Source organism: Ornithodoros turicata, chromosome 2 (assembly GCF_037126465.1).
Source record: "Ornithodoros turicata isolate Travis chromosome 2, ASM3712646v1, whole genome shotgun sequence".
Classification (NCBI taxonomy): Eukaryota; Metazoa; Arthropoda; class Arachnida; order Ixodida; family Argasidae; genus Ornithodoros; species Ornithodoros turicata.
The window spans coordinates 993,562-1,065,137 of NC_088202.1; the positions used below are offsets into that span (position 1 = coordinate 993,562).

Consider the following 71,576-nt stretch of genomic DNA (forward strand, 5'->3'; position numbering starts at 1 on the left):
AGTGCTGTGCACTTCCTGCCTAACTGTTATTAAAGTAGAAGAGCTACGAATGGAGGTAGACCCTGCTAGAGAAACCACTTTGGCTTCCCACCTCAATGGAGCATATACTGAAACACAAACTACTTGGGGTACTTTCATTAAGTGTAGAGGGGCATAAAACATTCTTAACGGTGACGATGATGAGTACTTGCAAAGAACCATTTGTCTATCGCGAGTCAAGTATGCCCAATAACGTGCCTGACATACGTTCCTGTTCAGTACTATGTTTTTAAGCCAGGGGTATGCTACATGGGATATTAACTGAGAGGAATGCACGACACGCACTAAAAAACCTCGACGCATTATGTCGCACATTGTGCTGGAGAAAGTGAGAGAAATGGCTGTAACACTGTCTCTACGTTTCAGAAACTTAATACATGTTGCTTCAATATAGCATTTGTGTTATAAAAAAATGGCTGTAACGCTGTCGCAATGTTGCAGCAGCGGAATGCAAATGTTGCCTCGATATATTATTTGCGTTGACTGAATATGACTGTGACGCTGTCTTAATATTGCTGGAGCATAACACAAATGTTCTCATGTTATGTTTTTACCTGGTTCGTCACTCTGCATGTAACAAGCTACTTAGTATTAAGATTCAATTCAATTCAATGCTTTTCTCTAATGCTTTTAGGGGCAGTGCTGTGGAAGATAGAGTTCGCAAACAGGCAAGGTCTCACTGGTCGGAGCTGTACAGACGTAAGTGCACAGTGGAATCAAGGAACAAAGAAGAATCTTGTTCCATCACAAATTAGTGGTATGGACTTCAAGATGTCAAAAGAAATGAGATGTGACGTGCCTGCAAAGAAAAGACTGTGTCTTCCACGTTACGAAGACCATGCGACATATGTGCAGCAAATAAGAGAGAGTGCAGTAGCACCACTACTTGAGATCAAAGGTAGCCTCTTGCATCAAACAGTTGTGGCCGTGCCACCACAAAATGTAAATGATACCAGCAGCCAACAAAAAGAAACACAGGCACTCACCCACGGTATGCACAATGACTCAGAACTGTTATCATGTGACCTTTGCTTTGATTTTTACAGTAAGTGGGTATGCATTAAGGAGCCTGCACGGTTGAAGCTCATGAAACTGACTTGTCAACAGAATAACAGCTTGTGGCAAGCAAGTCGTAAGTTGCGTCTCACAGCATCACATCTGTCAAAGGTTCCGCGTAAAAAGGATACAGCACCAGACAAGTATGTTAAATCTTGCCTCTTCACCACATTTCGTGGCAACAAGGCAACAAGTCATGGGCTTAGGTTTGAAGCAGTTGCCAGAAAGACGTTTGAAAAAAACTCTGGCATTTGTGTTGAACAATGTGGTACTGTGGTGAGTTCAACACACCCATTTTTGTCAGCGAGTCCTGACGGATTGGTTGGCCTAGACAGCATTTTAGAGATAAAATGTCCGTACACAGACAACTGCACTGAGCTAATTGACACCAACAAATATGATGTCAGGAAGAGAAGCGATGGCAGTTACTACTTTGCAAAAGGAGGAAAGAATGGGTATTACACCCAGGTGCAATATATAATGTTCTGCACAGAAAGGTCACTGTGTTACTTTCATGTCTGGTCAGCAATGAATTCGGTTTTGGTTGAAGTCCCCTATGATGCAGATTTCGTAGCCTTGCACATTACACGGTTTTCTGTATTTTACTTTACGCATTACTTGCCAAAGCTTGTTGATGCAGTGCATGCAGGAAATGTGGAACTTGGTGAAGAATATAAGTCCCTGTGCTTAGAGCATCTGTAGTGAGCAAATCCTCTTTCATGTCAGAAATGGTTGTATGCAGCAAATAAAGTGATATTTATTTACCAATACCAAGTTAGTTGATTCGATTTGTTTTGTTACAATTTTTTTGTTTGTTTTGTGTCAAAGTTAGACACCTACGAGGGCTCTGGTCAAGTTTGAAAAATCAAACATGCATCAATTCATCATTATACATTAAATTGGCAGAGAGAGGTAGATCAAACTAACATAGCGATGAGTGTCATTTCCACTTCGTTTCAGGAATTAATGTTGGAAAAGCCATGCCGCAGCATGCTCTTGTATGAAGCATGCTGTCTTCTTTTGTTGGTTCAATTAATGCACATTTAAGTTCAATTATACCAGACAGTGTGCAAAAGCATTCTAAAAGCCAGGAATTATAATGAAGAAATTAGAAAAAAAGTAACATGTCATTCTAAATGTCTACTAACATAGAACACTGAATATCAACAAAATGACGTGCAAATTATAGAACAAAATAACAAAAAGAAACAACTGATGTATGCAGGCAAACTCATGTTTCCAAAAATGAAATTTTATGTGCTAGAGTACAAGAAAGTTTAGAAACAGCGCAGTTTCGAGACATGTACTAACAACTCTCCTCATGCTGTGCACAAGCTTTGTTGTCACTGTTCTTTGGGGCAATGAGCTGTCCTTTCAAGTTGCACAATCCCGCGCACACCAGTATTATGCTGTCCATCAACTTCTTATGGTGGATGGGAAGGGAGCTTTTGAGGATTCTGTAGGTTTTGATCCTGTTGATAGCCCGCTCCACATGGATTCGCAGCTGTGATATCCTCCTTGACACAGTAGCTTCCATTTCAGGAAACTGGTGTCTACCTTTTGAAAAGGCTGGCATATTTAGTTTGACCCCCTTCTCTTTCATCGAGGCAGTAAGTGCGAAACCCCTGTCCGCCATAATCTCTTGGTTCTCATACAAGTAATCCGAAAATTGAGAATCATCGACAATAAATTTATCAGACGCCCGTCCGCCATAGGCATTCGAGACAAACATGATAAATCCACTTGGTGCTATTGCAACTAGGCACTTCACAGTGTTACAGCCCTTGTAGTGGCTGTAACTTTGTCCCCGTGCATAAATCTTCTTTGGTCGCTGCATCTGGACTTCAGTACAATCTATAATGCAGGTTGTGTTGGCATACCCACTAGCACTGAACTGAAATGGCGTGGTTGCGAAAATTGTCTCGAGTGGCAGCCACACCACAACGTTTCTCATGATGTTGTCCAGAATGAGAAGTATCTTACGAAAGACTCTTCCAGCTCTGGCGACAGATATGCCAAACCTTATAGCCAGATCATAGTACAGCAGCCCAAGCCGGAGCCTCATCAGGGTCAGTAACACTTGATCCCCAGTGGATAGGCTGCCACTAATGCATGCAGCTAAAGACACAGTCGTCACTAGCTTGGAAAATGCATCCAAAGAAAGGCCAGTGTAAAAGTGGCACACTGATTCTGAGAGGCCTTCAGTCAAGGATTTCTCTTGCATGCTTTGTGTCTCAGCACACACTGTCGTTACTTGTAGTGTGGCGTACGAATGTTCTTGTAACACACTCGCACAAGGGTCCTCCCACTGAACTCCAACAGAGCATACACTAGGCTCTGCCTGGGAAGCCTGATCACACTTTTCATTTGTCCTGCTGTTCGCTCGATCGTGGTGGTCACAGGTGCTGAGGTCAAGAGCAACAGCCTCAACATCAGTAGCCCAGCTGTCGTCTGCCCACATGCTCTGCTGCTCACCGGAAGCAGGAGCAGGAGATGTAGTGGTGTCAACCACTGTCGCGATGCTCTGTGACACCTGGGCAGAAGCAAACCATTGATGTGCATACAAATGTTCGTCGGCACAGCGTGAGAAATGCTGTGTTACTAACAGCTGTACTTAATATAGATTTGATGTAACAGACAATGAAAAACGAACCGGACACGTTTTCTCTGCATGTATAGTCATATCAATGGCATGGTGATGTGAACTCTTTGTAACGAATAACCTTGCTTCAAATGGTCTTACCTGAGGGTCCACATCCTTTGGAGTGGTGTCTGACGCAGCACAAGCAATTGGCAGGATGTGTCGAATTATTGGCCTCCTTCCAAGTGTCACCCACCTGCATGTGTTCAACGTGACCGTAGTTTAGTATCGACAAGACCACAGATAATCTCTGTTCGTTGCAGTGCACTTGCCTTCTTTGCGTAGCTGCCAAGCTGCAGCATGGGACACGGATTGCGCTCAGTAGGTTTGCCATCAACGAAGTGGATGGAGCAAACCTGTAAAATCAACAGACAGCCTTGCGACAAACGTGCATGGTACTGGTGTACATATAACTGGCATATATGTGGGGTGACTGGTGCACGAGCTCCAGAGTAAACAAGCCTGGCCGTGGGCTTCGTGTTTGCCCACTCTCAAGCTTGTTTCCTATAGTGGCACTGGTGCAGAGGAATGTGTAATAACCAACAGGTAGTTCACTTACCCGTGCGTATTTGCTAGCTTCGAAACCCTTCCTGTTGAGTGCAACTACCCATTCCCTGCGTCTTTCGGGCGCAGCCGGAAACCTGTGCAGCGAATACACGCCGCACATGCAACTGCTCCTTTTGACGTTATGCGCTTCGCACATTTGTTCCAAGAGGAGCTTGCGCTTTCGTTGATTATTCTTACAGCCAAAGACTGCACAATGCTGTCCAGAAGAATAGTGTTTATACATGGTAGCATACGTACTCAGGCGAAACGAACAGCTTGCGCAAAGGCACTTTGTATTCAACCCGCAGTTCACTCGCCGACAGATGGCGTCCGGTGTCGAGAGTACGGACTCCCACTCGCCCTGCGACCGAGGCTAAAAGATTCTGGTGTATACTCCTGTAAGAAAGAAAATGCAGGATATGTAGTACGAAGTTACTACCATTCGAATGCAGGTCCACATGCACACACTTCTTCACATTACACATTCAGTATGGTGGCACTAGTACAGACACCTTTATGGTGCTGGCTGAGTACTTTCCAATACAAGCGAAGAAATATCTTAAGGTCTTATACTGGTCATAAAGACCTTCACTCATACTGGGATACTACATATATCAATTTAAATATTGTTAGATATTGATGATTTCATGTGGAGTGACTGTGTGAAGACACAATGATCTTACAGTGTTTGTCATTATAGATGTGGCCTACAATTGTTGAAACGAAGAATATGTTTGGTTATGAAATAAGCACGCTTCACTCGTATAATCACAAATGTCACTGAGATTATTCCAGGAAATACATCCCAAGCAATTCAACAGGTAGTTCCAATCACAAAATAGGTTTTAAATGAAAGAATCAGCAATGCCATCAGTGAAGCAAGTACAAATTTTTACTTTTGATGACTAGTGACACGGGTGATGTATGCAGGAATGAGATGGTTAGTTCATGGAAAATCACTGCACTAATCTCACCATGCACCAGAGAATTGCGTGCTTGTGTTTTGTTATAAAATATGTGCCATATAAATTTGTTGCACCCTAATGTCCTTCATACTGTCACATGCACGTCCCTCACCTGTACTACTCATAACCGAAAAAAAAAAAGGGGGAGAGAAAGCACACAATTTCCATGTTGAATCTAACACTGATTTCTTTGTTCCGCACACATATCATGATTAGAGCTACCTCCCCGTTTGCTTCGCATCCATTTTACCCTCTGTATTCGTACAGCATACTGCAGTTATGTCGCACAAGTATAACATTTTGTGATCAAAATGGGCTTTCTGTACCACTCAGTTTTTAGATTATAGTCATAACAAAGAAAGAACTTTGTAATGCTTCTTGCATTCTGGATGAATAAATACTAATGGAGAGCAGAGCACAGCACCGCGGCGCACCAGCATACAGAGGGCACCACACTTTCTTACTGCTAGGGAGAAACAGAAGCTGGGTGATTTCACACAGGATCAGGCAGGGTGGTCTGGTCAACCTTCCCAATTTTTTCTTTCAAATATATATTAAAGCCTCGTCCCTAGGAAGCATACTGGCACTGAAAGTAGTTGAAAATAATTGGTGGTTATTTTTCAATGAATTATCATTCAGATGGGGGCATTTCGACCATTGCACTTCGTACACAGTTCAACGCCACATATCTATTTGATATATTCAGCTGAATTTGTTTTCAAGTGTTGTGTCAGGTGGGCAGCACTGCGTCCTATGCTCTGAGAATCCTAAGGTTTGCCTCTGAGGAGATAAAAAATCGCAAAGTTGCCTCATATGTAAAATATGATACGTTTTGAGAACCTCACAACTCGGCCCCCACTTGTGATGCTTGAAAATGATCTACATAATTTTGTTCGTTTCGAAATGACCTTTCTCCGCATAGCGACTACATTGTATCGCGAATTGCAGCCCAACGGTCTTTTTGTGAATGGTATCTACGAAAAATGCGTATACTCGACATCGCACATACCATATATTCCCACTCGTACACTCACAAACGTTCTTCATGACGACTCAAAACAGCACATATAAAACATTGCTTCAGACATGGTCGAAATTACTTTGCGAATGACATTGAGTTACGAACGTAACTTCGACCATCCCTGAAGCAAATTTTTGTGTGTGCTGTTTTGAGTCTTCTCGGAGAACGTTTGTGAGTAAAATGAACGATGTCACGAGTGGGAATATATGGGATACACGCTGTCGAATTTACACATTTCTCGTAGACATCCTTCATAAAAGGACTGTTGGGGCCGTTGCCGTAATTCACAATGCAATGTACTTGTTATGTGAGGAAAGGGCATTTTGAGACGAACACAATGATGTGGATTATTTTCTGGTATCACAAACGGGGGACGAGTTATGAGGTTCCCAAAACGTGCCATATTTTACAAATGAAGCAACTTTGCGATTTTTTGCTCATCAAAGATGCACCTTCTTACAATCTGCAGAACTTCGTATGCAGTGCTACCCATCCCAGACAATACGCGGATAACAAATTCAGCTAAATATGTCAAATAGTTATAAAGATACTTGGCGTCAAACTGCATAAAAAGCGCAATGGTCGAAATGCCCACATCTGAATGATAGTACATTAAAAATAACCACCGATTATTTTCAACTACTTTCAGCGCCAATATACCTCCTAGAGACAAGGCTTTAAAATATGTTTGAAAGAAAAAAATGAAGAGGTCGACTGGACCACCCTGTCTGATCCGGCGTGGTCACCCAGCTTTCAATATATTAAGATATGGAGCTACACGTACTAGCCACCTACCAGTAGCTTTACTCAACGACTTTATTTCCGACAAAAAATAAGGAGAGGGACATCGAACATTATCCGCCATGCTATGCACTTATTGCCGCAAATTCTAAGTGGGTAAGAAGGCGCAATTTCAATTGCAAAGGAATGCTAATGTTCAAGGGTGGACAAGCAGCCTGCCAACCCAACAAGATACCCTAATTCCATGTGAAGTTATAAGGGACACCAGCTCCTTATGTTCTACCTTTCGAGACATTGGTGTGACATTTAAGTTATGAACACAACAAGCATGCGTTACAGTCACTAAAGAACAGCAGTACAAACGGCTAAATGAAATAAGCCGGAATAATATCAGTTTCTAGTTGAAATGTGCTCCTGCAGAGTGCAGGATTGAAACGATAAAGTGATGCAATGCTGATTGATGATAAAAACTGAAATACTCATTCAGCGTCACGAGAAACCATGCAAAAGAGATGTCCCCTCCTCGATCTTCTTGCAGAAAGTGATCCAAGGCAAAGGGTGTCTTGGATGCCTTTCCACACGACTTGGCCAGGAAGGATGGTGTGCACAGAAGTGACCATCTCTGCTGGAACAGATTGGAACCAAACAAATTATGCAGGGTCAAGAACACGTTAAACATGTTCAACAATCACGACATCGTTCAAGTAACACCACATTGACAAGTCATACGCATATGAAGCACATGATATGTCATACACGCATGCTCTTAGATCTTTTCACCAAGAATACAAAATTTACAGCAGAGCAGTTTAGCATTCAGTATCTTGAAGCACTGAAATAGGACAAAGAAGTAAATCTAACACATCAGCAAGATAATTTACCTCCAGGTTACATCAGTGGGCATATGCGCACGGAGCTTGCTCAGCTTCTTTTAGCCGGCAGCAGCTTCAAGTAACGGTGACTGGAAATAGTACACAGGATCATTTCCTTTTTTGCGTGCAATAAGGCGAAAGAACGTGTCTTCTGGGAGTACCCCAGGCAAAAATTTTTTTAACTGGTACCAGTTGAACTGTGTTATCGAACAGGAACCAGTGCAACCGGTTCCAGCTCAACTGGTACCAGTTGGGACAACTGGTCCCTGTTCGATAACACAGTTCACCCAGTCCCAGTTGCAACTGGTCCCAGTCTCAGCTGGGACCAGTTTCACCAGAAATCAGTTGGGCCAACTGGTACCAGTTGTGACTAGGACCAGCCAGAAACCAGTTGGCCCAACTGGTTTCTGGCCAGTCCCAATCTGAACTGGTTCCTAACCAGTCGCAGTCTCGACTGGAGCTGGTTGCAAACCTAATTGTTGAACTGGGACCAGTTGAAGTGGCTTGACTTACAGTGGCCTGCTCGGACAGAGGCTAGCTGGTAGGCAACCAGTGCCACTTTGCAGGATCAGCAACGACAGATCCCAGCAACAACAGATCCAAAGAACTGCAATGCAAAATTACATTTTATTTGTAATCAAACATTGCACATATTCTAATGTACATGTAGCGTAACTATAATGTAATTAAACAAAAGCAGTAGAGGAACTACAGAGTTACATGGAATAGATAATATTTCATGGCTGATGGGTCCCTTGCTCGGCTACCTTGTGGACATCTTGAATCATTCAACAAAGTATGTGAGATGTTCTTAATAGCACACGATGGATCGACATTTTCCTTTGTGCCTCTCACAACCTGCATCTTTATGCAAAAATACTCCAAAAGCCGGGAGACGACAACTCGACAATGAAGTAGAGAACTCCAACTTAACATAACTAAATAACAAGGTTTACTCAGACGTTTCATCCGTCATGCGACGGACATCATCGTTCCAAACTGAATGAGCGACTGCACAACCGGTCACTATTTAAGGAGATAGGAGTATTGTTCGGGGAGGGGCCACCGTTTTTCTTAAAAACCGAGGGGTCACTGCGTATGTGCCGAGACTTATAGAAGCTTCCTGTGTCCCCATCTTTGTTCTCTCTTGTTATGTTAAGTTGGAGTTCTCTACTTTTTTGTCTGCATTTTTATGTCTGAGGGTGTTTTTGTGACAAGAGGGCAAGGGTGCCGGCAACATGGCACATGTTCACAAAAATGCAGAACCAGAGGGACACACACATACACACACAAAGTATAGCATAACACAGTCCCAATCATTTTGTCGTGTCCTTTTTGATGTGTAGTCTGTTCTACATTTTTTTTTCGTGTGTAGTTTCTGGATTTTAAGCCCAGGAGCAGTTGCTGTAGAGGATGCTGAGAACATGTGAAGCATACATTTTCTCATTCTCACATTATGCTGTAAGCAGTGTGAAATACAACCCAAAAGGAATTTAATGAGAAACATCTTGTCATCAAGATCAGTGTGGGAACATTGCAAAGGAAAAATAATTCTAAACCATAATGGATTCCTATCCTATTTAATGCTACAGTATCAGATGAAAGTAATCCAAATAATATTAAAGAAGTAACCGTGCAAATTATCAGTCAAGCAGTGAAGCTGGCTGCAGTACACTACAATGTGTCACATGTAATAATATCAGTGTTTCCAAAACTGACACATAAACCTTAGGGAGGTCGCAATAGTCAAAGCGGTGGTTACACCACTTGGCGAAAAGAAAAAGCTGATGGAGTGAACACAATATGCGACAAAACCAAGGAAACTATCATGCTACAACTGCTATATATTGAAGTTGTTTTTAAAAAATAGAAGTTAGTTCAGCGCACAAATATCAGCTGTCGAACACACAGCCATCCCCAAAAACTATGCCCATCTTCGTTGATGCACCCACGAATCCACAGGAAGACCGCCGAGGCTTTCCCACTCGGATAAAGTATCTGTACCTTGAACTGTGAACAGTTTGGTGTACACTCCAGAAAACGAGAACAGCTGATTGCCGATATCATGGGCGCGGCCATGCGAGCCGACAAGGACAGTTCAACAGAGGAGCAATTTGAACGCGGATGTGGCGCTAGTGGTAGGCGCAACAATTTGCACTTCAAACGACGTAAAGTGACCAAAAAGTGAGCAGCGAGGATGCGTGCTTGCTCATTTGTCATTATTTGGGCCTGTAATCCACATCGCGGTTCAGAAAAGCTGCTAAAAATGCCGATGACCGCCACAAGAAAAACGAGTTTGCAATGTTTTTTGACCCGTTGCGGTTCAAGCGAATGTACCTTTTTTGTGCTTCCTTCCTCTTTTTTTTCTTTCTTGTTTTTTCTTTTTTCTTTCTTGTTTTTTACTGTTGTCGGTTCGTTCCGGAGCCCTAGCTTGGAAAGCTACTCCTGTTTAGTTTCGGTATAAATCGGAATGTGGGGGCAGGGGGAACAGTCCACCGCTCCTCGAATTTTCACGGTGCTGACTCTGCCCCCCCCCCCCCCCCCGAATTTTCCCTCCGAGGGCCTCTTTCAAAATGCCGTACTTCTCAATCTCTAACTCCATGTCCAGCAGTGCTCTCCTTCAGGTTAGGTTAGGTTGGGTTAGGTTAGGTTAGGTTAGGTTAGGGCTCGCTCCCCCTTGCCGACTTCCGAGTTAGTGCGAGCGAGGTATCTCCATAATGGAAAATCTGAAACGGTACACTAAAAACAAATGTCACCTCTGTGGATAATAATTTGAAGCATATAGATGAATGATTCATCTCATATCTAAACCGATTGCCAGCAATTCTGCTCTTTCTGTTTCTCGAAAGAAAGAAAAACAGCTTCACAACAACAACAAAAAATACATCTTAGTGAATTATGCAAATTAGAATGCCAAAATACCTTGCAGATAAGGTTTTCCTCCACTCGCGTACGCGTAAGTGCGAAACTAATGTACACATAGTCCTAGTTGTTTTATTTTAAAAAATCTCTATTAAAAATGGCTACGACCACGAAGTATGCGTTTGTGGCACCCCGTTTATTTTGTGTGTGTGTGTGTTTCAGCTTGGACAAACTATTATAAAAAAATCACGAGAGCACGTCATTTTCACAGTTGAGTTCTACGGGCGCGTACCTTTTCCAAGAGAGACTATAATGACTAATAAGGATGACTAATCAATTAAATTCATTAATTAACTCTAATAAGGACGTCTTGAACAAAAGCCAGATACCGATATGAGAGACTGTCCTAGTTAAAATCCACGTTTAAAAATAGAGAGTTTTCGGGAACCGTGGTAGCGCACACGATCGGTCAATCGGTCGGTATACACGGCCTTACTTTATGGGACCGCTAACGCTCTCGCTACAAACGCGCTTTCGGTGATCGGAGGGACGTAACACGATACGATGCGCGCAGAGCCATCTGCTGTATAAAATTCAAATCTTTGGGTGCACACCGTGTTTGCAAATAGTGCTCGATTTGTTGCTATTGAGCACATCAAAAGCTAATTTCATTTAAAACATGTGTTGTACACACTTTTTAACGGGTGCTAATTCAGTCAGGCAGAAAATCAAGTGAAAAACCAGAATGACGAAATGTACTGCCCATCGCTATGACATCACGAAGGGCTACTATGGCGACTGAAATGAGCGCGCAGGATTATGACATCCTTGTTGAGAATTTAGATGACGACGAGTTGGAGGCGCTGTTATTTGACGAGATGCTCAATGAGCGAGGCCCTCCAGCAACTTTCCTGTCGAAGGTGCGGTTGAATCTGGCGGGTATGACGGCAGATGAAGCTCGCAAGCTGTTCAGGTTCGAGAAAAAGGACCTTCCTCGTCTGAGGTCTGCCCTCAGACTTCCTCCTCGGCTGTGCACAGCGAATGGCACTATCATCGACGGAGTAAACGCACTCGCCGTTGCTCTGAGGCGACTCGCCTACCGAAACCGCCTGTGTGATTTGGAAATGCTGTTTGGTCGCCACATGTCGACGCTTTCCTCCATCTCAAATCAGGTGAACGCGCATATCGCGACAACGTTTGGCCACCTGATAAGCGGCTTCAAGTGCCACGACTGGTTGAACCTCGAGCAGTTCGCGAAGGTAAGCTGTGGGCTACACGTTGTTTTTCTCAAGTACACTGTAGCGGCTAGTTACATGCACAGTGTGACCATTTGGATGGCAGTTGTGCGTACTGATGAGCAATGGGGACATAGACAATACTCACAAAGACTCATATTCCTAACAAGTGTCTCAATACAATAGCAAAGATAACAAAGAAGTTGAACTGGTTACAAATCACCTGGCTAAGAAACACTCCACGTTTCAGTAATGCCAATAAACGCTAACACCCCACAATTTTAATGTATAAGCTTTTGGCGTCAAAGGATAAATATCCAGGAGAAAATCAATAGCCTTGCATTTATTTTTCCATGAGCTGGACACCAGTGTTAACCATTGCCATCATTCCAGGCCGTGCATGACAAAGGGGCACCACTACCGAACTGCTGGGGATTCATCGATGGCACAGCAAGAGCAATTTGCCAACCGTCATCGGACCAGAAGGCATATTTTTCTGGCCACAAGCGGTTCCATTGCCTCAAGTACCAGGGCATAATGTGCCCAAATGGCATCATCGTAAGACTGGATGGTCCATACCAAGGGAACAGACATGATGTTGGTGAGAAATGTATATATATATATATATATATATATATATATATACGAGGCGCAGTCAAAAAGTAACCTTAATGTTTTTTTTTTATTTAGAGAAAACACAGAGAAAAAATAATTCGATCATTTTTCAATATAGTCCCCACTGCGTTCACTGCACGTTGGCCATCGTTTGACTAAGGCACAAATTTCGTGAGAAAAATATTATTGTGAATTTCAGTGCACACGAGAATGGTACGTTGCTCCTCTGAGGTGCAAACCTCCAAGGAGACGTACATCTTGGACCTGTCTTTGTGACTTCATACTTTGCGGCACGCAAACTAGCTTCGACATGCTCTTCCATCTAGGGTGAAATGTGAACATATCTAAACATCAACCGCGTACTAAGTGATCTCCTTTTTATGTCGCCATATTAAGGTTACGTTTTGACTGCCCCTCGTATATATATTTGCAAAGAGGTTGGTACAGACAAACACGAGAAAAATATGTCAGTTAGTGGAGGGGCTCCGTAACTGCATGGTATGTATTCACCTGTGTCATGTCGTGATGTCGCATGTGTGTAAGCTCCTCCCACTGGTGGACACTTTTTGTGGTGGCAGCATTGAAAAATGACAAACAGCGCGGCCATTCGAGGCTTCATTTTGGAGCAAACATTAGATCATCTTATTGGCTGTGCCGAAAAAGTTACCACCAGCATGGTGGCAAACATGTTCGTTTGGAGTTTTATTACATTTAATTAAGGTAAACTATTGGGGGAAAATACTAGAAATATTAAAACTTACATCATCACCAGTGTCGTTTTCTACAGGACTCAAGGAGTAAATTAGTAAAGGGTAAATCTGTGAAGACTCAGGAAGAAAAATTAAACCAGATGAAATACCTCTGCTTGCTAGCTCCTATCACTAGACCGTCGCAATGAAGCTCCAAAAGCAATCTATTTACTATCCATCTCGTTCCTTGTGGACAGCATTTATCAGATTGTGTCTTTGTACTGCTCAACGCACCTGATACGTCATAGCTCATGTTATAAATACAGTGCCGACGATGAAGATGGTACCCAGGGATGATGAGTCTGTTTGAAATTTCAGCGGCTCATGTACAACATGGTTGTCATGTAACAGAACTATTAAAACACTTTCAGCTCAATAGAGATTGCAGCCTCCAATTTTTCATTACTCATCACATATCTCACTCATGTCTTTGTTATACAGGCATCTTACGTGACAGTGGCCTCTACTGCGACCTGGAGGAATTCATGGGGGACAGATCCTATGTGCTGTATGGTGACCCAGCCTACCCGTTAAAACCGTTGCTACAGCGGCCATTTTCGACTACGCGAATAAGCCCTGAACAAGCCATGTTCAACAAGAGGATGAGTTCAGTGAGGCAGGCTGTGGAATGGGGTTTGGAAAGGTAATATCAGAATTTGCTTTCCTTGATTTCAAAAGGAACCAAAAGCTCCATTTGCAGCATTTGGAAACAATGTATAAAACAGCTGTAATTTTGACGAACTGCCACACTTGCCTGTACAGCAGTCAAACGTCTATGTACTTTAGCGTGACCCCACCAGCACTGGAAAGTTATTTGAAAGAAATGTAATTGTGTAAATATAGTGCTTTTGAATGACATGTAATTATGTAAATATAGTGTTCCTTTAAAGAAATGTAATTGTGTAAATAGTAGTGTTTCATGAAAGAAATGTACCTCTGTAAATAGTTGTCCTTTATGTGGTGTGTAATTGACTTATCTGTAACTGATGTATATGATGTGTAATTATGTAAATATAGTGTTACTTGAAAGAAATGTAATTGTGTAAATAGTAGTGTTTCATGAAAGAAATGTACCTCTGTAAATAGTTGTCCTTTATGTGGTGTTTAATTGACGTATCTGTAACGGATGTATATGATGTGTAATTATGTAAATATAGTGTTACTTGAAAGAAATGTACTTCTATAAACTGTGTCCATCTCTGCAACAAAAAGGACCATATTTGCTAGAGCACATTTGTGATACTGTAGTAATGTTTGACTCATGTAGCTTTTGACAGAAGTGGTACACATACCAAAGCAGAGCTTTTTCATCTACTGTGTCAATACACTGATTACAAAAATAACTGCAAAATGGCAAAGTTAACTGGACAAATGCAAATGAGGAACACATGCGGAGTTCCCTGTCTAACCGCATAAGAGGCCTCTGCTTGACTCCTTAGCTGCTGTTGACCAAACGCCTTTATTTGAAATGCCATGTGGTTTCCCTCGCCTCTTTACGTCTCTTGTGCGTCGTTTACGACTTAGCGTCGCATTCCCCCCTGCACTCCGGTATAGGCTGGGCCAGAGCAACACTGCGCTGTGTACAACTTGTGGTTTCCCGGCAACAATCCGACACATTCTCGAAGACTGCAGCCAGTACGTACACGAGCGACGGGCCTTTAAATCTCAACTTGAAATGCTGGATCAGAGGCCATTCAATATCTGCAAAGTTCTCGGCCCATGGAGTAACCCTGGACATCAGTGCCGTGCACTTGGCGCTTTCCTTTCCGAGGGCCACCGGCCTCCTTCACGAACTGTAGGGATTTCCTTCCCTCGTCGTCCTTTCATGTGAACCTTTTTGGAATGGGGTAGAGTCCTGCACTCAACGCAGGGAAACATCCCACATCATCATCATCATCCATTCATCTATGTTGTTGTTGTAGCAACGCGAGTATTGCGCTACATTTTCGTGGAGTATCGGTGTCGGGTCTGTTGTGGCAGTGGGTACAACACTAGTGTGTAGGTGTGTGAGGACAGCATGCATCTAACATATTCCAGGCCATAAAGTTGTAGTGAGCTGCATAACGTTCACTGATTTATTAGCCTCTCTGCAAGTAACATTACAAGTCGCATCTGTCCTCTTCTCTCCTCTCTCTCCATTTCAAGGCGTGCAGCAGCAACTGTTGAATTGTGCTCAAATTTGGCACGTTCCAGCTCCAGCTTTTCTTTGTCATGCTGAAGCTTGGCTTCTTCAAGACGGAGCTTGTGGCTTTCTATGTCGAGCTCCCGACTCCTTATTTCCAGCTCACTTCGTTTCTTTTCAGCCAGGTAATCAAAGCCTCGGCTGAGGTTTCTTTTTTTTCCTGCAAAGAGTACATGTTACCACGTTAGTTACATGAGTGCTAAGAAGTCTTTCATGTGGAATCGTGTCTCTGCTGAATTTGACTGTGTATCATGTGTGCACGCACATAAGAGGTTTTATACCTCAAGCAGTGTCGTTGGAATAGTGTGACAGTCAGAGAAGTACAAGCAGGTGTAGAGTCAAGGAAGATGCATGTGAATGGCACAGGCTGCCGGAGAATGAAGTGTGTGATGACTCCGAAGAGCTGAACTGCAAGAACACTCCAACAGCACTCAAATCTAAAATTAAACAGAAAAAACTTTGCCTCTGCGCCTTGGTTCATCATCTTCCACAGTGGTGGTAGCTGGGCACTGTGGGGGTGTCTGCTGCACAAGCTCCAGCTCTGGGGTAGTAACTTGCTCCAGCGTGGCTCTGGAGGAAAACTGTGGGTCGTCTTGGGGAGACATAGAGTCGTTGTACATCCCCAGAAGGATCTCCTCTGGTGTTCCACCTTCTGACAATTCTCCTGGTAAAGTAAACAATAGAGGTTCTGTATCAGTAATTGGTCACTGCATTGCACAAAACTGCTTTCTGTTGACCTCTGTTTCCTCCTTACAGTGGTATCAGTATTTCATGCAAAGTCTTTATTGTTAACAGCATTTCATATGCTTATTGCAGGCATTTCTGTCATGAATCGATTCACGATATGTTGCAATGCATATAGACCATGGAAAGCATACCTTCGCGCCTTTGCTGCAAGAGACATGACAACGCTTCATTTCGCGCCTGTGTGGCTTGTGCAGTAGCTGCAGCCTTGGTGTGCTTTACTGCTGTAAAAACGTGGTAGTACGAGAGCAGTTGCAGGAAATGATATAATACACAACAATGCAGTTACAGTTGCACTCATGTAAAAAAATGCAAAACTTGTTTACTTTGCCGCTCGCCGAATTCTTTCTGTAGGTCGACGACCTCCTGCAGCAGTCTCTCCTTTTCCTCAAATTGCTCCTCAGTGCCCGACCTAGAGGCGTACAAGTACAGCTGGGAAATTGTGTAACTACTTGGTAAGGTTAAAACACTTCCGAAACAAGCGTTGCGTTCGAGAAATGCAGGTATATCTCAGCACCTAAGCAAGTGCTTGAGCATCGAAATCAAGTTGTCATTTAGGCGGAGAGAGGGCTTGTCGCGTTGCAGGAAGTGCCATAACGCCACGTGTTTCATTATTACACGATCTGCACACAACTGACGATTGAATATCATATGGAAGTACTTACTTTCTCAGGTTTATTCTGTCTTGTTTTTTGAAGAGCGACATAAGCAGTGCCGTCCTTTCACGGGCCCCTCTTACGGTGAATGTTTTCCCCGTCACCAAGTTCAGAGCTCTCACGACGTCCGTCCATGATGCTCCATTCTCAAACGGATTTAGGGAAACTACCTCACGCAATAGGTACAGATCGTCCGCCGTTGTAAAACGTTTCCGTGGCACAGGCGTCGGGGATCCAGATTGCGAGGTGGCGGCCATTGCGGGCGAACGGGATGGATATCGGAAAGGAAAAAAGGCGTACGGTCGGAACTCCACCGATGGTATGGCGCGGCCGGCAGGATAAGACCAGCAAGAACCGGTCCCGCTGCACAGGATCTGCTCATGCGCAGTTGCGCCGGCTCGACCGACCGACCGTACGGGGCGCGCGAACGCGGTTCCCGAAAACTCTCTAATTTTGAAACGCGTACGTGTATTAAAATATCAATCCCTGAATTTTGACATGCTAATGGGCCAAAACCGAAACCGTGGCAACCACGTTTGAGGTGGTGGTCTTCAGGGTACGGGATACTTTTGTATGTCAATTGAGCTCGCAACTGTATTGTCTTGGCTCAGAAACCATATGTTTCTGGAACGTAGAGAGCGAAAAAGGAATCACACAACACGAATATACTTCAAGTACTCTTCTCCTTAGGGATGCGAGGAAGCGAAAAATTTATTGACTCTACGTTGCACTAGTGTCAGCGCGCTGAGCGGTTGAGCTGGAATTGGAATTAGAATTGGAATTGAATCAAAAATAACGATAAATAATACTAAAAAGAAAAAGAATGAAAGAAGCGTTATCTGAGCTGATCAAGCTCGGTTCACTCTGGAAATTGTTGCACCGACGACTAGCGCCACGTTCGAACTTACCTAAAATTGCTCCTCTGTTGAACTGTCCTTCTCGGCTCGCATGGCCGCGCCCATGAAAGCAGCAATCAGCTGTTCTCGTTTTGTGGAGTGTGCACCAAACTGTTTGTAGTTCAAGCTACAGGTACTTAACACGAGTGGGAGAGCTTCGGCAGTCTTCCTGTGGATTCGTGGGTGCATCAACAAAGATGGGCATAGCCTTCGGGATGTCTGTGTGTGTAACAGCCGGTATCTTTCTCCGTCTGTTACGTCGCGAGACAACTGAGATCACCGTCTGTGCGCGCTCAGGAAGCTTGAAATCTGCCCTGATACATATACAGTAATATACACCTTCAATATACGCTGATACATAAACGGTCAATAAATTGGGACTTGCTCCACGGGAATCTTTCACGGAGTTCACAAGAGACACTGTTTCTGGATTTATGCCTTACATCTAATCTATCGCATGTCGTTTCACATCCTACCCGAATAAGTCATGCCACGCAGTCAACCCTTGACTTGGTTTTAACCTCCCATCCTGAGCACATCACTTCTTTGCATGTCACTGATGGTCTCAGTGACCACAAGACCATTTTCTAAGATATCTCTTCAAGTAGTCCAAATGTTCATAAATTCAACGATAAAACAATATACGACTATGCTCGAGCTAACTTCCAAGCCATCAACGAGGGTCTTGAAGCTCTGTATGAAAATTCATTTCATGGCACCTTGCCTCACTCCATTGAGGATAACTGGTCCCTCTTTCGTGACAACATAAACTACCTTACCGAGTACAATGTTCCAAAGATAAGAGTGAAATGTTATGATCACAATCCTTGGTTCACGAAAAGTCTTAAAATCTTGCTAACCAAGAAAAAGCGCGTATTCAGGAAGGCAAAGCGTCTTGGCGACGACGTACCATGGGCAAAATTTCAATACTGGCTAGTTCCAACTCAAATCGAACAATCCGGTACACTTGATGTCTTGAATGAACGGGAAAAAAAAATATATGTTGAAGCCATCGGTGAGTTAGGAGAAATAAACGCTTTCCGAATTCTCTGCGCTGCGCGGTTCGGGAAGTAGGAGAGGAGGAAAAAACTGCCTCTCATAAGACGATGTCGTCGCGCGCGGGTTTGAGCGTTCGCTACAAGGCTATTTCTTGTCGCATTATAGAAATTTCTTTATCTGGCTTTGGACCACTTAGGGCACAATAGGATCCTGCGTTGGCAGTACTGTCTTCGTTTTTGTTTGTCTTCAAAAAAATATCAAAGTTGACTCAAAGTGCCGAAAAGCACCATATTCACTGCAACTTTGAGGACGATGTACAAGACGGATAAGACTGAGCTTTATGCTGTTTAATTTGTCATTCATAGGGCTATCGAATGATGTATAATTTGTTGCTCTACTCTGTCAGAAACGTAAGCGATACCTCTTTCAGTAACACCATACCACCGAAAAATGACGAATTTCGGAAGCCTTTATCTAAAAAACCCCACCAAAAACTTGCCTCGAAAATTTTATATGTGGTAGGTAGTTCCTTAGACTATGCACAGAAAAAAAATCAAAAGTCGGACTTTAACGGTAGGCGCACTGTGAATTTTTTGCCAGCCCTATACGCAGAGCGCATTCAAACCTTGGCACCGTGTCCCGCGTGTTGCAAAATCGAATTTTCCAAAGGGACTTTCAACTTCTGTCTTCACATAAAAAGTAATTGCTATCATTTGAAACCGTTCTGAGCGCTTGCGTTCATAATAGTGTTGTAATTGCTGAATGTAGATTGTGGAGCAACCATATGTGCTCACATTTTTTGCGGGATGACACACATGCATTGCAGGTGCTGGGAGCCCGTCAAGAACAGAATGCTTTAGAATACTTTTGCGTCTTTATAAGAGGTATGTTTGTCCACGGTGATCATATCGAAGCATATTTACAGTACACAGAATAACAAGAACTTGACAGCGAAGAAGACAAGGTGACGAAGGTGAGAAGGTAACGTAAGTTATGCAGAGCATTCTGGGTGGATGAGAGTGCTCGTGTCATGAACTGCTTTAGGCCGTTGTGGAAGCCACTTTCCTTAATGTCACTTTTGATGGCAGGTTCTTGTTAGATTTTCTTTCAAATGTGGGCAACATTGCTGCGTGTTATGATTCAGCCACCTTTGCTGTGAGGTACTTGAAGCAGCTTCTGCATAGCTGACCCACTTATGTTACGCCTTCGGCTTGATCTGCTGGAACCACAGTCTTTATGGCAGCTACGCCGATCTCCGAAGCAAAGCGAAAATCCTTTGTCTATAGCACTTTTTTCTTGTGTATGAGGCGGTAGTTAGCGAAATCCACACGATCAGCACTGTACAACGAAGAGGTCATTGAGGTAGGTCTGATACCAGGACGACACACTACAGTAATGCAGATGTCGTCGCACACTCTGTATAAGGGCACTCCATGCACTCCTGTAGTCGAGAAGTGAGTGGGGCGTCTTCTGTGTGTAGGCGAAACTTTGCGCAAGGTGTCTTCAGGGAGTAAATGCGATCAGGACCTTCCCATGGTCGCAGTATGTCGAACCGAATGACATACAGGACAGCTGCGCCGGTCGGGCTGTTTCGGCAAGGTTCACCATGGCACCATGAATTAGCCTTGAGTGTGTGCGTATGACACTACAACATTTTTCTCAGTGCAATTTCCCCCCTCCGAGGTTATGAGGCCGTAGGAAAGGAAATGTTTCAAAGAATACTGGAAGTCACTGCGTCCCTCCTGCCATAATGCGTACAGTAAATATGCTTGTTTAGAATAACCTTGAACAGATATGCCTCTTACAAAGATGTAAAATCATTATGTTCTTCCCTTGCTCCCAGCACTTGCAATACATGTGTGACATCCCGCAAAAAATGCGAGCACATCTGGTTGCTCCACAATCTAGATTCAGCGATTACACCATTGTTATGAACGCAAACGCTCAGAACCTTGAAAAGGAAACTTTGAAACCTCAGAATGGTTTCAAATGACAGCAATTACTTTTTATATGAAGACAGAAGTTGAAAGTCCCTGGAAAATTCGATTTTGCAACACGCGGGACACGGTGCCTCCGCTTGAATGCGCTCTGCGTATAGGGCTGGCAAAAAATTCACAGTGCGCCTACCGATCAAGTCAGAATTTTGATTTTGCTTCTGTGCATAGTCTAAGGAACTACCTACAACATATAAAGTTTTCGAGGTAAGTTTTTGGTGGGGTTTTTTAGATAAAGGCTTCCGAAATTCGTCATTTTTCGGTGGTATGGTGCTACTTAAAGAGGTATCGCTTACGTTCCTGACAGAGTAGAACAACAAATTATACACAATTCGATAGCCCTATGAATGACAAATTAAACAGCATAAAGCTCAGTCTTATCCGTTTTGTACATCGTCCGCAAAGCTGCAGTGAATATGGTGTTTTTTCGGCAATTTGAGTCAACTTTGATATTTTTTTGCAGACAAACAAAAACCGGTACAGCACTGCCAACGCAGGATCCTATTGTGCCCTAAGTGGTCTAAAGCCAGATCAAGAAATTTCTATAATGTGACAAGAAATAGCCTTGTAGCGAACGCTCAAACCCGCGCGCGACGACATCGTCTTACGAGAGGCAGTTTTTTCCTCCTCTCCTACTTCCCGAACCGCGCAGCGCAGAGAATTCGGAAAGCCTTTATTTCTCCTAACTCACCGATGGCTTCAACATATATCTTTTTCCCGTTCATTCGAAACATCAAGTGTACCGGATTGTTCGATTTGAGATGGAACTAGCCTACTGTGAACGGGAATACAGGCGCTCGATCAAGGAAGTGAAACATAAGTTCTTTACCATCGACCTTCCGTCTCTCGTGACGAATAAACCAAAACAATTTTGGAAAATTTTATCTCCACCAAAATCCCACCTTATCAGTCTAATTGACACCCGCCGACAACGACTGCGCCAACGCTTTCGCTTCCTTCTTTTCATCCATTTTCAACACCGATAACGGGTACACCCAAACTCCATTATCAGTAATCGCCTCCTCACCTATGGTCCCCATTCATATCAGCGCTCATGGCATTTGTAAAATCATTGTGTCACTTAAGCTGTCGTCAGGTGCTGGTTCGGACTCTATCAACTCGAAGGTTCTATACAACACGAGATCTATTTCCACAAAGATTCTATGTTGCATATTTACTCAGTCACTCCAAGATTCTGCCACACCGCAGGACTGGAAGACGGCGAAGATTGTCCCTATTCACAAATCAGGCAGATGCCACATCGTTTATAACTACCGCCCCATTTCACTCACTTCTATAGTATGTAAAATTCTCGAACGCATACTCCAACGTAGTTAAGTACCTTGAACAAAAATTCTTCTTCAATCCCTTGCAGCACGGGTTTCGAAACCTCTTTTCATGTGAAACTCAAGTAGCCAGTTTTGTTCACGACATCTTTCTCCACGCGGACAATAATCATCCGACCGCTTTCTTAGACTTTCGCAAGGCCTTCGATATGGTGCCGAACTCTAAGCTTCTATACAAACTATTTGCTTAACCTCGACCCGTATGTCGTCCGTTGGATAGATAAATTTCTGACTAATCTTACCTTATTTGTTACTTGCAACAACCACCTATCCCCAAATGTACCTGTGCTTTCTGGTGTCCCTCAGGGTTCAGTCCTCGGCCCTCTCCTTTTCCTTATCTGTATATAAATGACCTTCCTTCAGGCATATCTTCCAGGATTCGTCTCTTTGTTGACGACTGTGTAGTGCACCGGCAAACCCTCTCTCCTTCTGACCAACTAGCCTTACAAAGCGACCTTTCACTAATCCGGCGTTGGTGCAATGAGTGGCAAATGCCTCTGAACATTGCGAAGTGTCGCATTTTGTCGTTTTCTCGAAGACGGGTCTCCTGTCTTCCTCCCTTCCCCTACACTTTAAGTGATATCACATTAACCCGAGCAGATTCTTAGAAATATCTTGGAATCCACCTTCCCTCCAACCTAACTTGGAACGAGCACATCAACCACATAATAACTAACGCTTCTCGCTCCCTAGGCTTTGTTAGACGCACCCTCAGGTTGGCGCCCTCCATCTTCAGCTTCTAACCTTCACGGCCCTTGTACGAAGCAAGCTGGAATATCCATCACTTATTTGGGGCCCTCCCCAAAAGTGTCTCTGCAACGCCATAGAAGCCATCCAGAATCGGGCTGCCCGTTTCATTTCCAACGACTACTAATTCGATACCTCTGTAACCGCATTAAAATCAATCTTAATCTCGACTCACTCGAACATCGTCGCCGTCTTGCCAAGTTAGTCCTCTTCCTGAGGTTCTTTTTCATCTTGCCACGGCACCAATCGTCCATCACCTGCCCGAGTGTCAGTTTTCCTCGCATCGACCACACTAATAAGGTCACACGCTTTCATTGTTATACCAATGCATTATCCAGATCATTCTTTTGTTCAACTGCCATCGAATGGAACAACCTCCCATCACCTCTCACAACTATTATCGAGCATACAGTATTTTGTAACACCCTCCCTCTCCTGTTCACTCTACCCACAAGACCACCACGCTTGTATGTCGGTTGCTTTCAAATTTTTCACCTCCTCCTTATCATACTTGTTAATTATCTGTACTTATGTGAACGAACTCCCTGTTTCACGCTTTAATACTTGTTTTCATATAAGTTTGTACTGTCGTCGTTTCTTTATTTTCCTGTTTACTTGCTGCTAATTGTGTTGTTCTTTTCTGCTTGCTTGTTTGTTTCTATCAAGTTGCTGTAAATGTATCTTACGCTCCAGTTCCCACCCCCCATGTAATGTCCTCCGGACCCTTGGGGTTCTCGAAATAAGTAAATAAAGAAATATGAATGTTATACTAGTGTTTGCAAGTAGCGTCTGATGTAGGTCCACGGTCTCGTCATGATACAGTGAGGAATACTGCGACACACTTGATTGAAAGCATTGCTGCGAGTTAGCTTGTTTCCCGACTGATTGTGCGCTGAACTGAACTTGCATTTTTGTAAAACAACTTCAATATAATGCAGTCATAGAGAGGTAGTTTCCTTGGTTTTGTGGCATATTGCGCTCACTTCATCTGCTTTCTCTTGGGCCCCGATTGGGCTATCGCGGCCTCAATGGGGGTCCTGACACACGGTTTGGGAAACACTGAGGCATACTGTATATTGTTATATGTGACATGTTGTAGTGTACTGAAGTCAGCTTCACTGTTGTATTGTTTATTCGCATGGTTACTTCTTCAACGTTACATGAACGAGGATTGCGGAGAATGAGGAAATGTATGCCTTGCATGTTCTGGATGTTCTCTAATTGCTGACCCCTGCTGTTGGGCTAAAATCCAGCAACTACACAAAAAGATTAACAAATGCAGAACAGGAGACAGAAACACGGACACAATGACATGATTGAGATCATGATATGCTGTCAATTTTTTTCTGTGTTTCTGGTTTTACATCTTATGAAAATGTGCCACATTGCCAGCACCCTTTCCCTCTAGCTACGTAGAGAGCCTCTCAGTAATAAAAATGCAGGTTGTCAAATGCACGTGAACAGTGCTTACATTTTTTGGGGTCTTCGCTCATCTAATGTTTATGGCACAAAATGCTCCTCTAGTTCACATGGCATACTGAATATGAGTGTGCTCCACAGCCACAAACTACATTGTAAATTACCACTGCAGCATGTTTATCGGCACACATGAAATTACCCTTCATAAGTGCATCATGCAAGCTCATTGATTCTGATGCTAACTGCTCACGAAAGACACTGGAATCACATGTTGCGTCACCAGCAGTGCCATACTCACTCAGCAGCGACATCACAAGCAGTGATTTTTCACTGAAGCCTGCAACTCAACGATGTAATTCACATCTTGATCGCAGAAAAAGTAAGCACATGTTTGTTATTACTTGGTATACAGTTGAAACTTGTTAATGTGATGACGGTCATTCTCGTGGATTTTGGCAATGAAACCATCTTAAGATAAAAAAAACACCTGGCAAGGTGTAAGCTATGAAAAGTAGTGAATTGAGTGAGGCATTTTAAATTGCCTTTTTTCCTTTATATTTTCAATGCTTGTGAAACTGTCAATGTTGTGTGCTTGTCAACTGTAACATCAGCTTGTGTAACTGTCAATCTGGGCTATTCCAGCCAAAACCAGCCAGAGATGTAGCTTGCCTCTCTTAAATATCACTGGAAAAAATTGTGTGCATTTTTTAGACGATGCACATATACTCATCATTTTGTTTTCTTGAACAATGGGGCGCATTAAACTGTGCCGAAATATGAAGCTGTCCCTTACGAGCTTCCTTCTGACATCTACATATACATCATTTGTGCGCTTTCCTTGCCTGGTGCTAGAGGGGAAGCACGGGTCTGCCATCCCAAAGGGCATGTAGAACGACAATAAATCTGGTGACGTAGTGAGAACCCGGGAACGGAGCACATTTGGGGTCAAGTTTACAATAAATTTCTGACAAATTAGCATTCTTGAAGGAGCCCCAGATAATGTATGCTTGTAACTGATTGCTTGTGATTAGCTTCACATAAAAATATCAAGCTGTTCTATATTCATTGTTTAACCATGTGTTTGAGAATATCAAGCACTTGCAAAAAGTTACTTTTTTTTCAGATAGTATATTCACATATAGGTCGTCTAAAAGAAAGCTTCCCTTATTTGTATAACTACTCCTCTCCTGCAACATACTGAAAATCTAGAGGTTTATTTGTTTACGTGTTCGTCAGTTGAGGCAATCTAGGAAAAAAAAAAAGATTTTGAGAACCTACAGGTGTATTTGCTCTTACGCAAGAAAAATGTTTCGTCAGCTCATTCATATCCCATCTGTATGACGCTATAGCACACTTTGAACAAATTCTGCATTCAACCGTTCTGCCCACTTCTACAGATTAATTGCAGTCGCTGCTTCATAACAGCTTTGTCAACATTTATGATTGTTTTCACATACCTGAAGTCATCTGGAAAGTGAACAAATCTCATCATTTCAAGGACAGATCCTCTCCTATAGCATGTTCAGAATCTGCTGGCATGTGTTTTCTGTAGATCTTATAGCATCAGCTGACCATATTGGTTCAGACCATGTCAGAATGCGACGTAACAGCTTTTGGAAACAATTTATTATGATCTCGTGTGCCCTTCAACTACAACAGAAAAAAAGCCCACAGTCTTTCTTTCGGTGGAAATAGGTGCTTTTGCCGCATTAACAGAAGGTGGCTCAAATTAATTGTACCTCCTTGTGGCCTGGGTGGAGCATGCCTCACTGTGCTTTATGTCCAGTAATTTCTTCTCCAACCGTATCTCTTTGGCAGTGAGCCACAACGTATGCAGTCTTCAAGCTTTCTTTCACCCGGAAAAACAGCTTACAGCTCTGCAGGCATCAGAATATCTGCACAGATTAGGGGGCTACAATCTAGCCCTATAGGTGCCGACGTTTTAAATGGTACTGCGAACACAGTCATAGTACCCTTTATCACGGCACAAAGCAATTATGTCAAAGTCATGCTTGTGGAGGCAAAGCCACGCTTGCCAAAGCCAAAGAGGCAAAGTGATGCTTATGGAGGGTTTTATTATGCCCTGCTGCTCAGTGTATGGCTTCTGTTTTTAGCTGAACAAACCAATAAAAAAAATCTGAGGAAAGAAATATGCCACCTTCAGTTGTCATCGACCAAGCAAACTAAGTCAATAATGGTGGTTGTTATTCACTCTGCTATGTGATTGTGTTCATGTTAATTCACCTGTTTGGTACTGTGGTACCAGCCAGCTTCCTTGTAGCGTAACATATATGTGACCGCATGGAGGACAAAGAGGAGGAATTAGCTAGTCTGGCGTAGGAGCTCTCACACTGGCATAGCTGGTGAAAAAGAAAATGTGGGCCATACATCACATAAGACACAAATACCAGTATATTTTCAGCAAGCACTGGTTAATTTCTAGTAGGACACGCTATATGCACCGCAGGTGCGGTGCATATAGCGTGTCCATGGACTGATTTTTTCATTCTTAGAGAAATCATATTTTTGCAGTTATGAGTTGACAACATGTCCTACATCCGAAGTGGATGTACTAATTAGGTCTCGTTTAATTATTGGAAATAGAAGGTAGGTGCAAATGCAACGCCGGTTTCCCTATGTGCCGCTATAGTTTTCAAAAGTATGCTCGTGACCATTTAGTGCGAACACATGGCCCCGAAATAATGGTTGTGTGAGAGTAAGTCTCTGAGCGTTCTTTTTGCCTTTTCACTTGAACGTGAGGAAGAAACAACGCTGCAGAACTGCAAGCAGCACATTTAATGTAATGTCCTGCAGGATGCAAGTTTTACAGCGATTTCACATTTCAGCACAATATTTATAAGCTGTAAAAATAGGTGCAAGGGTACCATACAATGAAGTAGCTTGTAACGTAAATTTTAGACCTCTTCTTGGCGTGGGTGCTTGGCATAAAGAGTGACCTGCTAATAAACGTACTTTGGGATTTCTGAATGTGAAGATCATAGGAGAGAAAGGAAGGCAAACAAATACAACAGAGGGTGCCATTGATTTCTCGCACTTCTGATTTCAGTTATTTAATGCGCTTGGTTTTCTTCAGTTCCAACATTTGATAACCAGAATTTGCACGGTATATCCACGTGAATAAAAAAGATGCAAAAATTTCTGTTAGAAAATTTCACGGTATTTAAGAAAATGGCATTCTTAGGTTCCAGGGTATTCAAAGACCAGTGAAAACAAAGTGCTTGAAGTATTAGGTCTATAGATACATCTTTTGCAGCTTTTCCATGGAAAATTTTTGTCTAGGAAGGTGCGCGAATCAATGTGGATGTTCCTGAAATTAGAATCTTATTTCGTTACACTTTGAGATTACCGTATGCTGGTTAAAAAAAATAGGACCTCTGCTGACTCAAGTTATTCATCCGAGAGAAAATAGTTTTTTCTTGCAAACAAACAAACAATTTCTTCACATTCATATGCAGCTTATTTGCAGAAATGCATTTCGAGAGTCTGTCCAGTACCTGTTCCCTGCGTTTATCAGAACGTAGGCTCACAAGGAAAACCACAGGCAGGTTCCGATTTCATGATTCTACGGTTCTGAGGCTGGAACACACACAAACACATACAGACGGATAAACACAACACATCCACACGGTATCGGAATCAGGCTTTTTCGTCGATCGTCACTTTTCAACTCTACGACTTCACAACCAAGGCAGCTGCAGGAGAATGGCGATGTTCGCGACAATGTTCATAAAATAGCAGATGTCCACCATAGCTGGGACCAACACCGGGAACTCATTTGGTGACACGACACGAATTCAGAGTTCGACATACTCGAATTTGACAGGCGAGCAGCAGAACAAATCATCAACTGCACTGTCAACAGAATCCTGATAGCCGGCGGAGAATACAGTAAACGATTCGTCCAGACTCGGTACTCTCGTTCCCAGCCCACCGCAAAAAGCCTCACCCTGCGGGAACTATTTTGAGACGCGGGAGCCAAAAGCCTTGGTGGTGGTGGTGGTGGTGGTGGTGTGGTGGCTTGCCGTTGTCGGCCTCACGTATGTGGGCAACGTCACGACTCACGCCCTGGGGGAATGTGCGTCCTGGGCCGAGTTCTAAGGGAACTGTGCCGACATATGTCTGAAAGCGTCTGAGGAAAACCCAGGAAAAACCCCAGACAGCACAGCCGGCACCGGGATTCGAACCCGGGTACCTCCCAAAAGCCAAAAGCCTTCGCTGCTCTGAGGCTGTCGCGCCTGTCGACCAATCAGAGACGATTTATTTTGAAAGTTTGAATCTGAAGCGTTGTATCGCAAAAGTTGATTTTTACAGCTTTATCTTTACACCGTGGATTTTTTCGTGATTTATTTCGAGGAGTTTATTCTCGAAGTTTATTTTGCGAAGTGTAAACCAGAGAGATCCCCTGAGAACGGATAATGGAAACAGGAACCTCAGTTTAGCTATTGCGTAGGTGCCCGAACAGACTTTTCTGCACACGTGTGATACGTGTTCGTGCCATGATAATCTCTCAGCAAATATTATTCCCAGCAGTTTAACAGAAGAGCGTCTATTAATGACGTGGGGGCCAAGTTGCAGACATGAACTGCAAGGGCCCATTGGCATTTGATGGGATCCAAAGATAACGTTAGACGATTTGGACGGGCTAATCTATTGTAAACCAACCATGTATGAAGCTTCGATAATGTCTCATTTGCTCTCTAGTGTAAATCTGTAAGATTGTTGCTTTGGAGAAACACGGAAGTGTCGCCGGCATATAAAATTGTCGGTACATCTAAGTTAGAAACTAAATCATTAACATATACCAAAAATAAGAGTGGCCCAAGAATTGAGCCTTGAGGGACACCCGCGGTGATGCAGCCAAGAGACGAAGAAGTATTCTTGAGTTGGACGAATTGCCGACGGTTGCAGAGGTAACTACGCATTAGTTTAAGAGTAACACCCCGGATGCCGTATCGTTCCAACTTTCTACAAAGCAATGAATGATTGATCAAACGCCTTCGTAGGTCAACAAACACGCCCATGGTTAGATGCTTGGATTCAATGATATGTTTAATCAGTTCACAGACTGAAAGGGCTGCTACCTCAGTCAACTTATTTTGCCGGAAACCAAATAGGTTATCCGATATCAGAGAATGTTTTTGAAAAAAAAAAAAAAACTTGTAGTGCGTAAGCATTAAGCGTTCAGGAACCTTACTAACAGCTGGGAGAATTGCAATGGGTCGGTAATTCCCGGGAAGCAATCGACTGGCGTTCTTAAATATAGGACATATTTTGGAGACCTTCAACTCATCAGGAAACGACCTTTCGTTAAACAACATGTTTACGATGGAGGACAATGGGGCAGCTATCAGTGGGGCGATCTTTTTGCGAAACTCCAAACTTATCTTATCATACCCTACGGCGGGAGTTTTCTTCAAGTTCCGGATGATATAATGTACCTCTTCCGGACAACACGGCGAGAAGAAACAAGTGTGGACATTTCGGGCTGGGAGCATGCATTGTCCCGGTTGCTCACCTTGAATTGTTGCCGTAAAGGCGGTGCTTAATAACTACTCATTTAGCACGTTGCATATGCCCTCCTGGTTGCTATTTGGATACCCTGTGCCATCTATAATACGTAGAACGTTATTTGATGACTATGCCTTCCCTAGGACACAGTTTACAAGATTCCACGATCTCCAAATGCATCATGAAACTGTTCGTGGAAATAAGCTTTTCTTGATAAGCATAGCAACCTTGTTGTCATGTTACCATATTTAACGTACTTCTCTCTTAACGCTGCACTGCTGGGGTTGTCGATATTTATGGTACAGGTTAGACCTGCGTTTTATGGATTGCAATGGCCCTGTCGTTAGCCACGGCTTCCTTATTGTCTGTCTTTTAGTGAGTCTCCTTACCCGAGACGACACCTCCATACATTCGACAAGCATTTGATGAAATCTTTGAAATTTTACGGTGGCGGGCATATCTGTACCCAGAAATTCCCAGCTGCCTGGTGTTAAGAATGATTTAGCAACTTAGAAATCATAAAACCGTGTCGTGACTTCTACAGTATTGCTTGTGCGGACAGAGCTCTTCTCAACCACAAATACACGATCATGGTCTGTCATATCGCAAGCCGAAACTTCGGCTGTAAATGCGTCGGACTGGAGATTAGACGTGGCGTGGTCTATTAGGGTACCTACGCTGTCTCCTTGTACACGAGTAGGCAGTTTGATCCACTGGTCAATCCCACTAGCAAGCAGCACATTTCGGTAATCATTAGACTGGTCATTATTCAGCATATTAATATCCCAGCAAACCGAAAATGTTCCAGAGATATCATATGGAAGTACCATTTAAGACATTCAGAGATCCCAGGGATATCGAAAAATGTCCTGTTTACGTCCACAGCATGGCCACTTTCTTCTTCATTTTGCAATCCATGGGAGATCCCAGAAATGTTCACTGAAGGATATCTGGATCAATATAGGAAGTGAAATGGCTTTTCGTCTATAGTGTATTTACTATTCTATTTCGTGCTTCTTGGTGGTTAATAGTGTGTTGACACATTAAAACTTTTTATTCGATGTACGTAGCATTTTTGACTGGTATGAAGTTTACACAGAGGCTAGTAGGGTTACACAGGGTGAGTACATATATATATTAAAGCATTGCACACATCTGACTAAAATACCAAGGTCTACAAAGCATGCCAATAATGTGGCAAGAGCGACTATATAAAAAAGGCACATTGGGACTTCGGTGATGCGCTAAAACAGAAGGCATCTGTGATTATCTATAACAAAAATGTGCGAGCTTTACACCTGATCTATATATTCCACTTCAAATATATGTGCAAAATGCAATACGAAACGGCATATGAAGCTGAGCCCATATCACGATAAAAATATAAATACCGTAATTGCTGAAATCGGTCAGCAAAAACTCTCCCTATAATGCTCAACTTTTGTTGAATTGCAATGGCAGATTCGGAGTGCTTCCAGAGCAAGTTTTGTTGCTCTGCCGAGAGCAAGTGTGTTCGATTGGCAGATTGGGAACAGTTCTGGAGTCTTCCAATGGGAGCTTCGGAGCGGCATTCGAGCCAAGGTCGCTCCAGGGAGCAACCCAGACTGCTCCGCCAAAATAGGCAGATTCAACAGGAACTCTACGTGACGTGTCACTAGTCGCTCGTGCTTCCTATTTCCTGTCTCTGCTTCGGCCAACGTGGCCGCTTCCCGACGCGTCTTCGCCGTGACTAGTATTTCGCGTCGTACGTTAGCAATTTTGTTTCTTGAAGAAAGCAATAAGCCAGACATCACCAGGGCAACGTTATGAGATTAGGAGGACCCTGATGTTGCAAAAAATGGCGTTGTATTGGAACACGAGTACAATCTTCTTCTTCTTCTTCCTCCGTCTCTGGCCGCCATTCACCAAGGAAGATTGGACAGGGCTAAACTCCAAGTTGGGCGCAAGTGTTCCAGTCGCAGATTCGGATCATTTGCTCTAGGCCAGATCAAGCCGCCCCACTGCGGAGTGTGCCACTTGCTCCGACTTTGCTATTGGAATTCAACATTTGTCATAACAAAAAGGCATTCTGATGCAAAGAACCAAATATGAACCCCAGAAAGGCAATCACAGCACTGCTACAGCCAGATACTGCCCAGACTGCTACAGATAATCCAAGGGATGAACACGCTAACCTCGATTTTCTTGCTTTTTGGAAGAGTTCATCCCCTTTCCCACGTGACATCATGCGAACAATATTGTTTTCTCTATCACGTTGCTGCGTTGGAACGCGATGACATACCTCAATATCGTTATCTCCTAATTCCACTCCTACTGTCTCAGCTTTCTTTTTGATGACACTGGTGGGGTTTGGGATTTCCTTGGGCACGCCCTTAATTTCTACATTATTTAACCTCTGACATTGCTCAACTGCATTCAGATCTTGTTGAATCTTCCGCAATGATTCCTTGAGTACTGCGTTTTCGTGCCTCAGGTCGTTCACTTCGCTGCGCAACTCTTTCAACGCCTTGATATCACTCATGCATTCCGTAAACGTGTCATGGCAATGCTGAATGCTATCCTTTAACAATCGATTGTCTGCACGCATTTCTCGCTTAAAGACCTCGATTACCTTAACTAGTTCCTTCATTTCTTTAGACGACATCGTATATGGACATTCGGTGGGACAGAAACGGAACACCAAGGAATCACACCCATAACTCTTCAATTAGACTTCAACACACTTCAGCGGCAGCGCTACACATGGTATTTTCAGAATTGCTACGGATCTGGGTACTGTTCTCACCTGCCACACAGACTTTGATTAGCAGATGCTCTCAATAGTTGCACTGCCGCTGAAGTGAAGCTGGATGCGAAGCAGGGACGTCTTTTGAAGTGTCTCGATGACGCAGAGGGCAAGGTGACGGTCTTGTTGCGCCAACTCAGATCATGCTGTCATTCAGGTTGTCGCACTTCGCCGGTGTCGAATGGCGGGAAGATATGAGGGCTTCGACTGTAATCTGCAACACAGACTTTGATTAGCAGGTGCTCTCAATAGTTGCGCTGCCGCTGAAGTGAAGCTGGATGCGAAGCAGGGACGTCTTTTGAAGTGTCTCGATTACGTAGAGGGCAAGGTGACGGTCTTGTTGCGCCGACTCACATCATGCTGTCATTCAGGTTGTCGCACTTCGCCGGTGTCGAATGGCGGGAAGATATGAGGGCTTCGACTGTAATCTACAACACAAACTTTGATTCGCAGGTGCTCTCAATAGTTGCACTCCCGCTGAAGTGAAGCTGGATGCCAAGCAAAGGCGACGTCTTTTGAAGTGTCTCGATGACGTCGAGGGCAAGGTGACGGTCTTGTTGCGCCGACTCAGATCATGCTGTCATTCAGGTTGTCGCACTTCGCCCGTGTCGAATGGCGGGAAGATATGAGGGCTTCGAGTGTAATCTACAACACAAACTTTGATTCGCAGGTGCTCTCAATAGTTGCACTCCCGCTGAAGTGAAGCTGGATGCGAAGCAGGGACGACGTCTTTTGAAGTGTCTCGATGACGTCGAGGGCAAGGTGACGGTCTTGTTGCGCCGACTCAGATCATGCTGTCATTCAGGTTGTCGCACTTCGCCGGTGTCGAATGGCGGGAAGATATGAGGGCTTCGACTGTAATCTAAAACACAGACTTTGATTAGCAGGTGCTCTCAATAGTTGCACTGCCGCTGAAGTGAAGCTGGATGCGAAGCAGGGACGACGTCTTTTGAAGTGTCTCGATGACGTCGAGGGCAAGGTGACGGTCTTGTTGCGCCAACTCAGATCATGCTGCCATTCAGGTTGTCGCACTTCGCCGGTGTCGAATGGCGCGAAGATATGAGGGCTTCGACTGTAATCTGCAACACAGACTTTGATTAGCAGGTGCTCTCAATAGTTGCACTGCCGCTGAAGTGAAGCTGCATGCGAAGCAGGGACGACGTCTTTTGAAGTGTCTCGATGACGTCGAGGGCAAGGTGACGGTCTTGTTGCGCCGACTCAGATCATGCTGTCATTCAGGTTGTCGCACTTCGCCGGTGTCGAATGGCGGGAAGATATGAGGGCTTCGACTGTAATCTACAACACAGACTTTGATTAGCAGGTGCTCTCAAGAGTTGCACTGCCGCTGAAGTGAAGCTAGATGCGAAGCAGGGACGACGTCTTTTGAAGTGTCTCGATGACGTCGAGGGCAAGGTGACGGTCTTGTTGCGCCAACTCAGATCATGCTGTCATTCAGGTTGTCGCACTTCGCCGGTGTCGAATGGCGGGAAGATATGAGGGCTTCGACTGTAATCTACAACACAGACTTTGATTAGCAGGTGCTCTCAATAGTTGCACTGCCGCTGAAGTGAAGCTGGATGCGAAGCAGGGACGACGTCTTTTGAAGTGTCTCGATGACGTCGAGGGCAAGGTGACGGTCTTGTTGCGCCGACTCAGATCATGCTGTCATTCAGGTTGTCGCACTTCGCCGGTGTCGAATGGCGGCAAGATATGAGGGCTTCGACTGTAATCTACAACACAGACTTTGATTAGCAGGTGCTCTCAATAGTTGCACTGCCGCTGAAGTGAAGCTGGATGCGAAGCAGGGACGACGTTTTTTGAAGTGTCTCGATGACGTCGAGGGCAAGGTGACGGTCTTGTTGCGCCGACTCAGATCATGCTGTCATTCAGGTTGTCGCACTTCGCCGGTGTTGAATGGCGGGAAGATATGAGGGCTTCGACTGTAATCTGCAACACAGACTTTGATTAGCAGGTGCTCTCAATAGTTGCACTGCCGCTGAAGTGAAGCTGGATGCGAAGCAGGGACGTCTTTTGAAGTGTCTCGATGACGTAGAGAGCAAGGTGACGGTCTTGTTGCGCCGACTCAGATCATGCTGTCATTCAGGTTGTCGCACTTCGCCGGTGTCGAATGGCGGGAAGATATGAGGGCTTCGACTGTAATCTGCAACACAGACTTTCATTAGCAGGTGCTCTCAATAGTTGCGCTGCCGCTGAAGTGAAGCTGGATGCGAAGCAGGGACGACGTCTTTTGAAGTGTCTCGATGACGTAGAGAGCAAGGTGACGGTCTTGTTGCGCCGACTCAGATCATGCTGTCATTCAGGTTGTCGCACTTCGCAGGTGTCGAATGGCGGGAAGATATGAGGGCTTCGACTGTAATCTGCAACACAGACTTTCATTAGCAGGTGCTCTCAATAGTTGCACTGCCGCTGAAGTGAAGCTGGATGCGAAGCAGGGACGACGTCTTTTGAAGTGTCTCGATGACGTCGAGGGCAAGGTGACGGTCTTGTTGCGCCGACTCAGATCATGCTGTCATTCAGGTTGTCGCACTTCGCCGGTGTCGAATGTCGGGAAGATATGAGGGCTTCGACTGTAATCTACAACACAAACTTTGATTCGCAGGTGCTCTCAATAGTTGCACTCCCGCTGAAGTGAAGCTGGATGCGAAGCAGGGACGTCTTTTGAAGTGTCTCGATGACGTAGAGGGCAAGGTGACGGTCTTGTTGCGCCGACTCAGATCATGCTGTCATTCAGGTTGTCGCACTTCGCCGGTGTCGAATGGCGGGAAGATATGAGGGCTTCGACTGTAATCTGCAACACAGACTTTGATTAGCAGGTGCTCTCAATAGTTGCACTCCCGCTGAAGTGAAGCTGGATGCGAAGCAGGGACGACGTCTTTTGAAGTGTCTCGATGACGTCGAGGGCAAGGTGACGGTCTTGTTGCGCCGACTCAGATCATGCTGTCATTCAGGTTGTCGCACTTCGCCGGTGTCGAATGGCTGGAAGATATGAGGGCTTCGACTGTAATCTACAACACAAACTTTGATTCGCAGGTGCTCTCAATAGTTGCACTCCCGCTGAAGTGAAGCTGGATGCGAAGCAGGGACGACGTCTTTTGAAGTGTCTCGATGACGTCGAGGGCAAGGTGACGGTCTTGTTGCGCCGACTCAGATCATGCTGTCATTCAGGTTGTCGCACTTCGCCGGTGTCGAATGGCGGGAAGATATGAGGGCTTCGACTGTAATCTGCAAAACAGACTTTGATTAGCAGGTGCTCTCAATAGTTGCACTGCCGCTGAAGTGAAGCTGGATGCGAAGCAGGGACGACGTCTTTTGAAGTGTCCTCGATGACGTAGAGGGCAAGGTGACGGTCTTGTTGCGCCGACTCAGATCATGCTGTCATTCAGGTTGTCGCACTTCACCGGTGTCGAATGGCGGGAAGATATGAGGGCTTCGATTGTAATCTGTAACACAGACTTTGATTAGCAGGTGCACTCAATAGTTGCATTGCCGCTGAAGTGAAGCTAGATGCGAAGCAAGGACGACGCCTTTTGAAGTGTCTCGATGTGAGCGCCCTCCCCCCCCCCCCCTTTCGCGAAAATAGATTATCCGCCCCTGCACCGACCTAACCAACGGTTTCTCCGTCTGTTAGCCTAACCAACCAAACCTCACTTGGAAATTTACAAACACCAGCGTTATTCATTATTGGTGTACGCGGGACTTCCGGTTGGCCTTGTTCCCAGGCGTTGGGTCCGATATGGGAATTGTGGTTTTACGTTCCTCAGTGCTTTCTCGCGTTTCCGTCCGTTGTCTGCGCAGCACCTCGCCGTTCAGAAGGACGATAACCGTAATTTCTAGTACAGGTTTAATGTTTGTGAGCGCCCCCCCCCCTTCGCGAAAATGCATGATCCGCCTCTGCACCGACCTAACGAACGGTTTCTCCGTCTGTTAGCCTAACCAACCAAACCTCACTTGGAAATTTACAAACACCAGCGTTATTCATTATTGGTGTACGCGGGACTTCCGGTTGGCCTAGTTCCCAGGAGTTGGGTCCGATATGGGAATTGTGGTTTTACGTTCCTCAGTGCTTTCTCGCGTTTCCGTCCGTTGTCTGCGCAGCACCTCGCCGTTCAGAAGGACGATAACCGTGCTGTTTAGTAGACGTTTAATGTTTGTGAGCGCCCCCCCCCCTTCGGGAAAATCCTAGATCCACCCCTGCACCGACCTAACCAACGGCTTCGCAGTCTGTTTGCCTAACCAACCTACCTCACTTGGAATCTACAAACACCAGCGTTATTCATTATTAGTGTACGCGCGACTTCGGTTGGCCTAGTTCCCACAGGAGTTGGTCCGATAGGGGAATTGTGGCTTTACGTTCCTCAGTTCTTTCTCGCGTTACCGTCCGTTGTCTGCGCAGCCATCTTGCCGTTCAGAAGGACGATAACTGTGCTTTTTAGCACACGTTTAATGTTTGTAAGCGAACCCCCCCCTCGGGAAAAATCTAGATCCGCCCCTACACCGACTCGCCAACGGTTTCGCCATCTGTTTGCCTAACCAACCTATCGTCACTTGGAAATTTACAAACATGAGCGTTATTCATTGTTCGGGTACGCGGGACTTCCGGTTGGCCTAGTTCCCAGGAGCTGGGTCCGATGGGAGGATTGTGGTTTTAGTTCTTCGATGCTTTCTTGCGTTTCCGTCCGTCGTCTGCGCAGCCATCTTGCCGTTCAGAAGGTCGATAACCGTGCTTTTTAGTTCAAGTTTAATGTTTGTGAGCGCCCCCCCCCCCCCCCTTCGCGAAAATGGATGATCCGCCTCTGCACCGACCTAACGAACGGTTTCTCCGTCTGTTAGCCTAACCAACCAAACCACTTGGAAATTTACAAACACCAGCGTTATTCATTATTGGTCTACGCGGGACTTCCGGTTGGCCTAGTTCCCAGGAGTTGGGTCCGATATGGGAATTGTGGTTTTACGTTCTCAGTGCTTTCACGCGTTTCCCGTCCGTTGTCTGCGCAGCACCTCGCCGTTCAGAAGGACGATAACCGTAATTTCTAGTACAGGTTTAATGTTTGTGAGCGCCCCCCCCCCCCCCCTTCGCGAAATGCAAGATCCGCCCCTGCCCGACCTAACGAACGGTTTCTCCGTCTGTTAGCCTAACAATCAAACCTCACTTGGAAATTTACAAACACCAGCGTTATTCATTATTGGTGTACGCGGGACTTCCGGTTGGCCTAGTTCCCAGGAGTTGGGTCCGATATGGGAATTGTGGTTTTACGTTCCTCAGTGCTTTCTCGCGTTTCCGTCCGTTGTCTGCGCAGCACCTCGCCGTTCAGAAGGACGATAACCGTGCTGTTTAGTAGACGTTTAATGTTTGTGAGCGCCCCCCCCCCCTTCGGGAAAATGCCTAGATCCACCCTGCACCGACCTAACCGAACGGCTTCGCAGTCTGTTTGCCTAACCAACCTAACCTCACTTGGAAATTTACAAACACCAGCGTTATTCATTATTAGTGTACGCGCGACTTCCGGTTGGCCTAGTTCCCACAGGAGTTGGGTCCGATAGGGGAATTGTGGCTTTACGTTCCTCAGTTCTTTCTCGCGTTACCGTCCGTTGTCTGCGCAGCCATCTTGCCGTTCAGAAGGACGATAACTGTGCTTTTTAGCACACGTTTAATGTTTGTAAGCGAACCCCCCCCCCCCCTCGGGAAAATCCTAGATCCGCCCCTACACCGACCTCGCCAACGGTTTCGCCATCTGTTTGCCTAACCAACCTATCGTCACTTGGAAATTTACAAACACGAGCGTTATTCATTGTTCGGGTACGCGGGACTTCCGGTTGGCCTAGTTCCCAGGAGCTGGGTCCGATGGGGGATTGTGGTTTTACGTTCTTCGATGCTTTCTTGCGTTTCCGTCCGTCGTCTGCGCAGCCATCTTGCCGTTCAGAAGGTCGATAACCGTGCTTTTTAGTTCAAGTTTAATGTTTGTGAGCGCCCCCCCCCCCCTTCGCGAAAATGCATGATCCGCCTCTGCACCGACCTAACGAACGGTTTCTCCGTCTGTTAGCCTAACCAACCAAACCTCACTTGGAAATTTACAAACACCAGCGTTATTCATTATTGGTCTACGCGGGACTTCCGGTTGGCCTAGTTCCCAGGAGTTGGGTCCGATATGGGAATTGTGGTTTTACGTTCCTCAGTGCTTTCTCGCGTTTCCGTCCGTTGTCTGCGCAGCACCTCGCCGTTCAGAAGGACGATAACCGTAATTTCTAGTACAGGTTTAATGTTTGTGAGCGCCCCCCCCCCCCTTTGGCGAAAATGCATGATCCGCCTCTGCACCGACCTAACGAACGGTTTCTCCGTCTGTTAGCCTAACCAACCAAACCTCACTTGGAAATTTACAAACACCAGCGTTATTCATTATTGGTGTACGCGGGACTTCCGGTTGGCCTAGTTCCCAGGAGTTGGGTCCGATATGGGAATTGTGGTTTTACGTTCCTCAGTGCTTTCTCGCGTTTCCGTCCGTTGTCTGCGCAGCACCTAGCCGTTCAGAAGGACGATAACCGTAATTTCTAGTACAGGTTTAATGTTTGTGAGCGCCCCCCCCCCCTTCGCGAAAATGCATGATCCGCCTCTGCACCGACCTAACGAACGGTTTCTCCGTCTGTTAGCCTAACCAACCAAACCTCACTTGGAAATTTACAAACACCAGCGTTATTCATTATTGGTGTACGCGGGACTTCCGGTTGGCCTAGTTCCCAGGAGTTGGGTCCGATATGGGAATTGTGGTTTTACGTTCCTCAGTGCTTTCTCGCGTTTCCGTCCGTTGTCTGCGCAGCACCTCGCCGTTCAGAAGGACGATAACCGTAATTTCTAGTACAGGTTTAATGTTTGTGAGCGCCCCCCCCCCCCTTTGCGAAAATGCATGATCCGCCTCTGCACCGACCTAACGAACGGTTTCTCCGTCTGTTAGCCTAACCAACCAAACCTCACTTGGAAATTTACAAACACCAGCGTTATTCATTATTGGTGTACGCGGGACTTCCGGTTGGCCTAGTTCCCAGGAGTTGGGTCCGATATGGGAATTGTGGTTTTACGTTCCTCAGTGCTTTCTCGCGTTTCCGTCCGTTGTCTGCGCAGCACCTCGCCGTTCAGAAGGACGATAACCGTAATTTCTAGTACAGGTTTAATGTTTGTGAGCGCCCCCCCCCCCTTTGGCGAAAATGCATGATCCGCCTCTGCACCGACCTAACGAACGGTTTCTCCGTCTGTTAGCCTAACCTACCCAACCTCACTTGGAAATTTACAAACACCAGCGTTATTCATTTTTAGGCTACGCGAGACTTCCGGTTGGCCTGGTTCCCAGGAGCTGGGTCCGACAGGGGGATTGTGGTTTTACGTTCTTCGGTGCTTTCGCGCGTTTCCGTCCGTTGTCTGCGCAGCCATCTTGCCGTTCAGAAGGACGATAACCGTGCTTTTTAGTACGGGTTTAATGTTTGTGAGCGCCCCCCCCCCCCGCCTTCGGGAAAATCCAAGATCCGCCCCTGCCCCGACCTAACCAACGGTTTCGCCGTCTGTTAGCCTAACCAACCAAACCTCACTTGGAAATTTACAAACACCAGCGTTATTCATTATTGGTGTACGCGGGACTTCCGGTTGGCCTAGTTCCCAGGAGTTGGGTCCGATATCGGAATTGTGGTTTTACGTTCCTCAGTGCTTTCCCGCGTTTCCGTCCGTTGTCTGCGCAGAACCTCGCCGTTCAGAAGGACGATAACCATGCTGTTTAGTAGACGTTTAATGTTTGTGAGCGCCCCCCCCCCCCCATCGGGAAAATCCTAGATCCGCACCTGCACCGACCTAACCAACGGCTTCGCAGTCTGTTTGCCTAACCAACCTAACCTCACTTGGAAATTTACAAACACCAGCGTTATTCATTATTAGTGTACGCGCGACTTCCGGTTGGCCTAGTTCCCAGGAGTTGGGTCCGATAGGGGAATTGTGGCTTTACGTTCCTCAGTTCTTTCTCGCGTTACCGTCCGTTGTCTGCGCAGCCATCTTGCCGTTCAGAAGGACGGTAACTGTGCTTTTTAGTACACGTTTAATGTTTGTAAGCGAACCCCCCCCCCCCCCTCGGGAAAATCCTAGATCCGCCCCTACACCGACCTCGCCAACGGTTTCGCCGTCTGTTTGCCTAACCAACCTATCGTCACTTGACAATTTGCAAACACCAGCGTTATTCATTGTTCGGGTACGCGGGACTTCCGGTTGGCCTAGTTCCCAGGAGCTGGGTCCGATGGGGGGATTGTGGTTTTACGTTCTTCGATGCTTTCTTGCGTTTCCGTCCATCGTCTGCGCAGCCATCTTGCCGTTCAGAAGGTCGATAACCGTGCTTTTTAGTTCAAGTTTAATGTTTGTGAGCGCCCGCAACCTTCGGGAAAATCCAAGATTCGCCCCTGCACCGACCTAACCAACGGTTTCTCCGTCTGTTAGCCTAACCTACCCAACCTCACTTGGAAATTTACAAACACCAGCGTTATTCATTTTTAGGCTACGCGAGACTTCCGGTTGGCCTGGTTCCCAGGAGCTGGGTCCGACAGGGGGATTGTGGTTTTACGTTCCTCAGTGCTTTCTCGCGTTTCCGTCCGTTGTCTGCGCAGCCATCTTGCCGTTCAGAAGGACGATAACCGTGCTTTTTAGTACAGGTTTAATGTTTGTGAGCGCCCCCCCCCCCCATCGGGAAAATTCAAGATCCGCCCCTGCACCGACCTAAACAACGGTTTCTCCGTCTGTTAGCCTAACCAACCAAACCTCACTTGGAAATTTACAAATACCAGCGTTATTCATTGTTAGCGTACGCGCGACTTTTTGTTGGCATAGTTCCCAGGAGTTGGGTCCGATATGGGAATTGTGGTTTTACGTTCCTCAGTGCTTTCTCACGTTTCCGTCCGTTGTCTGCGCAGCAACCTCGCCGTTCCGAAGGACGATAACCATGCTTCCTTGTTCAGGTTTAATGTTTCTAAGTGAAACCCCCTCGGGAAAATCCTAGATCCGCCCCTGCACCGACCTAACCAACGGTTTGTTTGCAACGTCTGTTTGTAACGTCTGTTTGCCTAAGCAACCTAACCTCACTTGAAAATTTACAATCACCAATTCGCGTCTTGAAGCGATTCTGATTTACTCTGCAGCGGCTGGCTGTATTTCCTTGCTTTCCTAAGGACTTGTTGTTTGCCTAAGAATATGTTTCACGCAAGAATTTGTTTTATGAAGTATTCAATGTCGAGCTCGTCGTAAATCTGAAAATTTAGCATTAACACCCACCATGCCTACAGAAACTCAACTGCAGCGTATTCTGTGAGAGTATTCTGTGCATCGTATATATTTCTGATAACTGTTTGTTGTTTAACACATTTATTGTTCAACCAGGTTTCCAATACTGTGCAATACATCTATAACCCCGAGACTGAGGGACACAATCCAACGACACCAGTTCGCCTGCGTCATTGTCACGTTATATTATTGTGTTACATAAGTCTGAAGTTACGAGTTGAGGTAACTGAAAAGAAGCAAGAAGCCCCAGTAGTCACGTAGCATGCCTTCCATTTTGCAGTTACAAAAAGGACAAGTAATTGGTACTATTTCAAATAAACTGCTGTTTGGTCTTGTGGCGGCAATCTGCTTTCTTCATGAAAGAACCATTCCATTTCCCACCTGGACAGAGAGTCCTCAGCTGTGCAGGGTCCACCGAGGATGTGGCCGCACCTGTATGTGTGTCAAGGATGAGGGCACTTGGCTCAAACAGCTGAAATGTCGACATTTAGCTCGAATAGTACGATAGCTAAAATATATAAGACCTAACATCTACATATACACATTATACGCTACACATGCATAATTTTTATGCATATGCAAACACAGGATGTATTCTATTAATCACTGTCACACAGCTCATCTAACAACTGTATTGACACCAGTGTTACCAACAAATCAGGGCTGAATTTGCTGCGCAGGCTTTACAGGATGCCCAGAATAAGTTGAACTGGTTGAACACAGCAGTACACCACTGATATGGTAATGGTTGGTAAGGTTATTTTTTGGTAACGTGAAACACCAGGAACAAAATCGTGAGTCGTAGCAGGAACAAAATCTTATGTGGACATAGTGCATCAAACGTAGTTTTCTTTAGTTTAGAGGTGACCTGCAGAGCACTTGCTGGAGTTGTTCTGGCGTTGTTATCCTCGTGAAAGACTTCAGCAGCCATACACATGGGCCTCCCTGGTTTGAGAGAAGAAAATGAATAACACACTATGCAACTCCAGATCCAGTGAATGCAAATGGATGTAGTCCATGTGAGTAATGATTATAAGATAAAGAACAAAAGTCTGCACCTCTTAAAAGCACCCCAGCTTATTCAGGTGTAGACAAGAAAATGTCCCCCTCAATATCATATTTGTGCATATGATAAGGTAAACAGAAATCAAATAACAAAATTAAAAAAAAAACTTGTGAACAATATACAGAGCCTGAATGGCAGGCTAGATAACGCTGCAAAGAGGAACCCGGAAGGAGGCTGCACAGCATTTGTCTACTCTGAATAGTGGGCTGCAGCTCTTTGCCATGCTGTCTCAAATCAGGGGTTTCAGGCTCTGCTGAGGAAATTATCTCTAAACATTAAAGCAGATACGTGAAGAGGAACGAACGGATACATGTTCATTATGTTAAAGCATGGTTTCTAAGGTCATGGTAAACGAAATTATTTCTATCAACAGTGCATCACCTGAGTTTAGTGACCAGATTCGGTAAGTTCTATTTTGTCTTTTTTTACACTCCCTCCCTCTCCCTCATGTGTGCCCCAAATGGTCGCAAGGTTCCAACCTTGTTAGCCCCAATAACGAAAAGTACTCACACATTTGCGCCGTTTAGGTGGATGCTCTTTCCCCGGTGTGGACAGGTATTGTGATGGCACTACACAAGTTATTCAAACGACACTGAGCTCGCTATCCAGTACGTTGAAGAGCTTAAGCGTCTCCTTCGTAATCGCAATCATGGAAATGTTCGCCACAAACAGGAGCAGTCGATGGCACCGCGCCGTATTTCCATTCCGGCGATCCGATTGCTTCCTGGCATCAAAAGCTGTCCGTCTCGTCACTGAGAAGCATATGACACTGGATGTTCGGCGAATATTGACGTGAATTAGGGCAATCAACTATCCCACTTCGTCTAGGTATGTCGGCGAAAACCACAGGATGCGACTGCGATAGACTGCGACCACCGCGCGGAAGCTGGCGTCATGGAGATTTCCATTCCCGATTAACGCATACGCGGGATCCTACGGCGCATGCTCCTGGCGGGACCACGACACATCACGATGACGTGTCGCTGACCCGTGATCCGCGTCAATTTACTCACTGTGTCTGCGCGCGGCAGTTCGCCACGGCGCGGCGCCAGCTGTGCTCCCTTCGCCGCTCCGTCTAAATTTGCGAAAAAAACTCCTCGCATGACGAGGGTAAAATTTTGGTTCTTGACTCGCAAAAATGCTTTCTTTCAGATGAAAACGAGAAAAAAAAATCATTTCATAGTCCCGTTAATGTGCATACGGCTTTGCTAGCGACAGGAAACGGAAAACAACCTTCCTAAATCATTTTATTCTGTCCTTATTGGTCGAGGAACAAACTGCTTTCGGCAGCCAGTCGAATGTCCAACTTCATCCAGTAACGTTTCACAACCACAGCACAAAACTTGGAATGAAATGTAAACAGAGGGCCAGGTATCGATAATTGTTTTCTCCCGCCTAACCAGCTGTGGCGCAGAGTACTAGTACTTCAGTTCAAGGTACACCCTTGCTCCTGCCGTTGTAGGTAGAACTTGGATGAAGCCACACAGCGCATCCGCAACTTCTTGAAGGTATCTGCGGATATTGCCACGAATCATCATCGCGAAACTTCCAGGGCAGGCACGAAACGGTACATCTCATCCCGGCGCATGCTGAAGAAGACGCAAGAAGCTTCCAGACACATCGCCTGCTCTCTGGCAAACGCACGTGCTGTTTCTAGACTTTTCGACGCGACGCTTAAATGCTTGTGCGCTCCAAGCTGGAGCATTCATTCTTTGGACTCAGTTGTGTTCGGAGAGCTATCACTCTTGTGCTTAGCTATTGTTAAGGATAGAGGAGGCTGACCCGACCGTATTCTACTGAAGAACGGTTTATTTTCATTTGCTCGTGCGAACCCGCTCGCTCGCTCATCTTCCTCCAGTGCCGCCCCCTTCCGGCATACTCAACATCCTCCCGCGGCCGCGTTGGACGAGTCAGCTTCCAGCAGGTACAAACGTTGGGGAGGACGCCGGAGCTGTTGACCATTCGGGAGAAGTACTTTGAAACAGCGCTTGACACCATCTCTTCCTGGGAAGGAACCAACTATGCGTCCGAGTTTCCAAACCAGAGGTGGCAGTGCATTGTCCTCCACTATCACGACGTCGCCGACGCGAATTCGTGGATGTGCCCTCGGTTGACTGTGGTGTGCAGAACGCAGAAGCAGGAGATAGTCCTTCTTCCAACGAGTCCATAACTGCACAAGAAGAGCCTGTCTATGTCGAACTCTGCGACGAAGACCTGCAGGAGTGGAACTGGGCACCTCTAACCCCAGGCTGGCCGGTAAGGCTACGGCGCGCCTTCCGATCAAGAAGTGGGAAGGAGTCAGAGCCTCGCAGTCCTCTGTGTCGTCGGCAAGCTGGGTGAGGGGACGGCAGTTGACGGCCGCCTCAACTTCGAGTAGTACGGTGAGAAGCCCCTCATAGCAGAGGCTACTGCGCCCTAGACAACGTTTCAGTGCGTCCTTGATAGTACGAATGAGCCGTTCCCAAAAACCGCCCCACCAGGGCGCACCTTCAGCGATAAACTTCCACTGGATGCGGAGGGAACTGGCATGGTCTTGGACAGAGTCGTCGAAGAGCGCGCGCAGTACTTTAGCGCAGTAACGGAACATCTTGGCGTTGTCGGAATAGATGGTGGACGGCACACCCCGTCGCGAAGCGAAGCGGCGAAAGGCAAGGAGGAATGTTTGTGCCGTCATATCAATCGTTAACTCGAGGTGGATCGCTCTTGTCACTGCACACGAGAACACAACTATGTACACCTTCCTGTCAGTGTTTTGTGACGACGCGCGGCAGTACAGTGGTCCGCAAAAGTCAATCCCAACGACGTCAAACGGCATGGTTTCGGTTATCCGGTCCCTCGGTAATGGTGCGGGAGGAGCAGTCTCCGGACGCAAGCGTCTACGACGACACGGCAAGCAAGCGTTCAATACCCGCCTCACTGTCCGACGTCCTTTCAGAATCCAAAACCTGGAGCGGAGTTCGATTAAAGTTAGCTGGACTCCTCCATGAAGAAGGCGGATATGTGCTGCTTCAACCAGAAGCTCAGTGAACCGGTCGTTGCAAGGTAGTATCATAGGATGCTTCAACTCCTCCGACGCATCAAGGGCCTGCAGGCGACCACCCACACGAAGCAAACCTTTCTTGTCAAGGAAGGGCTGTAAAGTCAGAATAGTGGAAGCAGACTCGACAGATTGTCCGACCTGTAACGTAGTGACTTCTGAAGGAAACGCAGAGCGCTGAACAAATCGTATCCAGTACAACTCTGCCTCACACAACTCCGCGGCTGTTAGCGGTCCGGAGGAGGACGTGGTGTGGAGTGACGCATTACGAAGAAACCTTTTGATCCAAGCAGTGACTCTTAGAACCTTAGTAAGGCGTCCGTAATAATTAATCCTAAGGAGTGGATCGTGCAAATGAGGAGAAGTCGGCAAGCTTAAGCTCTGACAGGCAGAGGTGAGTCCAGTGCGCAAGTCATCGTGCTTTTGACTAGGGCAGAGATGTGTAGGCCAATCCACCTGAGGATTTGTCAACCACGCAGGTCCGGCCCACCAAATTGTCTTGCGCGAAACAAAAGACGCTGGCTCGCCACGGGTAAGTAAGTCTGCCGGATTATCCTGGCTCCGGCAGTGGTGCCAGTGGAATCCTCTGGTTAGGCGGCGAATCTCGGACGAGCGGTTTCGTACAAATACTTCCTGGCGGACCGCGTCACCACATATCCAGTGCAATGCGACCGCAGAGTCAGTCCAAAGGTGAACCACGGCCTGTGACAGCTCGCGGGAAGTTGTCTGACATAGTGGCATAACCTGGCTGCCAACAAGCAGGCCAATAGTTCCAGCCTTGGAATCGAAACGGGCCGTAACGGGGCTATGCGACCTTTACTCATGAGGAGCTGTGAAGCGAAACTGTTCTCAGACATGACGCACCTCACATAAACGGCAACCCCGTATGCCATTGGGCTTGCGTCGCAAAATACGTGAAGCTCCTGTCCTTTTGCGCCTTGCGTTGCAGGAGATATGACACAACGTGGGACTTGGAACGCTGAAAGTTCGCTAAGCTCGGACGTCCAGGTCTTACAGTGTTCATGCACGTCCTCAGGTAGAGCTTCTTCCCATGTGCAATTGCGCCGCCATAGCTCTTGGAACAGAAGTTTGGCGCGGACGAGAAACGGTCCAAGAAGCCCAAGAGGATCAAACAGCCTCGCAAAGGTCTGAAGTACAATTCGCTTGGTAGCTGGCTGCGTAGCAACGTAAGATGACACGTTTTGAGTGGTCATTACGATAGTGTCAGCAGATCGGTTCCACGGAAGACCAAGCACCTTGCATCTAACCAACGGTTGACCGATGTCGTCGAGGGAGACACCGTCTGCACGAAATTGCTCGTTCAACGTTTCGGAACTGGAGCACCACTTTCTCAGCTCCATGCTGGCGTCCGCCACAATAGCACGGGCTGTTTGGTAAATGTGGAGTGCTTCAGGTTCGGTTGAAGCGCCGATAACTAGATCATACACGTAAAAGGCTCTTTGTAGACGCGATGCGATTTCTGGATGAATAGCCTTCCAAGATTCAAGGTGATGCATCAAAGTTGCAGACAGTAGAAATGGGCTCGACGAAGCTCCAAATGGCACCCTCGTCATACGCCACTCGACGATGGTTGGGCAAGGCTCGTCACTACTGGGAAGTCGTTCGATCCACAAGAAACGAAGAAGGTCTCTGTCTTCTCGTCGGACGTGAATTTGCAGGAATGCCTTGCGAATGTCGGCGGTCATGACGATGTGATTGCACCTGAACTGCAGAAGTAGTTGCAGCAATTCTGCACCGAGCGTTGTGCCCTTGTCCAGTATATCGTTAAGCGAATGACTTCCCGGTTCATGCGAAGAGGCATCGAACACGACACGAACCTTGGTTGTCACCGCTTCCCGCCGTATGACTGCGTGGTGAGGAAGGTAATACACATGACGGGCACCTTGGTCCGACGGCTCCACTCGCTCCGCATGACCCTCGTTGAAGTACTCGCTGATTGTGTGGTCATATTCTCGCAGCACGTCCGGATGAGCTTCGAAACGTTTAAGTTGACGCTGTAGCCTTGCTTCAGCAACGGGTCGGTTCGTAGTGGACAAAAGGTAGGGCGCCTTGACCATCAAGGGAACGACGTATCGTCCCTCTTCCTTGTATACTGCGCTCTGAAACTGGTCAAATGCCGTGCGCTCCTCGGTAGCTTGGGAATGAGCTGAATCGGTTATGCCAATTGCATCAAGTCTCCACATCTCCGAAGGGTCTATCACTTTTTCGTCACCGCAAGCGATGTTGAAGTAGCCTAAAAAGAGTGCGACAGTGTTGCCGCACATGGGTGCTGGAAGGCTGGAACTTGAGTTGACTCCTTGGACCACCCAGCCGAACATTGTCTCCACGGCACACATGCGGTCGCCGAGGCGCTCGGTACGTCCCGTAACCACGCTCCAGTAGAAGTCTGAGCCGATAAGGACGCTAATGACAGAGTTTTCCCTCGTACAAGAATTAGGTTCGTCGGCGAAGAGCAGATTCTTCCCACTGAGTTCCGGCAGATCCGTGGCCAAGGTAGTTGTTACGGTACATACTTCTGGAACCTCCAGCGCTTCTAGGGTGACTGCATTAGAGGTAAATCGGCTGCTAAGAGTGAGCTTGACTCTTCGGCAATGGTACCGTCGCGGCCGACTCGTGTTTCCGAACGTAAGTACGGTGAGGTCTTCCTTTCTTCACAAGGAAGATGCAGCTTGTGGGAAAGATCGCTCCGTATAAACGTTCTCTGGCTGCCGGTATCGAGCAGTAGTCGCACCATGACGTTGCCGCCTTCTCCAGACGCCCATACTGTCGCTGTCTGTAGTAATATCGGGTGACCGACCCCGCTGCTCGTATGAGTCGCAGCCACGGTAGCTGTAGCGTGCTGTGGGCTCTGTGGTCCAGATGTGGACTGGGAGTTCGAGGCCCCGAGTGCGGATGACGGTTGTAGACACCTTGCGTCAGGTCTCTTCCATAGGTCGCACAGTACCGTCAGATGGCGGCTTGAACAGGCCCGACATCTCAGTGTCGCTGCAGTGCGACACTGACGAGCCATGTGCCCACGCTTGCCGCACTTGAAGCAGCAACGCCTTGCTGACAGTCTCCTTCGCTTTTCATCGGTTGATAAGGAGGCGTGGCACTCCTGGGTTGTGTGACCAGACTGGTCACACAAAGGACACGTGAGCTGGTCGGGAGGGGCGGACCCTGTAGCTAACGCCAAAGCAGACGGAAGGTGGGAGGAGCTCCGTGAATGCACTCGTTCGGTTGATGCGAGATTCGAGTTTTCTTTCACGCGTGCTGCCTTGGTCTCCTCTCTGCTCTCCACTTGGACCCTCAGAAATTCCATGGCAGTGTTCACTTCTTCGGCACGAGAGCCTGCTGCGGAGCTGGACGGTGCATCTTGTTTATCTTGCGTCTTCAAGCGCTGTCTGTAAAGAACAGCGATATCTTCCGGTAGGGAACGCATGAGGACCCGATGGAGAACTACTGCGTACTCCGCTGCAGGAACACCAAGACTCTCGAGGCAGCTGGTGCGGAACTGAATCTGTTCGTAGAGGTCCCGGAGCAGAGTTATCTGAGACGAACATGAGACAGGCGCGATGGCAAGAAGGCTATCAATATGTTCATTGACAAGAGCGTCGGTACGGCCAAACCGCTCGGTGAGCACGCTCACCGCCACCGGGTAGTTGGTTTCGTTAAGGCGAATCCACTCGACTGCACGCCTTGCAGATCCACTCAAGTATGTCTTCAGGTATTGGAATTTCTCTATGTCGGGGAGATCTGGACGTCGATGGATAGTTGCTTCGAAGTGTTCCCAGAACCCCTGCCATTCACGGAGCTCACCAGAGAAGACCGGCACTTGGAGTTTCGGTAGATTAACCCGTTGCGGTCCAGAGCGCGAGCTGCTCGCAGTAGCGTTCGGAGCGGCATTGACGGTACCCGACCCTTCGCCTGAGCGCTCTCCTGATTGGTCTTGGGTAGCGGTACTAGACAATGTAGCGCTAGATGCGGTACGAGAACTCAGAAGGAACCGAATCCGACTTACGCAACGGCAAATTTTTTCGTGGTAATCGAGAGCGGTGCTGATTTCTTGCTCGTAGGTGTCGTCGTCAATGAGCTCTGCGACTTTATCATTCAAAGCGGTAAGAGTCCTGTCCTTGTCGAGTAGTTCATCCAGGGTTACCTGCAAGTCAGACGGGGCCGCCGAGGGCTGTTGCAGGAGTTCGGTAGCGGATGACAGGCACCGCGTCACGGCGCCACGAAGGACAGCTCGGTTACGGCGAAGCTTCTCCATGGGTGAATATATGAGAGATCAGCCTTCTCCCGGGTTTCGGCACCAATTGTTAAGGATAGAGGAGGCTGACCCGACCGTATTCTACTGAAGAACGGTTTATTTTCATTTGCTCGTGCGAACCCGCTCGCTCGCTCATCTTCCTCCAGTGCCGCCCCCTTCCGGCATACTCAACAGCTACCAAGTAGTCTAATAAACCGTTCGCTGTTTATTCGACGACTCGCCGACCCATTTCGCTTCGTGACATTTCTGGTGGAGATGCAGGGCATTCAGGGGTGACGCAATTCTTGAAAAGTTTGGGATGAACCGTCGGTAGTAGGCGCAAAGACCAAGAAAGCTTCGAACGTCTTTCACGTTAGAAGGAACACGGTAATTTGCGATGGCCGCCGTCTTCTCGGGGTCGGGGCGTACGCCGTCGCTGCTCACGAGATGGCCGAGAAATCTGAGTTCCTCGTAGCCGAATCGACACTTCTGATGCTTCAACGTCAGCCCTGCAGTTCTGATAGCCTCGAGGAGTTGCTTTAGCCGTTCAACATGTTCTTCGAATGTTCTTGCGAAGACGACAACATCGTCGAGGTACACCAGGCAGCTTTGCCACTTCAACCTGGCGAGAACTGTATCCAGAACACGCTGGAACGTCGCTGGTGCTGTGCAAAGGCCGAAAGGCATAACCTTTAATTCGTAAAGTCCATCCGGAGTGTCGAAGGCAGTCTTCTCACGGTCCCGTTCGTCTACTTCAATTTGCCAGTACCCCGTCTTGAGGTCCATGGAAGAGAAAAATTTTGCGTTTTGAAGGCGATCGAGCGTGTCGTCGATGCGCGGTAACGGGTAGACGTCCTTCTTCGTTATCTCATTGAGTTTCCGGTAGTCGACGCAGAACCTGAGTGTTCCGTCCTTCTTCTTTACTAGTACCACCGGCGATGTCCACGGACTGGTCGACGGCTGGATAATGTCATCTCTTAGCATCTCTTCTATTTGCGTTCGGATCGTTTCTCGCTCTTTGCAGGAGACCCGGTACGGCATGCGGTGAATTGGACGGGCCTTTTCGTCGACGATGATGCGGTGCTTCGCAATGGGCGCTTGTCTTACTTTCGACGATGCAGCGAAGAAGTCACTGAAATCGTTGAGCATCTGGAGAAGAGTTTGCTTTTGAGTTGTATTGAGTTGAGGGTTTACGTCGAAATGTTCGGCCTCGTGTTCCGTGGTGACCGCGATGCGAGCAGTGTCCATCAGGCAAACATCCGTGGTGGAGTATTGGTCTACGATGACGGCTATCTTCGTGCCGTTCGCCAGGTGCTGTGGCTCCGGGCGAAAATTTGTGACCAGGAGTTCGAATATTCCCTTTCGTACGGTCACAATTCCTCTTGCTATCCCAATTCCTCGTTCGAGGAGAAGTTGCGTGTTGCCTTCAGCCAACAAACAGCCAGTCGGTGCTCTCTCGCACGTAGCGGTCACAAGGACTGACGACATGGGAGGCAGGTTGACGTGCTGAGTCGTCACGGCGGTTACGTCCGTGTTTGCGCGTTTCTCCGGGGTTATTCGTGCCCACCACTTGTCTTCTGCTGTTTCCGGCGTTTTAAAAGAGATAACTCCATTTGTGAAGTCGATGATTGCTTCGTTTTCGACTAGAAAGTCCATTCCGAGTATTACATCCCGTGGGCAGTTCGGCAAGACGGCAAAGGTGACGACATACTGGATGTCACGCACTTGTATGACTGCCGTGCATCGGCCAGTCGGTGTTACGACGTGTCCACCAGCAGTGCCGATGCTAGACTCATCCCACTTCGTTTGCACCTTGCGAAGCTTCTTAGCCAACCTACCACTTATAACAGAGTCGTCGGCTCCGGTATCGATTAACTCAATCATCTCATGGCCGTCGATGAGTATTTTCAGGTTATTGGTAATTTTTCGAGCGTCGTGCTGGTGCTGCGTTGCTGTTCGTCGAGTTGGAGGAATTGTAACCTGTCGTCGGTCCGCAGCTTCACCTCCCGGAGCTGCAGTCTTCAGTTTTCCCGGTTAGGGCTGCGCCACACAGGTCGTCTTGCCGGTGACGGTGAACGTGCTCTTCCTGGCGACCTGCTGCGGTGGGGGACGCTCGGGGACAGGTCGCGTCGCGAGCCAGCAGCAGCAGAGTCTTCAGCAGCAGCAGCTGCAGCAGCCTAGATAGTCTTCAATTGCGGCGGGGCGACTACCGCGCTGGGGGCGGGGGGCGTCGGGTGAAAAACCGGGAAGGCCAAGTCGTCGGTAGGGACATCGGCGATAGACGTGGTTGGCCTCTCCGCAGTGGTAGCAGAGCGGTCTGAAGTCGGGAGTCCGCCAAACGTCCGTTTTGCGAAACGGCTGAGAGTGTGGCGGGATGCTCGGAGCAGGTTGGACAGGCCGAGGAGGCGTCCCACGGTTCCCGTAGTACGACGGACGAGTAGGTGGCACCTGTCTCACAGCGGTGGCGTAGGTTGGTCTCGGTACTTCGGCGTCGGGGTTGGCGGTTGACGATGTCTGGATTGCCTGCTGAACCTCGTCCTTGATGATCGCACCGATGGAAGACAAACGGTCTTGAGCCTTCTCAGGACAGAGGAGAGCTCGTGCTTCTTCGCGTACCATCTCTCGAATCAGCTGTCTGAGCGATCCGACGTCGAGGCCAGCGGTCGTGGAGAAAGCCTCGTAGCCCTGGTGTCGTTCGTTGACGGTAGCGCAAGAGGGCAGGGTCCTCTCAATGCGGACGGCTTCGTCCAGAAAAGCGTCGGTCGTGGCGGGTGGATCCCGGGACAGGGCGCGAAAAATTTATTCTTTTACGCCCCTCATGAGTCGCTGAACCTTCTTCTCCTCGGATGCTTTGGGGTCAGCTCGCCGGAAGAGCCGCAACACATCTTCGACGAAGCCTGTAACGCTTTCGTTTGGCAGCTGGATCCGTCTCTGGAGCAGATGTTCAGCGTGTTCAGCTCGTTGTTGAAAAGCGAACGCCTCGAGGAGTTTGCTTCTGAAGACGTCCCAGTACGTGAGCGAAGTCTCCCGGTTTTCGAACCATGTCTTCGCGGTGCCTTCCAGGGAGAAATAGACGTTGACGAGCTTCTGGTCGTCACTCCAGTTGTTGAACTTGGCGATCCGCTCATAGTGGTCGACCCAATCGTCCACGTCGTCGTAATACTCCCCGCTGAATGTCTTCGGCGACCGTGCAGGGGCTATGGGCGTGGCAACAGGTTGCGCCACTTGGGTACTAGTCTCCGCAGCCATCCGTTTAGGGGGTTCTAATGGACCGAATTCTGCAGGCAGACCAAGCTGTCTTCTGCTTTGTCGCAGTTGGTCTTCCAGGCCGTTGGACAAGGAATGCCCCGCACCTCCACCAGAAATGTCACGAAGCGAAATGGGTCGGCGAGTCGTCGAATAAACAGCGAACGGTTTATAAGACTACCAACATGGAAAAAAAAGGAGAAGAAACAGCATCGAAACGATGCCCCGTCTACGGAGGGGGCAATGCCACGAATCATCATCGCGAAACTTCCAGGGCAGGCACGAAACGGTACATCTCATCCCGGCGCATGCTGAAGAAGCAGCAAGAAGCTTCCAGACACATCGCCTGCTCTCTGGCAAACGCACGTGCTGTTTCTAGACTTTTCGGCGCGACGCTTAAATGCTTGTGCGCTCCAAGCTGGAGCATTCATTCTTTGGACTCAGTTGTGTTCGGAGAGCTATCACTCTTGTACTTTACTACCAAGTAGTCTAATAAACCGTTCGCTGTTTATTCGACGACTCGCCGACCCATTTTGCTTCGTGACTCGCCGACCCATTGACTCTGTTCGTTCTCTTAGTGCCTGTCACCGTTATTTGCAATGGAGTGAAACTACGGGATACACGTTCTTTCTGTAGACCGTTTGAAAATTAAATTACTGCAATTGCTGATGTGCATGGTTAATAAAAATATATCCCACTACTGCAATAACTGCTTGGCCTGACTACGCGGCGTTACCATGTATGGTTTTCAATACATTATATTGCTTCTCTCGGGGCGCAGTGGCGCTTCTGAACGTAAAAGACACATTTTTCAGGGTTTGTGACATCGCAAAAGCTCCAATGATGAGCATCAGCAGCACAAAATAATCGTACCAGTAGCTTCGGCCGCTGTCGTGTACCACTTTCAGGTCGTTTGGTCTGTTCATTTGCCGACCCATTGCAATGCAAGAAGCATGGAACACGGAAGCTTACGTTGTCGCCCCTAGAAACGTAGGCGGAGCCAGAGGTTCCACTCTGAATGTGACGTGGAGTTTTAGTGATGACTTCATACTTTAACAAACTAGCGGTGGAAAGAAAAGCAGGACTGAGCACAACGTGTGAACCGCCCTTAATTTCGATGAAGAAAACAAGGAAGTTCCATAGCGTCTCACGCATTACATCGTGCAGCCTTCTGCTCACAATTTGTGCTGCTTTGAAATGGACACCGTGTCCGATTGCAATGCATCACCCGAAGAGTACCCGGTTTCTCAGTCCGATCTTCGGAATGACGAATGCCATGTAAGTCATGCAACCTGTTAAAATTTTACTGGAAGGATCCAGAGAGTTCGTCGGCAACTTGCTATCAACAATGATGCAGCAAAGTTTGGATAAAGCAAACACGCCGGTGGATCTAAATGTATATCTCGCACTCAAGTTGACGTATCTGATTGCCTTAAACCTCCCCTACGGAATAGTACCGAATTGCTACGTGTAAAACTTGTGGACATGGACGTAGTTTATGCGTCACTGCATCACAAGAAACTCCAATACCTCCGTTACAGGTTCCTGTGGACGCTGGGCTACTAGAAGAAGCATGCGGCAGCAAAATGGATGCTAGCGAAATTGGGCAACCTACGACCGTTCGATGTAAGCGGAGCTGCTCTGTTATCGAGAATGGTCGAAGTGTGAGACAGAGGACGTCCTCACCACGACGTAATACCAGAAACTCATCAACGGAAAGGACTGCGGCGTTACGTGCCAGGGGCAACACAGGCCAGGGAAGAGCACTGGATCTCCGCGAGCGGGCACCTCTAACCCGAACAGGCGTAAGAGAAGTCGAAGTACCAGTTGACGTTATGGAAGACGCACTCTTCGAAGCTCTGGAATTGTTTATGGGCATATTCGCCCGGGAATTGCTGAGACAGATGAACCATTTGTCGGCCGCCACGGATGCTGCTTAAGGAACCTACGTCGACTTCGGCGTTCCATGATGGTGTCAGATTCAAAATTGAAATGAAGCAGTGTGTCCTAATGACCCTGTCAAAGTATGTCTGCAACCCTCATTGGTAATGTCGGGCATTACAGCAACGTTCACAAAGAACGCGACTTACTAATATCGAGTGACCTGGTCAAAATATTCGGGTTCCGTCACATGTTTCGACACTTGAGAGTACTGATAGTGGCGAAAACCAAGAAAAGGCGATATGAAGGGATTCTTTCACAGGAAGCACGTGGAAGGCTAACGCACTCCTGTCTTTCATCGATTTGGAGCCTGGCTCCGTCAGCTGTCCCGCTCTCTTTCTGCACCAGATCATGTAGTCCATCACACTCGCTCTGCTTCCCTTTGGGTCGCATGGCACTATGCTGCAAGCGCATGGTGGCGCTGCAGTATTTCTCCTGCCACGATATTGCGCCTCCTTATCGCCAACGCCGTATATAGTTGCATGACCAACTCCCTTCTTAAGTTGAACAAGACTATAATATATTTGACAGGCTCTCGTACTTTCTTTACCTTGTCTTGGCTTGGAAATGCGATTCTAGGGTTTCATTTGCATATAAAAATTCATAAATTAATTTCTTTACGCTGGTGCGTGTTTCAGGATTTTTTTGAACGTGGAATGGCTTTCAATTTGGATAGTTTCTTATTCTATTTTCCCGGTTTTGCCCGATATACCCTAATTAAAGCGACCCTGACCAGAAGTTGTGGGAGCGCTTTCGTACTTGCAGTCGATAGAGCACCCAACAAGGACTCGCCATGCGAAAATTCACGCATTAAAACCCCACGGTTTCTCTAAACTCTAATTTTAAACATTCGACTTCATCCGAGTGCAACACGTTTAGCGTCAAACCAAGAAAACATACGTTTATATAGTATATTCACCCTGGCCCGCCATCAAAATGACGTCAACATGAGGGCCACTGGCAACATCCACAATTGGCTCAAACCTGTCACATGGTCACAGAATACCCTGTCAGTTCCCTTTATGAAATGGCATTTATATGTTAATATGTTTTTGTTACAGAGTCTCAAAAAGAAAAATATACCCTGCATTTAACACATGCAGTAGGTTCTACGATTGCCTTTTCAATATGCGTTCTGTTGTCTTGCGTTCCATATGGTTCCGTATCCGGCCAGCTGTAATGGCTGCCATATGACGAGGTTGCGAACTTGTGTGATTCCCGGCTCATCCTGCCTTTTTCGGGTCATTGTATTTGGTGTTGGGGTTGTTCCCCATATTCTGAACGTTTCACCTATCATTGCGGCGTACTGTTCTTGATCTGCTGCGAAGCAACGAACCGCTACGGCAGTCACTTGCCTTAGCGAAATTCTGTCTGCTGCATATCAAAGGAGATTGGGACCTGATGATGTACTGCAAATGCTGAAGTTGAATTCTTTGAACCTTCATCTATAGAAACCAAGTGTGCTCTCGTGTGGTTCTGAGGGAAAACCAGATTCAACAAGGTTAGCACATTTATTTTTCATTTCCAAGTCTACCTACCCAGACCCATGCAAGTGCATCCGATCATTCTCGTAGATGCTCTGTAACACGTATGCTTTCTTACGTATACCACAGAACCCCCGTTATACTTTATGTGATCCATCTGATGGCTCCTGACTAGGTTATGCTGCTCTGAAGCATTGAGATGACAAAAGATCATGGGGGCTGCACCTCTGCTTTCCAAAGATGAATCAGTCATCCCACACTGTGCTTACTGGCTTTGTATCAAGTCTGACAAATCCGACAGACCTGGACTGCCGTTTTCAAGGAAGTTTGAAATATAAGTATGTGTTATATTGGTTTCACATATCCCCACCACATATTGAGTGTGTATATCGCTGTACGTTTGATGCTATAGCATATCTAGCGTACATTATTATTGAACATCTAGTGTGGAAAAATCGACACCAGCCACACAATGCCAACAATTGTTTCTGCCTTTTGTTCCACTGCTTATTGTTATTATAATGTTATTTTAGTATAATCGTCTGATTTTTAATAGTCACAATGTTCCCATGGTTTTGGCACACTATAGCCTGAGTTGCATATGCGCCATTAAAATTTAATCATCATCATCATCTTTAACTGCCATTATTCAATTGAAGTGTCGTGTTTCAGTTGGATACAATGATGTGGCCAGAGATAGTTTTTGCTTTCGTTCCGGGGTTGCTCATTTCAGAAGAATAGTCACTGTGAAGCTTGTTTTTGAAAACATTAAGAGGACTAAAACCAAATGATTTTCTTTCAGAGCATCCCTTATGCACCTGCATTCCAATTAAGATCTGTGTTACAAGAATGACAGACCACTCAACAGCGATGAACATTTGAAGGTGGAAGCAGTGGAAGTGCTGGAACGAAGATGCCTTAATCTGTGTGAAAGGTGCTTTGTATGTGCCTGAGCCGTGGGCACAGGTCACAAGCTAATTTCTTCCTTCAGAAGAGGTGTCAACTATGCTCTTTCTATCTACTAACCAGCTCCACAGTTTAAGGTTCCCTGTAAACAAATGGAGCACATCATATACCAGCACGTTGTTAACCATGTTGAGTCTATCAATTTCTTTTTTGTTTTAATTCGAACATGGCTTTAGAAAAGGGTATTTAGACAAAACTAACATAATTCGGTCACAGCATTTTAAACTGTCTTGATTTCTGGGTTTACGTAGTGAGTTTACGTAGTGGGTTTACTGGGTTGTGAGGGCTTTTGACACTGTGCTTTATGCTTGCTTGTTGGCCAAACTAGCCTCATTAAAATTTGATCCTGCTACCATTAACTGGATATGCGGTTTCTTGACTAACCGCAACCGTGCCAACAATTCGTGAGTAGAACCTATCATGTCGCCACCATGCAGCATTTGTCACGTTACATTTGCATCACATTTTAATCTAGTGTGAAGCAAGGCCTTTAGGTGATCGGTCTTGTATAATTACACGCCCCTCCATTATGTAACACCACACGGTTCTTCAACCTATGACAGATAAATAAATGTATTGTATTGTATAAATATATTGCCAAGTAAATTGTTTATAAGGCTCATTACCCCATTTCACCACATTACCGCAAGCAATTGTTACAGTAGTGGCCCAGGGTATGAAGCTTGCCACTAATCATCATTCAAACAAAGTTCATAATGTAGAATCCTTTACTGAAAACACCGACTTAACACAAGAATTGAGAACAAAGAGAGAGAACGTTTCGTCGCCTGTCCGGATGGCATCATCACTGCAACAGAGAACCGTCAAAAACAACATCGAAGGAGCAAAATCAGTGGTGTGCATTCCATTCATCCACGGTGTTTCATACTTCATTTGAAGGGCACTTTGCCCATCAGGCATTAAGACTGTGCATATAAAGTTAAGTGCATAGACTGTGATGTAACCTATACATTGGCGAGACAGAGAAAAGATGTGGGACAAGACTGAAAGAGCACACAAAGGGCGTTGCCAAGGCTTCTAATGCTACTCAAACCAGGTCCGAATTTGTCTACCATTGTTGGCCAAAGGGACATATATTTAATTTTGATGGTGCGGTAACCTTTGCACATGACTAGCGATGTTGCCCAAGAAAGTGCTTAGAGTCCCGGTCTATCAGAGGTGATGCATCAGCCTGTAATAGAAACCGTGGCCTCCTATCGGATGTGTATGACGCATTCTTAGATAAGTAGGCTGATGTGCTCATCTTTGGCCCTTGTTGTACTGATGATGCAACCCGGATAGGCAACAAAATGTTTACGCTCTCTTTTTAATTGGTTTCATATGCGGTGTTTGGAGTAAAGGATGCTACATTATGAGGTAATCACCCGGCATTTGGAATATATTTTCAAATAAAGTTGTTGTTTTACAAAGCTCATTACATTGTAGAAATCGTTCTTATTGCCTATTGTTTAGGGGATACCATTCTTGCAGTCACATGGAGCACTGAAGGGCCAACTTGTAAAGGCCAATGAAAGTAAAGGCAATCTGATTTATGTTCTTGCCGACATGGCACAGCGTATGCACGAGGTAGCTCCATTTCAGGAGTCTGAGAACACTCAAAGCAATTAGTGTGGAGCATTACATATTTGCTTTTGCTAGGGCACCTAAGAAGGGTGGATAGAAAGGCAGTTACAACCTGTTTCCACAGCAGACACCCTGATTCATTAGCAGTTTCCTGCAAGGGAGCTAAGGCTTTTCCAAATTACTAGGACATGGGTACCTGATTGTAGATAACAGGAATTCATACACCAGAGTCAATGTTATACACACCCTGCTTTCCATAAAAACTGTTAAAAGGCCTGCACCCCTAAACCTGCACAAAATTCCTGGAGTGTGCTCACTGGGCACTGTCGCTGTTCTTCTCATAAGGTGCTCCCTATGAACCTGACTCCCGGTTCAGGATGCACTGCCTGAGGTAACTCCAGCATGCTTTCCCAACATGAACGGTCGCAGCTTCTATGAGCAGTGTTGTACTTACTGAAAGCAATGTGAAATGCTATGCCTTGACAGGTTATGTTGATATCCTCCTTAAGACCGTAGAGAGATGTTCCTTGCTCCCTTTGTTCCAAACCGCACTATCAGACACAAGCCCACTTGCCACCAAGCCGATGTGTATTGCCTCACAGTCAGGGCAATCAAAGGAATCAATCACTGAGTCTTAGAAAAGCTGTTTTCTATGGGGATCTCATCCAGGACTGAGACATGAGTAGCCCCGAGAAAGCACCAGGATTTCTCTGAATTTAGATGTGTCAGCTTTTAATTTCCTCCTTCCCCCTTTTTTACGTAGTACCTGATTACTTTAGCCTTGTACAGATTTGGAGATTGAGGATGTGGAGATAATGTAAGAGGTAGAATTAGGCATTAGGCATAATGAGGCAAAGTGTGACAACATACCTTCTGAGAATATTTATATATCATTCACACAAAGAGAGGATAGGTATTACAATAGATGTTATATCTTTTTCTGGTTTTGATATTTATTTATTCATGACTATAACTCAAAGGCCCTTGCGGGCATTACATGAGGGGGTACAACAACATAGGTCACTTAACAAATACAGAAGTTACAAGGAACATGCATATTTGAAAGACAGACTCTGCTTTTCATTTGTTCATCAGTGTTGCTCAAGAAATTGTTCAGTGTAGCAGCGGTACACAATCTCACGAAGGGGTGCTCATCTGTCGTCCCGCAAGACTCATTAAAAAGGACTAGTGTTGTGTTTCAACACAACATATTGAACTCATGAACCATGAACCATCCTGAGAGCTATAAGTAATCCTAAATACAGATGCTGAATTAGTTTAAATGCGATAGACGAGCTGTGCGAAGAGGTACCTCCAGTTAGGATGTTGGGTACTTGAAGCCTGTGGCAGTTTCTGTGTGGAAGGCTCGCCAGATCCTGTTCGCTGCACAGGCTGGGATGACCATGCTCTTGTTTTTCCCGAGCTTGTGGTAAAAACACCTTGCAAACTGGCGATACGCAGTGTGTCCATATCGTTTGAACAGATGTACATAAAATATAGTTTAGGCAAATAGGTAACCAGTCACAGTACAGGGTGTGTGTCATGGCATTTTCACATGTATATCAGAGCGACTGCAATTGATCTGCACACACCCTGTATATTACTACACATGCTGTATTCTTTTAGAAACCAACATCTTTTTTTTTTACTTTTCACTGAATCGAAAGCAAGAACGCCCAATATCGCCTACGCCTAAAAACCTGGCAATAAAAACCACAGGGCAATACATAAATAGGTGACTCAAGACACAGCACAATAACAATTGCACAGTTGCCTATATTTCTTTCCTCCAGTTCACAGTTCTGTATGGTGTCATCTTTTATGTGCTGCGCCCTGTAGTGGATTTTTTAGCGACCTTAATGCAGGACCAAACCAATTTTGAGCGCCCAAATTTTAACATCGTTCGACAGGGCCACACGTGAGTTACTTGTGAATATGGTCGCTCATAGGTTCCCGCTGCCCACGGAATTCAAAATATGTCACGTTCAGGACAGTCGTATTGAGGCATAGAAGTTGGAAATCTTCATGGATTGTAATGCCCTCATACTGCTGTCATTCGGCTGCGCTTTCGAGCTCCTTGCAGCACAAGCGCGAGTTGAGGAGGAAAAGCCAAGATGGTTTTCAGCTCCCCGTTTGGCAAACTTTGCCGCCGCGCACAGCCAAAATATTTTGCGTGTGGCTTGGACGCATATTATACCTTCGTAATAGATGCAAACGAAAGATTTGTTGAACTTCTGGTCAGAGTCCTTTTAATGAGTTAATGAATCTCAAGTAATTAGTCATCTCGTAGCTGCATACTTTCTTCGAGGGGACGTCAGCCTGGCCGTAGAATTCAATTGCAAAAACGATATCTATGCTGCACGCATGGACCTTTATAAAATTTTTATAACGGATAAAAAAAACTCCTTTAACGAATAGATGAATGAATCAATGAGCCTTGAAACGGAAGAGGAAGAAGTTAAAACGACGATTTATTATTGCGCATAACACGAATAACATTTAGCTTTTATAAAATGGATGCTTCGGCAGAAACTCCCCCTTCAATAATGAAGAGACTAGGGAAGCCGTATAATGATCAAAAGCACTGCAAAAAGCAAATTGACTGGGGAATACTAGACATAGATTTGCGGTTACACTTAGGAGTCGACGTTTTGGCACCCAGCGCTTCCTTCAACAGGACTGAACTTGCAAGTAGGTGACACGGGCTTATTATAAGGGGAAGGGGAGATGGGTACAGTACACCCCTGCTGGAAACCGTCTCATTCAAAATCCTATGAAAATCAATCTCATTGAACCTACTGGATATCATGTACACAAATCTCATTCAGTGACTCCGAAAATTCTCATTCCCACTAGATGATCTGGGACAAATATTACATTGAAAATGGTGCCATATTCAATGAGTCTTAATGAGAAATCACAGTATGTGTTAATGAGATGTAATAAGAAATCACAGCAAGTGTTAATGAGATATAATGAGAAGTCACAGAAAGTGTTAATGAGATGTAATGAGAAGTGGTGGCTTCAAACTCATTGAATGTCCCCGTCATGTCTCATTGAACCAATGAGCCCCAGCAGGATATTTCTCATTGGAATGGTTCTCCATTTCGATTCGCCAGTAGGTTTGGTGTGGTATAGTCACATTACATGTGTAGAGCTTTCCGATGAGTATAAATGAATTCCCGCAAAAATGAATTAGACTCAATGTGATTTGGATAATTTACTGGATCATATTGTATTCTATCACAGCACATATTTCAGCTTGGGTGTAATATTCTCAGTTGCACTGTGCCTACACAGATGTGCAATATTTGGTAATACTGTCGTGCACCACATAGTGAGAAATAGAAAACCTCGCAAAGGCGCAGCCTCCTTCACTCCTGCTCCTTTTCATTAGGAGAGCACCTCATGAAGCGCCACAATGCAGTGTAAACCGAACACTAGAGAAAAGGTTGCCAGAAGTCACTGTACAGAAGTAAGAGACAGACAAATTTGAAGGTATCCTGGACGGAGCAAAGTATGAAGCATTATCCCAGCCCGGTCAGGTCTTGTCATCAGTTGACAACTCCCTTATAGATTTAATAGCGATGGGGCACAACTATTTAAATATTTAAATCAGCAAAAATCAGCTTGGCCAATTCACGTGATGATAAATGAGCTGCCGCAAACTGTGAGGCAGATTGTGGCAAAGGAAAGCTGGACATGAACACCTTCCTCGTTTCTGTAGACGATGCAAAGGATATTTTCAGTGATCTGACATGGAAGTCAGGAAACATTGTTCAAAGCAGATTTATTGGACTATGCTGCTGCGTCGACTCCGTATCTCTGCCCCTCATGCAAAACAATGTCGGGTTTCACGGGTACTGTGGATGTAGTTGGTGCTACCAAGAAGGAGAGTACTATGCCTCAGTCATGGACCCTATAGCCATTAACACCCCAAGAGAATCGACTGGTGAAGCAGCAGTGAGAGAGATTCAGCAGTCATTAAAGGACAACCTCTAATGTCTGCGGATATAAAGGACCAGCTGCACTAATAAACATGCCATATTTTGAATTTGCACATGGTGTTCTTGGGCGTTGTACGGACTGCCACAGGTACGTGGCTGTGTGAAGCCAAAGAAGCATTCTGCAGGTGTTCACTTTTATTCGTCACATAAATTGTAGTTAGAAACTAGCAAAGCAAAATAGACGCCGTTTTTGCAATTGAGTAATATGGACAGGTGAACATTCTCCGGAAGAAAGTATGTAACTACAAGATCAATAAATACCTAATAATGATTAATTAACTCTTTAATTATGGGATTTCGCATAAAAGCGAGGAAACGGAAAGGAATATGTTCCTCGTTGAAAGACATTCCATGTGGAAATGTGTGTTAAATGCGCACCTGTGTTAAAATTTTCATCACTTAATTTCGCTATGCAAATGAGCCGAAACAAGAAATACGCAGTTTGCAAACGCAGAAACGATGCGACATTCGCCTTATCCGGGTAGAAGAGCGGTCTATCTGGCCATTAGCTCCTACATCAATCAGTTTCATCGCTCCAAATTACTTGGCCCTCCCACTTGGGTTGCATGTCGCTCTTTCTGCGCCAGAAACGTGCTTAGTTCATGTTCCGGCTCATTTGCATAGCGAAATTCCGCGACAGATATTTCAACGCACGTGCGCGTTTGTGTGTTTTTTTCAACATGAAATTACTTTCGACGTCGAATAGATTCCGTTCTGTTATTTCAGCTTTGCGATAAGTCCCCTAATTAAAAAGCTAATGAACTTTAGGTAATTCGTGATCATATAGTTGCATGAATTTCTTCGAGCGAATGTTCGCCTGGCCATATAACTCAACTGCAAAATGGCGTCTATTTTGCTCTACTAGTTTTTAATAAAAATGTTGTGGCGAATAAAAACATGCACCCTGTATGTTGGCAAGAAACAAACAATAATCATCATTAGCAGAAGAATAATGACGCCACGAAGCTCTTTATCGAAACCACCAAAGGACTTCAGAGAATATAGCTCTTGGAAGCCCTCAGAACGGAAAGGTTGGTTACTTTTCTAAGTTCACCCATGTATATAGGGTATCCTTACTGAAAACTTACATCAGATCTCGTTGAAGCAACTGATTCAAGATAAGCCGTTGCACGAGGAAGCTGAAAAAGCTGAAATGTGCGATGAAAATTATGAAGTGACAATGAGCAATAAATTGGAAGATTTATTGTAAGAATGTGAGACAGTTTGGCTGCAAATGAAGACACTATCTATGCAAACTTATTTAAAAGAAAGGTGCATGAAAAAGGAAGCTAAAACAATGAAAACGCCACTCTGCTTCATTAATTTCTGATCCAAAGTTGATTCACACTAACAGGTATGAAAATAGATATACTACGAATATCCAGTGTACATACAGCAACAGTGACACCACTATAAGGAGATAATGTGTGACACAATTTGAAGCAGGCAAAATCTGATACATGCATATGAGAAATCACGAACGTCACTTATCCAGTAGCAGCTCCTCATCTAATTGTCCGACAAAGTAAGTTCGTCTAGTGCAAGCGGGATGATGGCACATCATGAAGGCACTTCAGAGAACTATGGATAAATATCGGGTCACTAGAACACCTCTTGGTTCGCTTGGGAGTTGAGGATCAAGCGTCCGAAACATGCCGCTTACCTTTGTGCTAACAGAGCTCGTCCACGGGTTCAGGAACAAAATGCGTGACGGAGGACCTCACTACACAAATGCAAAGACGTTCAGATTTTTATACGGTCGGCGGAGCTGAAGATCAGGAAGCACCATCTAATTTACCAGACTGCATCTTAGATCCTAGCCAACAGACGTTACCAAGTTCAAAACGAATTCTGAATTGATGCCGATGGCGCTCGGTCGCATACGACGACGAGAGCATTATGGCTGTAGTTTCGTTTTGACAGACTGGCAAAGCTGAAGCGTCGCAGGGTAAAGCTGTCGCAGTGCACAATCAGTTTTTTGCAACCTACTCAGGAACGCCAGCTGTAGGACTCGAACCCACATCTTCAGAATTGCCGGTCCAGGGCTCTACCAATTGAGCTAAGCTAACACGCCTTCTCAGCGACTTCCAGGAAGCGTCATCTGAAGGCACAAACCAGTCACTCTCTCTCACTCATCCTCCTTTCACTCATACATTTTTGCTCACTCGTACACACATTCGTACGACAGGGATCGACGCAAGCGGCAACTCTTGAACATGAGATAAGTTTTTCGTCTGCACGGGCACTTGGGAAAGGTGTAGGGCTCAAGACCGTTAACATATTAAAAAAATGCAAGGGCAGTATCGCCTTCATCATCCACCGCTTACGAGCGAATGATCGCCAAAGGGGTCGTGTACAATGCCACTACATATCATATTAAATGTCAGAGGACAGACAATAAGATAGTTTGTCTGGACGGCGGGTCATATGCCTAGATTATTCGCATTAGCTTTCGCCAAGAGGGTCAGCAAACGGTAAGTTCACTGACACTTTTGGAATACAACAGTGTTCGGAACACACGTAACAATATGCTATGTTTCGCAGTGAGTAAGAATACCTTCACCTGTAGTGTTGGCATGTAGACGTATGCGCATGGCACTAAATGAGCAGTTTATGGTGACCAAGTTCCCAGACAAGATTGAATATGAGTGATGACTACCGTTGTGAAAAACTGTTTTCCCTTTCTTGGTAAAATTTCTTTCATTGCATATATCATTCAAGTTTTTAATTGTATTAGTAGTGCGACAATCTTGAGATAACCATTGATGTCTTTTCTAGCAGTTCCTTTTTTCTGAGATAACGTAAGCTATAACCATTAATCTTTCTTACACGATGTCATGTACCGTGTTTTTGAGATTTTCTTATTTGAAGTATATACTTACAGCTGTCACATACAAGCGTACATTATTTGTATATGTTTTGCTATATATTTGTTTACACAAGTTTGTTTACCACTTGCAAACACAATGTGAAAAACTATGCATGGGTTGAGAGCACCCTTTCACTCTCGTGCAGTGCAAAAAAAATATATGGATTTAAATGGAAGCAATTTAAGACTCGTCAGTTGCGTAGTTTGTGCCAATTGAAGTGTGTAGGAATTCAAACACGTTTCGAATAGAAGATATTTTAAATTAGAATGATTGACCTCTCTATTCAGTGTACACCAACTTGCTCTATCCCTCGAATGTGTCTTTCATGATCTTCATCCTTTCATCTATGCATGGAGCAGTCCTATCCGTACAACATGTTTGCTCACATTAATTCAATTGACACAGCGATCATGATGGTTCGATGCTAAACCAATTGCCCAATTCGTTCTTCTTCTGTGAAGGGGATCTTCATTGCACAATACGTCGGTTGAGATTGCTCCAATTGGAAATCATTGTTTCTCATTGGCACCCAGTGAACTAATTACTTGATTTGGTTCTTGATTTCTTATTAATCTTCTTCATCACAACACCTGTTAGAGCGCTAAAATATGAAGCTATCTTTCCCTCAACACTTCTCATTACTTCAATGAGAAATACCTGCGTTATTCACATTAAATGAATTGGGTGTCCCAGTTCTCATTGAGCGTCATTGGTTCTCATTAAGCAAATTAGATCCTGGTTCCCTGGAAGACTCCTTCTCCACAACATCCGTTAGAGCGCTCAAACATAAAGTCAGCTTTCCCGCAACACTTCTCGTTACTTCAGTGAGAAATACCTGCGTTACTCACATTAAATGAATTGGGTGTCTCAGTTCTCATTGAAAGTCATTGGTTCTCATTGGACAAATTAGCTCCCGGTTGCCTGGAAGACTCCTTCACCACAACATCTGTTCGAGCGCTCAAACATAAAGTCAGCTTTCCCGCAACACTTCTCATTACTTCAATGAGAAATACCTGCTATATTCACATTAAATGAATCGGCGTTGGTAATCTTCGAGGAGCGGTTGTGCCGGTCGTTCATTGAACACTTGCAGGGGCGTTGGCTGTTGTGAGGCAAGATAGACCAAGGGAAAGGGGTGAAGAATGCTGATAAGCGTCGGAGACGGACCCGATGTCCCTGGCTATCTGCCAAACTCAAAAGAACGGCATTTGCATAACAGACAGTTTACTAGCACTCTGGCCTGATACATACAATGAATAAATGACTGACAAGATATACCTAGCAATTTGGGTGATGAAGGGCCGATGAGCTAAAGCAACGATCCAACAGAGTAACGACGTTTCGACGAACGTCGTGCGATGAAAGAACGCACAACAGCACGTGGCGCGCGCTTATAAGCATGTAGCGGCGCCACTGCTGGTTCATGACAATGACGGTGAGGCCGAATTGAACAGATTGGCTCTCACAGGCCCACCTCTAATAAAAAATGAAATGTCCTCATTTCGTTTTACAGTGAGGAAAAATGAAACGTTACAATAGCGGTAATGCAGAAGTTTAACAGTTTAAAATCGAAGCCGTTCTGAAACAGGATTAAAAAAAAAGTGAACATGATTCATGCAAGGGCCCTTGGCAGAACCATGCAGCATTTTTTGTCCTGAAATGCAGAACAACCTAGATTTAAGCGTTTGATAATCGACCCTCAAATGAAGAAGTAGAATCTCCTGATTGTAAACACATTGTGGATTTGTTAACATTGAAGTACATTAAAATTAGTTAATAGTACATGACATAGCACAGCATAGCATGAATAGCATTGTGACACGCAGTACATACACAGTACATGCAGTGATGCGAAATCGAAGCGAAATAGTGTGATGAAGTGACTAAATTCGAAATGCGCAAAGTTCATCTGAAGAGGTCAGTAGAAAGGAAATGCCAAACAGCAACAATGTGAGCGCGTGTTTGAGTTTGGCTTTGTGTGTGAGTAACGAAGATATGTGGAGGGAACCCAAAGTGAAAAGCAAAGGAAAAAGTGTGACAGCAAAACACTGGATACATTGAAGGCAATCAAGTACAAAGTCATTTATGGCGTCCCTATGGAATGTATGTACTTTGAACCGCTTGTGTGAAGAATGGACAAAGCTAAACGAGGTCGTACGTACGTAATGGTACCCCTTGTTTGATAACACGTCCATACCTTGTCGTGTAAGGTGGACTATGTGTTTCTTCGGATTCTGAAGAATTGTCTTGATAAACAGAGACATTCTCGTCACTGTCTATATCATGAAACGTAATGTTAGGATCCCAATCTCGTTGATCCTTGAACAGTTTCATTTCTGAAACATGAACTTTTTTGTTATTCCTTCATCCAGACTTTGAACAGTACAAATGTCATGGGGATGAGTGGAAATAACTTTGAATACCTTGTCCTTGTACTTCGGATCAAAAGGTGACGTTGAAAATGATTCTATCCAAACTAAGTCACCCGCAGAGAACTGCGATGGGTTTCGACCGTACTCGTAACGCCTCTTCTGAAAGGATAGAGCTTTTTCTAGGTTTTCGCGTGCTTCTACACGTATGTCGTGTAGCATTTCAATGCTCTGAAGTCGCGACATGTCGTCAACGATTGCACCAACCTGAATCTCGTTTTCAATACGAGGTTCAAATCCAAAGAGAAGGAAATGTGGTGAAAACCTAGTAGAACCTTGTCTTGAAGTGTTTATGAAAGAAGTGTTTGCGATGCATTGGTCCCATTTTGAAGGATTCTCAAAGCAATATTTTTTAGAATATTCTTTATGGTGGCTACAGGTTTTTCCACAAGACCGTTTGCATGATGGAAATAAGGACAAGTTGTGTGTTCAATTCCTGTTGTAGTTAGGAATTTTTCCATGTTCTGACTCATGAAATCTGAACCTTGGTCAGAAACAATTGTCATGGGAATACCAAAAGTTGTGTTGATCTTTTCCTTAATGAACTGTATGATAGGTGACGATGCTATTGATTTCACATCCTGCGTTACTACAAAGCGTGTTGCGTGGTCAACACATACAATGAAGTACTTGTTTCCATTTCCTGTTTCCGGAAGTGAACCAATGTGATCGAGGGATATTGTGGTGAATGGTTGTGTGCGAATCGATCGAGGATGTAAGTATCCCACGGGCTTCGATGTTTGTCTGGTGAAGCGCTGACAAATGTTACAGCCCCTGTTCTGTTGTCTGACGCTGTTCTTTGACGCCCTTATTAGTGGATAACCACCAGTATTTGCTCAGAATACTGCTTTTGGTCTTGAATTTGTCCATGTGACCACGTTTATCATGAAACTTTAGCAATATCTCTTTCCCGAGAGATTCTGGTATAGCAATCCTTGTTTTTGTCAGTCCGTTTTGTTGAGTGGTTTTGTGGCAGAGTATGCCATTTGACAACATGAATGTATTCCGCATGTTCTCAGCTTTGCGAGAAGAAATATTACGATTTTTGAGGACTTCAAAAATCTCTAATAACGATGGATCTGACTGTTGGTGATTGGAGAGATGAGAATTCTCGGCAGTGAGAATTAGTGACGCAACCAAAGGTTGTGGAATGCGTGATAGAGCAGTGATTAGGTGCAGTGCATTAGTGATTAGCAGTGATAGGTTCAGTGATTGATTATTTTCCTCTGTTGTTGTTGTTTACGTGTCGCCGCGTGTTCCTCTGTTCTTCAGCGTTAAGTCTGTGCTATTTCGCCTTTGATAGATTGATCAGCTATTATTTCTCTATGTGTTGGATGGTGCGCAGGTTTTGGGTCTCTATTAATTGTAGCTGTTGATTGTGTTGTTTCACGTTATTTCCTTACGTTCACTTAATAAGAAATTAAAAGTTGAGTAATGTTGGAATATGAAATTGAGATTCTCTATTGTGCTCGAAATGTTATGCCAGATATTCCCACTATTGCATTGATGGTTCTCACGTATAGGAATATTAATTTTCTGATGGGTTTAATTTTCTGAATGAAAGATTACTGTGTTGTTTTGATTAGAAATATCTTCTTCGTAGTGGTATAGATTTTATTTCCTCTTGTGTTCGTGTCGTTCTTTGTTCTGTTTGTTGGCTAGGAGCGTGCTATGTGGTGAAGCTCATTTTTAACATATCTATTTTCTGATGAGTTTGATTTTTTCTTCTGATTTTCTGAATGATAGATTACTATGTTGTTTTGATTAAGAATAACTTCTTTGTAGTGGTGTAGATTTTATTTCCTCTTGTATTCGTGTCGCTCTTTGTTCTGTTTGTTGGCTGGGAGCGTGCTATGTGGTGAAGTTCATTTTTAACATGTCTATTTTCTGATGAGTTTGACAATGTAGTGGTATAGATTTTATTTCTTCTTGTGTTCTTGTCGTTCGTGTTCTGTTTGTTGGCTGGGAGCGTGCTGTGTGGTGAAGTGGAATATCTTCTTTGTAGTGGTATAGATTTTATTTCGTCTTGTGTTCGTGTCCCATAGTCTTCCAGTGTCTCTGCTGTTCGCAGTTAATTACATACAACTACCAGAACTTCCCGCTATTGCAAAGATGGTTCTCACGTATAGGAATATCAACAATCAATATCTTCAGAGAAAGTTCTTGAAGATCGAGAACCATGCGAGCAAATTTTTTATTGGTTTGCTGTGCATTGGTGATTAAGGAGACACTGTAGTTGTCTGTCCAAGCATGGACGATAGGCAACCCGTACACATAATTACGAAATTTGTGAGTGCCCAATGAAGAGCAATGCATTCGAGCATGTTTGAATGCAGTTTTTCCTCTGTTGTGTTGGTTGCTCTACTGGCATACTCAACAACATACCCTTTTCCATCGTGTTTCTGTGAGATGAACGCTCCTAGATGTTTCGCTGAGGCGTCAACATAGACATGAGTTTCTTTGCCTGGATCAAAATGAGCCAAAATAGGTGGTGATTTTAACAGATAATTGAGGTTACGTACAGCCTCTGTGTGTGTAGGTGTCCACTCTGACGTAATGTTCGTTTTTCCAGTGCTTTTGGAATGTTGCTTGTTTCGCAAGAGGAGTGATGGGGGTCGCGCAATTTCAGCAAAACCTTTTATGAGCTTGCGAAAGTAAGAAGCAAAGCCCAAAAATCTATTTACGTCTTGTAGTGTGTTTAGTGTATCAGGGAATTTCTCAACAGCAGCTGACCTC

General features: G+C 45.6%; 3 protein-coding genes and 2 long non-coding RNA genes across 5 annotated transcripts; 2 read left to right on the forward strand and 3 right to left on the reverse strand.

The window, feature by feature from the left end:
* Nucleotides 1-2,401: 2,401 nt before the first annotated feature.
* On the reverse strand, nucleotides 2,402-4,526 carry LOC135382955 (uncharacterized). The gene is made up of 3 exons (XM_064612621.1): nucleotides 4,296-4,526; nucleotides 4,009-4,092; nucleotides 2,402-3,628 (listed from the first exon to the last, which is right to left on the reverse strand). Exons 1-3 carry the CDS (start codon nucleotides 4,524-4,526, stop codon nucleotides 2,402-2,404), a joined length of 1,542 nt encoding a protein of 513 aa, XP_064468691.1.
* A 3,006-nt stretch (nucleotides 4,527-7,532) lies between these two features.
* On the reverse strand, nucleotides 7,533-8,453 carry LOC135382985 (uncharacterized). Its single transcript, XR_010419586.1, has 3 exons — nucleotides 8,395-8,453; nucleotides 7,891-7,970; nucleotides 7,533-7,631 (listed from the first exon to the last, which is right to left on the reverse strand). It is a non-coding gene; the product is annotated as an uncharacterized LOC135382985 (long non-coding RNA).
* A 3,081-nt stretch (nucleotides 8,454-11,534) lies between these two features.
* LOC135382956 (uncharacterized) lies at nucleotides 11,535-15,386 on the forward strand. Its single transcript, XM_064612622.1, has 4 exons — nucleotides 11,535-12,002; nucleotides 12,372-12,579; nucleotides 13,784-13,985; nucleotides 15,380-15,386. The coding sequence occupies exons 1-4, from the start codon at nucleotides 11,535-11,537 to the stop codon at nucleotides 15,384-15,386; spliced, it is 885 nt and encodes a 294-aa protein (XP_064468692.1).
* A 30,517-nt stretch (nucleotides 15,387-45,903) lies between these two features.
* LOC135382957 (uncharacterized) lies at nucleotides 45,904-50,334 on the reverse strand. Its single transcript, XM_064612623.1, has 4 exons — nucleotides 48,684-50,334; nucleotides 46,934-48,627; nucleotides 46,041-46,160; nucleotides 45,904-45,972 (listed from the first exon to the last, which is right to left on the reverse strand). The coding sequence occupies exons 1-4, from the start codon at nucleotides 50,332-50,334 to the stop codon at nucleotides 45,904-45,906; spliced, it is 3,534 nt and encodes a 1,177-aa protein (XP_064468693.1).
* Nucleotides 50,335-54,695: 4,361 nt separating this feature from the next.
* Nucleotides 54,696-58,543, forward strand: LOC135382986 (uncharacterized). Its single transcript, XR_010419587.1, has 3 exons — nucleotides 54,696-54,837; nucleotides 55,101-57,322; nucleotides 57,787-58,543. It is a non-coding gene; the product is annotated as an uncharacterized LOC135382986 (long non-coding RNA).
* The last annotated feature ends 13,033 nt before the right edge of the window (nucleotides 58,544-71,576 follow it).

Coding starts and splice junctions, on each gene's coding strand:
- LOC135382955 (XM_064612621.1), bottom strand. CDS start 4,526: ATGTATAAACACTATTCTTCTGGACAGCATTGTGCAGTCTTTGGCTGT. Junction 4,093..4,295: donor AAGCTAGCAAATACGCACGG/GTAAGTGAACTA, acceptor TTGATTTTACAG/GTTTGCTCCATCCACTTCGT. Junction 3,629..4,008: donor TTGGCAGCTACGCAAAGAAG/GCAAGTGCACTG, acceptor GCTTCTGCCCAG/GTGTCACAGAGCATCGCGAC.
- LOC135382956 (XM_064612622.1), top strand. CDS start 11,535: ATGGCGACTGAAATGAGCGCGCAGGATTATGACATCCTTGTTGAGAAT. Junction 12,003..12,371: donor ACCTCGAGCAGTTCGCGAAG/GTAAGCTGTGGG, acceptor CCATCATTCCAG/GCCGTGCATGACAAAGGGGC. Junction 12,580..13,783: donor AGGGAACAGACATGATGTTG/GTGAGAAATGTA, acceptor TTTGTTATACAG/GCATCTTACGTGACAGTGGC.
- LOC135382957 (XM_064612623.1), bottom strand. CDS start 50,334: ATGGAGAAGCTTCGCCGTAACCGAGCTGTCCTTCGTGGCGCCGTGACG. Junction 48,628..48,683: donor AACACGAGTCGGCCGCGACG/GTACCATTGCCG, acceptor CCTCTAATGCAG/TCACCCTAGAAGCGCTGGAG. Junction 46,161..46,933: donor CATACGGGGTTGCCGTTTAT/GTGAGGTGCGTC, acceptor CTGACTTTACAG/CCCTTCCTTGACAAGAAAGG.